A 72,089-nucleotide genomic window follows, 5' to 3' on the forward strand; every position below is an offset into this window, starting at 1 on the left:
ACCAACTTAGGCCAAAAGCCTAAGCTTTGGGGAGTACGTATTTCCCACCGACATTACATTCATGTTCACACACTCATTGCTAGATGTCGGTGCTCATACTTTTTCACTGTAATATCCATGCTAGTTTATTTTCCTTTTCTTGCTTTCTTCTTGTGTGTTTGATAAACTTTAAGAAAAACCAAAAAAATAGCAGTAACCTTTAGTTAGTTTACTTTTCTTGCTGTAGTAGTAATAATTAGAAAGAAAACCCAAAAAGATTTCCCGTTCTTCTTTTGCTTGTTGGGAGCTTTCCCGTGTAAATAGTTTTATTTCTTTTCTTTTCTTTGGGGGTCGATAGGAGAAGACCATGATTAAATTGTTGAAGTGACTCTTATATGCATTATTGTTGATTTAACCAAGAGCCCATATTTCCCTGTCTTCTCCTATTTATTGAATGCTCGCAGATTCCATCTTAGTCCAATGCACGTGCACTCTTATTATATTCACTTCGTTCTGTCGTGCAAGCGAAAGGCAATTATGACGATATATGATGGACTGACTGAGATGAGAAAAGCTGGTATGAACTCGACCTCTCTTGTTTTTGTAAATATGATTAGTTCATCGTTCCTGATTCAGCTTATTATGAATAAACATGTTTACAATGACAATTAGAGATCATAGTTGCTCGTGCCATGCTTGATTAGCTATGAGTTATAATGGTTTACCTTGCGTGCCAACATGCTATTAAAATAGTTGTGATGTGGTATAGTGAGGTGGTATCCTCCTTTGAATGATTTAAGTGACTCGACTTGGCACATGTTCACACATGTAGTTGAAACAAATCAACATAGCCTTCACGATATTTATGTTCATGGTGGATTATATCCTACTCATGCTTGTACTCAATGTTTATTAATTTTAATGCATGTTCATGACTGTTGTCGCTCTCTAGTTGGTCGCTTCCCAGTCTTTTGCTAGCCTTCACTTGTACTAAGCGGGAATACTGCTTGTGCATCCAATCCTTTAAACCCCAAAGTTATCCCATATGAGTCCACTATACCTTCCTATATGCGGTATCTACCTGCCGTTCCAAGTAAATTTGTATGTGCCAAACTCTAAACCTTCAAATGAATTCTGTTTTGTATGCTCGAAAGCTCATGTATCAAGTAGGGCTGTCCGTATCTTCCATGCTAGGCAGGTTATTCTCAAGAGGAGTGGACTCCGCTCCTCACTCACGAGAAAATGGCTGGTCACCGGGATGCCCAGTCCCATGCTTTATGCAAACTAAATCAAAATAATTGCAAACAAAACTCCCCCTGGGACTGTTGCTTGTTGGAGGCACTCGTTGTTTCGAGCAAGCCATGGATTGATGCTTGTTGGTGGAGGGGGAGTATAAACTTTACCATTCTGTTTGGGAACCGCCTATAATGTGTGTAGCATGGAAGATATCGCCATCTCTTGGTTGTTATGTTGACAATGAAAGTATGCCGCTCAAAATATTATTTATCTCTATCTCAAAACCGAGCTCTGGCACCTCTACAAATCCCTGCTTCCCTCTGCGAAGGGCCTATCTATTTACTTTTATGTTGAGTCATCACCCTCTTATTAAAAAGCACTAGCTGGAGAGCGCAGCTGTCATTTGCATTCATTACTATTAATTTATATTGGGTATGACTATGACTGGATCTCTTTTACCATGAATTACAATGTCTAGTCAGTCCTTGATCTTTAAAGGTACTCTGCATTTATGTTTTGCGGTCTCAGAAAGGGCTAGCGAGATACCATCTTGTTATATCATATCATGATTGTTTTGAGAAAGTGTTGTCATCCGAGATTTATTATTATGGCTCGCTAGTTGATTATGCCATTGATATGAGTAAACATGAGACCTAAGGGTTATTGTGAATGTGGTTAGTTATAATCTTTGCTGAAAACTTGAATGCTGGCTTTACATATTTACAACAACAAGAGCAAATAGAGTTTGTAAAAGTTTTTCTTTATCACTTTCAGTTTATCAACTGAATTGCTTGAGGACAAGCAAAGGTTTAAGCTTGGGGGAGTTGATACGTCTCTGTCGTATCTACTTTTCCAAACACTTTTGCCCTTGTTTTGGACTCTAACTTGCATGATTTGAATGGAACTAACCCGGACTGACGCTGTTTTCAGCAGACTTTCCATGGTGTTATTTATGTGCAGAAACAAAAGTTCTCGGAATGACCTCAAACTCCACGGAACATCTATTTGGAAAATAAGAAACATACTGGAAGAAAAATCCACGTCAGGGGGCCCACACCCTATCCATGAGGGTGGGGGCGCGCCTGCCCCCCTGGGCGCGCCCCCCTACCTCGTGGGGCCCCCTGACGCTCCACCGACCTCAACTCCAACTCCATATATTCACTTTCGGGGAGAAAGAAATCAGGGAGAAGGATTCATCATGTTTTACGATACGGAACCGCCGCCAAGCCCTAAAACCTCTCGGGAGGGCTGATCTGGAGTCCATTCGGGGCTCCGGAGAGGGGGATTCGTCGCTGTCGTCATCATCAACCATCCTCCATCACCAATTTCATGATGCTCACCGCCGTGCGTGAGTAATTCCATCGTAGGCTTGCTGGACGGTGATGGGTTGGATGAGATCTATCATGTAATCGAGTTAGTTTTGTTAGGGTTTGATCCCTAGTATCCACTATGTTCTGAGATTGATGTTGCTATGACTTTGCTATACTTAATGCTTGTCACTAGGGCCCGAGTGCCATGATTTCAGATCTGAACCTATTATGTTTCCATGAATATATGTGAGTGTTCTTGATCCTATCTTGCAAGTCTATAGTCACCTACTATGTGTTATGATCTGGCAACCCCGAAGTGACAATAATCGGGACCACTCCCGGTGATGACCATAGTTTGAGGAGTTCATGTATTCACTATGTGCTAATGCTTTGTTCCGGTACTCTATTAAAAGGAGGCCTTAATATCCCTTAGTTTCCAATAGGACCCCGCTGCCACGGGAGGGTAGGACAAAACATGTCATGCAAGTTCTTTTCCATAAGGACGTATGACTATATTCAGAATACATGCCTACATTACATTAATGAATTTGAGCTAGTTCTGTGTCACCCTATGTTATGATTGTTACATGATGAACCGCATCCGGCATAATTCTCCATCACCGATCCAATGCCTACGAGCTTTTCACATATTGTTCTTCGCTTATTTACCTTTTCGTTGCTACTGTTACAATCACTACAATACACCAAAAATATTACTTTTGCTACCGTTACTTTTGTTACCGTTACCACTACTATCATACTACTTTGCTACTAAATACTTTGCTGCAGATAGTAAGTTATCCAGGTGTGGTTGAATTGACAACTCAACTGCTAATACTTGAGAATATTCTTTGGCTCCCCTTGTGTCGAATCAATAAATTTGGGTTAAATACTCTACCCTCGAAAACTGTTGCGATCCCCTATACTTGTGGGTTATCATGTACGAGTAGTTATGTATTTCATCTCTCTCTCTCGTTCTTGATTTGGCACGATCTTGATGTACCACGAGCTTTGCTATTATAGTTGGATCTTATGATGTTTCTCCCCCTCTACTCTCTAGTAATGGATTGAGTTTTCCCTTTGAAGTTATCTTATCAGATTGAGTCTTTAAGTATTTGAGAACACCTGATGTATGTCTTGCATGTGCTTTTCTGTGGTGATAATTTGATATTCACGTGATCTACTTGATGTATGTTTTGGTGATCAACTTGCGGGTTCAGTGACCTTGTGAACTTATGCATAGGGGTTGGCACACGTTTTCGTCTTGACTCTCCGGTAGAAACTCTGGGGCACTCTTTGAAGTTCTTTGTGTTGGTTGAATAGATGAATCTGAGATTGTGTGATGCATATCGTATAATCATACCCACGAATACTTGAGGTGACATTGGAGTGTCTAGGTGACATTAGGATTTTGGTTGATTTGTGTCTTAAGGTGTTATTCTAGTACGAACTCTAGGATAGATCGAACGGAAAGAATAGCTTCGTGTTATTTTACTACGGACCCTTGAATAGATCGATCAGAAAGGATAACTTTGAGGTGGTTTCGTACCCTACAATAATCTCTTCGTTTGTTCTCCGCTATTAGTGACTTTGGAGTGACTCTTTGTTACATGTTGAGGGATAGTTATATGATCCAATTATTTTATTATTGTTGAGAGAACTTGCACTAGTGAAAGTATGAACCCTATGCCTTGTTTCCTAGCATTGCAATACTGTTTACGCTCACTTTTACAAGTTTCTACCTTGCTGTTTATATATTTTCAGATTACAAAAACCTATATCTACCATCCATATTGCACTTGTATCACCATCTCTTCGCCGAACTAGTGCACCTATACAATTTACCATTGTATTGGGTGTGTTGGGGACACAAGAGACTCTTTGTTATTTGGTTGCAGGGTTGTTTGAGAGAGACCATCTTCATCCTACGCCTCCCACGGATTGATAAACCTTAGGTCATACACTTGAGGGAAATTTGCTACTGTCCTACAAACCTCTGCACTTGGAGGCCCAACAACGTCTACAAGAAGAAGGTTGCGTAGTAGACATCACAACCCGGCAACGACATTGATGTGTACCTAAGGCCATTAGTTGAAGAACTCTTACAGCTGTTGAATGGAAAAGGTGTACGTGCGTGGGATGAGCACAGACAGGAAGAATTTGACCTAAAGGCGTTGCTGTTCGTGACCATCAATGATTGGCCTGCTCTCAGTAACCTTTTAGGACAGACAAACAAGGGATACCACGCATGCACGCACTGTTTGGATGATACCGACATTATATATTTGAATAATTGTAAGAAGAATGTGTACTTGGGACATCGTCGATTTCTTCCGAGCAGGCATCCCGTAAGAAAGAAAGGCAAACATTTCAAAGGTGAGGCGGATCACCGGACGAAGCCTCGCCACCGTACTGGTGCTGATGTACATGATATGGTCAAGGATTTGAAGGTAATCTTTGGAAAGGGTCCTGGCGGACAACCTGTTCCGAATGACGCTGACGGATGCGCACCCATGTGGAAGAAGAAATCTATATTTGGAACTGCCCTATTGGAAAGACCTAGAGGTCTGCTCTGCAATCGACGTGATGCACGTGATGAAGAATCTTTGCGTGACCCTGCTTGGCTTCTTTGGTGTGTATGGGAAGAAAAACTATACACCAGAGGCACGGGAGGACCAGCAACATATGCACGGAAAAGACGGCATACATAAGGGTCATGCCAGCTACGCTCTTACCAAAGAAGAGAAGGAAATCTTCTTTGAATGCCTACTCAGTATGAAGGTACCATCTGGCTTCTCGTCGAATATAAAGGGAATAATAAATATGATAGAGAAAAATTTCCAGAACCTAAAGTCTCATGACTGCCACGTGATTATGACACAACTGCTTCTGGTTGCATTGAGAGGGCTTCTATCGGAAAACGTTCGATTAGCCATTGTGAAGCTATGTGCATTCCTCAATGCAATCCCTCGGAAGGTAATCGATCCAGAAATCATACCAAGATTAGAGAATAATTTGGTGCAATGTCTTGTCAGTTTCGAGTTGGTGTTCCCACCATCCTTCTTCAACATCATGAGGCATGTCCTAGTTCACCTATGCGAAGATATTAACGTTTTGGGTCCTGTATTTCTACACAATATGTTACCCTCTGAGAGGTTCATGGGAGTGTTAAAGAAATATGTTCATAACCGTGCTAGGCCAGAAGGAAGCATCTCCAAGGGCCATGAAAATGAGGAGATCATTGAGTTTTGTATTGACTTTATTCCTGACCTTAAGCCGATTGGTGTTCCTGAATCGCGGCATAAGGGAAGACTAGGTGGAAAAGGCACGCTAGGAGCGGATCAAATAATATGTATGGATGGGCATTCTCTCACTCAAGCACACTACACAGTTCTATAGAATTCCGCCTTGGTGGCTCCGTATATGGAGCAACACAAGAATTTTCTATGCTCCAAACACCCGGAGCAGTCTGACGACTGGATTACACGTGAACAAACGGGGACTTTCGCCAGTCGGTTGCAGACACGTGCCATGCATGACGCCGCCATTGAAGATGACATGTACTTGCTTCCCCAGTTACCATCTTTGAATATAATGACTTTCAAAGGGTACGAGATAAATGGGGATACATTTTACACGATCGCCCAAGATAAGAAGAGCACCATAAACAGTGGTGTCCGCTTTGATGCAGCAACCAAGATGGGAAAGGACACATATTATGGTTACATAGAGGACATATGGGAACTTGACTATGGACGTGGTTTGAAGGTCCCTTTGTTTCGGTGCAAATGGGTCAATATGACACGAGGCGGGGTAATAGAAGACCCACAGTACGGAATGACAACAGTGGATCTCAACAATCGTGCGTACGCAAACGAACCATTCGTCCTAGCCAATGATGTGGCGCATGTTTTCTATGTGAAGGACATGTCTACCAAGCCGAGAAAAAGAAAAGATAAGGAAGCGAATACATCATACAATGAGCCAAAGCGCCACATAGTTCTTTCAGGGAAAAGAAACATCGTGGGAGTGGATGACAAGACAGACATATCAGAAGATTATGAAAAGTTTGATGAAATTTCTCCATTCAGAGTGAATATTGATCTAAGCATCCAGTTAAATGATGAAGATTGTCATGGTTACGGCGCAAAGGGCCACACGCGAAGAAAAAGTTTCACACCTAAAAATCCCACTCTGGGATGTGATCGGCTTCACTGTCATCACTTTCTTCTCTAGTGAGTTTCCGGACTTGTATATGTTTGTAATAGTTAGGGTGCTTATGTGTTTTGGCACTTGAAACGTGTACTTTTGTGCTTCGGACAAACGTGTACCTTTCTGACATCATTTGCTATTTTCATGCATTTATTGATTTTTTTTGAGCTAAATGACCCTGAAATTGTAAAGCACTATAAATGAGCTCTGAAAAGGTTGAAAGTTGGCATGGTATCATCATTTCATCCACATAGCATGTGCAAAAAAATAGAGATGGTTACGGCAAAAACTGGATGCACTTCGTGTACAAAATGGACAATCTCTTTCGAAATATTAGGGTTTCGGACGAAAACTCATGTGTTACAAAGGCATTTTATTTTTTTAAACTTATTTCAACTCCAGACTTTTTGTGCGTTCAGTATGCACCATTCAAAGCCATGTCATCAATTTTCAACCCTTTCTGATATCATTTGCTATTTTTCATGTATTTACTGATTTTTTGAGCTAAATGACCCTGAAATTAAAAAGCACTACAAATGAACTCTGAAAAGGTTGAAAGTTGGCATGGTACCATTATTTCACCCACATAGCATGTGCAAAAAAGTTGAGAGGGTTACGGCAAAAACTGGATGCACTTCGTGTACAAAATGGACGATCTCTTCCGAAGTATCAGGGTGTCGGACGAAAACTCATCTGTTACAAATGTATTTCATTTTTTAAATAACCTAAGTATTACCAAATTGAATATAATGGTTAAACTACTGGCACTAAGAGAAAGTTTGTAATTTTCTGTACCTAGAGCAAAAATATTCACAAAGAAACTCTAAATACAGCAAAAAACAACTCAGAAATAAATAAAAGAAATTAAATAAAGCAGAAAGGAGAAAAAACTAAATAAAAAAAGCCCGCCTACTGGGCCACAGCGGCCTGCATATGACTAGAAACCCAACCTGTAGCTGGGCCAGGATGCAGGCCCGTAAGCCCAGTAGGCCCCATAGGGCAGAGAAGGAGAGGTAGGCCCAGAAGGCCTGCATCCGAGAGGAGCTCAATGCAGTGCCCGCACCGGGGCTTATAAACTGGTCTTGGCGCTCCTTAACTAGCGTGGTGGGACTAAACTTGCCGCACACCACCCAGTACTAAAGGGGGTCACTTCCCGCCGCTTGGCCTGGCCAAATTTGACCTTTAGTACCGGTTGGTGGCTCCAACCGGTACTAAAGGTCCGTCCTATATATATAGCACTTATGAAAATTTCAGTTTCATCTTACTTCTTCTCTCTGCTTCGACATCGCCGCCGGCCCGTCCCGTGCCGTCGCCCGTCGCCGTCCCCGTCGCCACCCCCGCCGCGCGCCGTCGCCGTCGCCGTCCCCGTCCCCGTCGACGCCCCAGCCCGTCGTTGCCGTCCCCTTCGTCGCCGTCTCGCCGCCGCCCCGTACGTTGCCGCCCCGTCGCCGCCTCCCGTCGCCTCGCCGCACCCCGGCCCGTCGCCCCGCTGTGAGAACTCCGGCCGCCATGACCGGCCGCCCCCAAGCCCGCACACACACACATTTAGATGTTTTTCTATTTTTAGTTTTTAGTTTTTAGTTTTTTCTGTTTTCTATACAAAGGTTTTAGATGAATTAATTAGAGCAACTCCAACGGGGAGACCCAAACGGACACCAATTTTGTCCGCATTTTGTCCGTTTGGGTCGCCCGTCCGCATGTCCGCGTCCGCTTTTTCGTTTGGGTCGGCTGATGCGCCCAACAGGAGGCAGACGCATTTTTTGCATGTCTGCGTCGGTATTCAATCGAACACCTGGTGGGCGTGCTCCCGCGCCACCTCGCCCCGCCCGCGTGTCCGCGAGCTTCCCTCCGCCGCCTCGCCCGCGAGCTCCGCCTCCTCGCACGCGAGCTCCCGGCCGCCGCTCGCCGCGCAAGCCCCACCCTCCGCCCCGCAGCTCACTCTGTCCCCGCGCCCGCATGTGCTCCATGTTGCACGCTCCGGGTCGCGCCCACCTGTGCTCCGAGTGCCGCGTGCGGCTGGCCGCGGCTAGCTAGCTAGCTAGCAGCCGGGCGCGGCAGCACCAGCATGCATGCAGGGCCAGCGGCGGCTAGCTAGCTAGCTAGCACGCGCGCGGCAACAGCACCAGCACGCACGCTCGCGGCCAGCTGCGGCTGCTTGTGGCTCGTCGTCGGTCAGGACTCAGGAGTGCAGGGGCGGCAGCGTGGGTGTGGCGAGTGCCGGCCAGTCGCGGCGGGGCCGGGCACGGCCGGGGCAAGGCGAGTCGAGGATGGGCGCGGCCGGTCGCAGCCGAGCACGGCGAGGCGAGGCCACGGCGAGTTGAGGACGGGCACGGGTGTGCGCGGTAGGGCGCTGCGAGGCGACGCTAGGCGCGACCGGACGCAGCAGCGGGGCGCGGCTGGGAGCGGCGAGGCGAGGCCATGGCGAGTCAACGCCGGGCGCAGCAGGGCGAAGCCGCGGCGAGGAGTGGGGTCGACGAAGATGCCACGGGAGGAGGCTGGCGAGGCGCTCGCGGTGTGGCATGGATGAGGAGGGAGAAAAAAGATGAGAGAGATGGGTGTGATGGATGGGTGGTTGGATGACATGTGGGCCACGCGGCACATGCAGTGGGCAGAAGCGGACGAGGAGAGCGGAGAAAACGTCCGCTTTGTGTCCGCCGGCGACCCAAATGCAACCCAAATTTGATACGGAAATGGGTCCGCGCGGACACAAAGCGGACGCAAAATGGAAATGGGTCTCTGCGTTGGGCAGTCCTTTTTGTCCGCGCCGACCCAAACGGACACATGCGGACGAAATGGGTCGCCCCTTTGGAATTGCTCTTAATTAGATTAGATTAGGAATACGCCAGTGCGTTGCATCAGAAGAAACAAACCATTACATGCACCGTGAGGCTTTCACTCTCTTATTGTATGCATATGTAATACCCCCTCCGTCCCACAATATCAAACGTGGGATGGAGATAGTAATTATTAGGGCTAGTAATAACGATGGTAGCAACCCTACAACAATCATCGTTTTGCTACAAATAATTCTTGTTCATTATGTATATGGAACTGAATGAATGCTACAGTACTATTAAACCCATTAACAGTCGCTACGAGGGCGCACGAAGGGCTATGCCATGTGGACATGAAGGAATGGCGATGGCAGTGTTCTGTCTTTTCGTTCCGTTTGCCGTTGCCCCCACCACTCGTCGTTTCCTTCGACCAGAAGGAAGAGAGGTCCCAGATGCGGCCGCCCTTCTCCCCACGCACGCTTCTTCTTTCTTTCTCTCCCAGACCCACTCGTGGCGCCCATTAACAATCGCTACAAGGGCGCACGAAGGGCTATGCCATGTGGACATGAAGGAATGGCGATGGCAGTGTTCTGTCTTTTCGTTCCGTTTGCCGTTGCCCCCACCACTCGTCGTTTCCTTCGACCAGAAGGAAGAGAGGTCCCAGATGCGGCCGCCCTTCTCCCCACGCACGCTTCTTCTTTCTTTCTCTCCCAGACCCACTCGTGGCGCCCATTAACAATCGCTACAAGGGCGCACGAAGGGCTATGCCACGTGAACATGAAGGAACGGTGATGGCACTGTTCTGTCTTTTCGTTCCGTTTGTCGTTGCCCCCACCACTCGTCGTTTCTTTCGACCAAAAGGAAGAGAGGTCCCAGATGCGGCCGCCCTTCTCCCCACGCACATTTCTTCTTTCTTTCTCTCCCAGACCCATTCGCGGCGGAGGCTGGAGGCAGAAAGGTGGGCGCCGCCGCCGCAGAAGAGGGCCAGCGCGCCCGCACCGCTGGTCAAGTTGCGTCTGGAGGCGATGAGGGGGAGCAACCGCGCCCGGAGGAGGTCGTCCCCGGAGCAGCACGCTGCTGACGACTATGATGCTGCCTGGATGCTGGACGAGGACGACTCCCTCAAGCTCGTCGCCTCCCAGTTTCACGCGCTGGTGCGCTGCCAAGCCCGAGCCCGAGACAGGAGACGGGCGCACTTTCTCATGTGTATGCCGCCATCTCTCACCCCCCCCCCCCCCCCCCCCCCCCCCCACACACACACACACACACACACACGCGCACACAAAGTACTCATCTCAGTTCGCCTACAAGGTGTTCGCTGAAAGTTCAACCAAGGCTGTAGGGAAATATTACTCTTTTAAATGTTTATGATGTCTACTTACCAACTACAAGAAGTGCTGAATGTTGTAGCTGTCAAACCATGACAACTAGGCTACAGACTTTAGAATCTGACATCATGGTGTTTAATTCATCTTTATCCATGATTGAATCCAATAATCGAAAGAGAGATATAGAGTTAATTTCCTGGTTGTGTTTCTCATGGTTCCATCCAATAGATGCATACTAGTGGAATCAGCTCCATTTGTTTACCAGGAGTCCACACTGGTCAATTTAAGAGTCGTGTTTCATGTTTGCTGCATATTTCTGGTTCAAGGAATGGGATCGTACTTAGGAGAACAGGACTGGGGCCTAAGACTCCCACAGAAGCTATTAGAACCTTTTTCGAAATGACCATCAACAACAAAGCATGGCTTATCGCCCCAGGACCTGGTCTTTGATCAGGTCGGCCATCCTTACGGAAACAAATCATTTCCTTACTCTGATACCTTGTAAATTTAAACCTAGTCTTGCAAGTAGAAGGGAAATAACTTCTGAATTTTACATTGAACAGTCCAATTGTATCAACATGACCACCAACTATGTAGTTTCCGCATACTATGTCGACCACGTGTATGTGTCAGCTATAGTCTCATGTTAAATTGCAAGTTTATACTTTCATCATTACGGAGGTGTTGTTGCTGATTCGTTTTATCTCTTGAACGATTGAACAACTATTTACTTCTTTACAGTCACACATATCCAACTGGAGTGCTATGGCAGTATTATTAGCCAGGCATGAGGCCTTTTGTCTTCTTAAAAAATATTTGTTTGGAATGATCGACATGTCGCGCCACCGCTGCACTAAGACCCCCTCAACAGCAATCAATCCCGTGTTTGCCCGTATCGATTGTCAGATTCATGCTCCTAGAGGATGTGAATGACAGTGACATACCGATGCAGGCAGTAGTAGCGACGACGGCCAGTGAGCAGCAACCTAAGGTGCCGGCGTTAAGCGCGGATGGCCAGATCTGTGCGCGGAGGGCATGGCCGATGCTGGGAGGGAGGTCTTGCCGCCGCCCTCCAAGCAGTCGGTAGGCGCAATGGATCCTAAAGCTCCTGAATGGATCAAAAGGTATGTCGATTTGCAGTGTTACATGCTCTGAAAATTGTGACTGAAAACTGGACTTATTAGTGTAGGCATAAACATTGCAGACACTGATAAGAAAAGATATGTTAAACAAGTACTGCGATTTGAGATCTAGATGTTTCTGCAGTTAGTTTTATGATTTGCAATTATAGCTGATACTACTAAATGGCTCAGATGTACTTGCATCTTTAAAAATCAGTGATTTAATTAACATTCTGCCAATTGACACATGAAGCAGAGTATAAAAAGTTATAGCCTGTTACAGATAAACCAAAGGAATTCGCATGTATGCATGTGTTCCTGATTATGTAGGGTACATTCAGTTGGGATATGTGGTCAAAGATCAGGACACTAATATCCGTGTAGGTTACATTTATAGTTGCTTAATTCATGGTGTGCTCGTCTCATCATTTTCATTCTGTGCGTGCAGGGGTCAGGATTGGGGTGGAAGCCCCTGTTAGGACACCTTCTCCCAGTCAAGCACGAGCCGGTGGCGGTGACGCTGCATATGTTATCCAGGATCCTGCTCAGGGGTTGTACCATTGGCGACGAGATCCAGAAGATGGCCACGGCGGCAGTGGTGGCGGCGGTTGCCCCGGGTGGTGATGTAGAGGGGAGGAACCAGTAGCAGGTGAGGATACTATGCAATTTCGCTATGAATCATTGTTGATTATTTGTCGTACTTCTTGTGTTCTGAAGATTTGATTCCACTCGTCTTGATACCCAAAAAGAGTTTGTTTCATGAATGATACTGAAATTAAAGGTTCGGCTTATATTTGGGGAGCAGACTCTTTTTGAAAATTGACATCTGAATGTAAATAAATGCCCATGGTATGTTCTAATTCCTATCATCCACTGTTGCAAATTTCTACTAACTCAACACATCAGTTTCTTATCTTTTTTCTGGTTCACCTTCACTCATCCTGACATCCATCACGATAAAATATTTTACATACAATTGCCTTTACATTGTTAGCCTGCTTTTTTGTTTGTTTAACAAGCTTGAAATATATTCTACAATGCTGATAGTGATGGAGGGGTTTGGTTGAGGTGTACTGATGTAGAACCCCCCCCCCCCCCCCCCCCCCCCCCAAGTTTTCAAGTATTTTAGTTTCCTGTTTTTTGCAATGTAGAATGTCTCGTGATACATTTTCTTCTGCAATCTTATTTAGGTGAGCACGAAGATCTCTGAAAGTTTTTCTTCGGAATATAATAACCAGGTTGCGTTTGTTTCGTGCACATACATAAATGGATCGCTCTTCTTCTTGGAGCCCCAGGTTGTGGCAAAACCCCCTATTGCTAGCACTTGCAGGAAAGCTCAACCAAAACCAAGAGGTATTTTTCTTTTTCTTCACTTCAACCAAGTCAGTCATGTACAATGAGCAGCACTCAAACCACAAAATGATATGCGTCTCATTCATTTTTCCAAATGTTCAATTTATGACCTGACATTCTAAATAAAACATAGCCCATAGCCAACCATGCATAATTTCTCCCGACAGATGTACATATGTATGCCCACAAGGCCACAAGACACAAGTGTGTGTTGTAAGGTAACATCAGAAATTGAGTAGAATGGGATCAAGATGGAGTGGTTCGTTTCCGAAAGATACCACTCCTTTAATTTTCTGCTGGACAAACGGATAACATGCTCCAGTCCAATTCGCGATTGGCCTTGATGCATCTCTAAAGAATCTAATCATTCTGTTCTTGCTAGCTTGTGCCATGCATGTCAATGAGTTCTGATGTTTTTTGTACTCTAGCATGTCATGTGCGTGTTGGTCTGGACTGCTATGAGATGGGCCAGTGGCAGGGTAACTAGAATGGGAATTTTTGCCCGTACAGTTTTTTATAGGATTATCCTTACTATAGGTTTGAGTAAAACAACTCAATTTCATGTTTATACTCGGTAGAAATTAAATATGAGATGTGCTTTCGAATCTGCAATGTTTTCAAAACCTGTAGGTTTAGTTTTCCGAGCTTATCCAGACTGTATGTTTGAATAAAGCAGTTGAGGTCTATATTTATAAGTGCTCAGGTTCATGTTTATGTCTGATGCTAGAACAAACGTTATAGCTTCTTTTTCTTAATTTTTATGAGTTTTTTTAGATCATGGATGTTGTGGTGGCAGCGGCTACTCCTGGTGCGTGCTGATCAGGACACAGCCCAACATGGACGTGTAAAACACATGCAATCAGATTATCTCCAGGTAACTCATTAGGATGTTTGTGATCTCTTTTCAACTACAACAAATGCAATGGTGTACTGTGTAAGATGATTCACGATGATGCACAGTGGTTGATATATACTAGGATATTGTAAAAAAGACAATTATGTGAAAGGCCCGAGCTTGAGATTGATTGTAATAGATTGTACCTTCTTATGGGAAATACTTCTTATATTCAAAAATTTAATTTTCAGCATTTGCTTGATTGTCTAAATCCAGAGCCTCTATTGCCTCTTCTGCAATCTATTGGGAACATATCTATATTTATCTATTTACATCAAGTTAAAGTTTCGGTTTCTGTTCGTACATATACTTGATAAGAAGCTGAATGTGTACTTCGTATTGTGCTTTCTTTTTGGTTCTATAGGGCTTTGGATTGGGCATTTTTAACAAGTAGATAACCCACTGCTGTTCCCCTAGGTTTAATCTACTTTTAGCTCTATAATGGATTTGGCTTGCCTTGTTGTCATTCATTCAAAAAATTCTAAGCAGTACATCCATATGTGCTATTAGTTAACCTGACACCTGTATTCTAATGAAGTTTGGCATAGACTCTTTGAGATAACAACAACTGGGACATTACAAACTATTAATAGTATTATTAGTTCCTACTGATTGTGGGTAAGCTCATCCATTTTATTGAAGGCTAGCCATGTGTCAAACAAAATGCAAAAAAGAAATTGAAATGGGCGCCACCTACCTGGCACCGCAGAGCTTCCGCTCAGGTGTCGCACCGAGGGTGAGCCTGCATCCCCGTCGTCGACCTTGCGCACAGGGAAGGTCGCCGCTGCTGGCCGAGGTCGCTCAGGTCGAGAGCGCACCCACCGGCCTGAAGCTCATCTAGGAGCCCTGAACTCAAGGTCAGCGGCAGAGATGGGCGTCCCTACCAGTGGCTCTTCAAGAGAGAGGAGTGAGAACATGATGGAGGCGGGGTGTTCGATCTGTGGTCCACTTCGATGCGGGACGTGGAGGCGCGATCCGACAAAGCCTCCTTACGCTCCGACAAAGCAGATTTTGTTTTTTCTACCATTAAACCTGCAAAGAAAAGAAATCTTCTCTGGAGCAATTAGTATTCTCTATTTTTCTAACGAGTGTATGTGAACTCATTCAGACAGTAGAGGAACAGTTATCACTATCTTTGTGTTTTAGTAAGTATTCGCTCCGTTCCAAAATAGACCCAACTTTGTACTAACTTCAGTACAAAGTTGAGTCATCTATTTTGGAACGGAGGGAGTATATGTGGATGCACATCAAGTGTTCTCTGTTTTTAATGGGTTATATGTTGATGCATAGAAAATGTATATGAGGATTTCCATTCCGGTATACATGGGTAGTACATGGAGCCTTATTTAGTTTGTCCGAACAGTAATACTTATTCACAGATTTTGTTAGCTTGCTTCAAAATTTATTAATCCGGTTATGGTGTGGTTGCCTATTACTCAAGATGATTTCATATTAGCTTCAGAGGACATGTATGTTGCTGCGTATCCTTTGCCTACTGAGCACACACAAAGAAATGTTTCTATCGATATCATTAGCTGAAACATATTCCATTTTTGATCAATCGGTGGATCTGACTAATATAGATATATTGTAAGAGATATTATTCACATGCCATTTTCTTATTTCGAGTAAGCTTGAAACTGATAGTCTCAGTTGGTTTGTGTATTGACTTTCTTCAGAACCTGAATCTAGAGAAACTGAGTAGAGGGTCGCCTTTTGTGTAGGAATTTGCAGCAGGTCTGATCCCTTGCGCGTGCTCCTCCGCTTCTCCTCACCCTCTCGACCCTCCCCCTGCTCATCGCCATCCATTTTATTCTGAGCGTAGATGGCGGGCAAAACACCTAAGCTCCAGGTGAGCTCCTACTCCACCATGTAGGTGTCGCAAATTGTATGATGTTTCCGTTATTAAGTTTTGCAATCTAATGCTGTGCTCTACTGTTTTTATTTTTAATCTCAACGTTTCGAATTTTATCGGTCAGAGGTTACTTGAATGATTCATGGGAATTGAAATGTGGGGGGTCTCAAAGAATTTTTATATAGAAAAATCCAAATATCAATGTTTTCTAATCTCACTCGATGGTTGAGGTCTCATAGAGAACATCATCGGTATAATGATGTTGAGAGCAACCTGCCAACATCATTGTCTCCAGAAGATTGAGAACCGACAGAATTCTATTTGTATTTACACTGACATTCTCTCTCCTTGACTAACTGAACATTGAATTACTGTGGTACATGCATCCTACTTCATATGAGCAGCGCTCATGTTTCGAAAAAATAAACAGTGAGAGTTTACTATTAAAGTAGATGCCTTGTTTCTCCAGGAATGAGCTTGAAAAACACATGAGCTACTGTGACTAGGTGGACACTTGATTAGGTGTATGTGTTAGTTTTATGTTCTGTAACATGTTAGGCGTAGGCAGTATTTTTGGACTGAGACTTGCTCTTGTTTGTTTCAGATATTCAGTCTAAGATCTAAATTTCACCAACATGTCTTTTGTTTACGTTTCCTGATGTGTTTTAGATGAACCGAATCACTTGTGTTTATATGGATACACTAGTAGAAAACAGGGCTTTGGTCACAGGGCAATGCTCACATTAGTCCCGGTTCAGTCATGAACCGGGATTAATGTGAGCATTGGTCCCGGTTCGTGCGGCTAAGGCATTAGTCCCGGTTCACCTGGGCCCTTTAGTCCCGGTTGGTGCCACGAACCGGGACTAAAGGGTGCGATGCCCTTTAGTCCCGGTTGGTGCCGCCAACCGGTACTAATGGCTTTGAGGCATTAGTACCGGTTCCTGGCACGAACCAGTACTAAAGGTCCCATTTTCAAACTCTACCCCCCCCCCCCCCCCCCCCCCGCCCCGTGGACCGCCTTTTCAGTTTTAGAAAAAACAAAAGAAAATGATGGAAGTGTCAAAAAAATAAAATAAAATAAGTTTCCCATGTGATGTGTGGTCTAGTTGTTGGGAAAATTTACAAATATGAATTTCGACTTTATTTGCAAAATCTCTCTGAAATTTGTAAAATGGGCATAACTTTTGCATACGAACTCGGATTAAAAAGTTTTTTATATGAAAAATCATCTACTCGAAAAGTTACATCCGAATTTAACTGGGCAACTCTGTTAAACATTTTCAAAATCCTCAAAAACCTAACAGAAAAAAAGTTACGGGGCTTTTAAGATCTAGAATGGAAAAAAATCGAAAAAATTTCAAACTTACTAGTGGCCCACCATTTGCTAGGTGCGCCACTAGTAACAGAAAAAAAATTAAGTTTCAATATTTTTTTTGAAAAAATGTGGTCAAACAATGGTCAAACTAATTATTCTAGAATATTAGTGTTACTAAATAATTATTTCAGTTTTTTTGAATTTTGGTCAAATCTGGTCAAACTGTGGTCAAACTAATTATTCAAGAAATATTAGTGTTACTAAATAATTATTGTTTTTTAAAACAATAGTTTCAAACTCAAACAATGAAATGTGTCACTTCATGTTCAAGCTAAATTCCTGAGGGTTAATAGGATTGACATCTTACTATTGTCAGGAAAACAACAAGTGCAGACTTGGAAACGAGGGAGGACAGAACCCGGAAGTTAAGCGTGCTCAGGCTGGAGTAGTGAGAGGATGGGTGATCGTCCGGGAAGTTAGATGATTTGGAATGATGAGGGGTGATTAGAGATTAGAGGATAAATTGAGCAGTGATGAGGGGTGGTGATTAGAGATTAGAGGTTAAAATAATTCAAAAATTTGAAAATCAAAAAAAAATTCAAAAAAGAAAAATCATAAAATTTCCTTTAGTCCCAGTTGGTGTTACCAACCGGGACTAAAGGTGGAGCTCCACGTGGCCGCGGCCTTTAGTCCCGGTTCGTATTAGTAACGACCCTTTAGTCCCGGTTCAAAAACCGGGACTAAAGGCCCTTACCAACCGGGACAAAAGCCCCTTTTTCTACTAGTGATACTAGCTACTTTTACTTCAGCACATAAAGAACGAAATCTGTATGAGTATTTTTTAAAGCATTTCTACATAAGCAAAACATATCAAGGGGCAGTATGCTGGAATAAAATCGTATATCTGGTTCATGTTTACCCTTGTCTTTACAAATATGATTGGGACTAGCAAATTCAGATATACAAATTTGTTTCCCATAGCAAGGATGAAAAGCACTCCATACACACCCACAAGGATGATGATCCATCTTTTTCTAGGATGGTGGGACTTGAGGTCAAACGGCACGTTTACATTCAACTTCGCTTGTTGATATTTCTGGCATATACTTGATGGAATATACATAAATATGTATTCTTTCGTATAGGTATGCACCAGAATCAAGGATCAGCTACTTGATGAAATATACAGGAGACTCTCCTACTCAACATTACGTTAAAAAAAAGAATCAAGGATCAGTTCAATGAGAATTGGAATGATGAAAACACTTGTTTGAGCACATGTGATCCTCATAATAGCATATTTGTAATAAATCACTGTAGACAAGTCACTTTTTTTTTGATAATTCTATAGTCAAATCACTGACTGTCGTGTATAAGTGCCATTAAGGATCTACCTAGACCCGCGGAGGTGCATAAGCTAGATAAGTGCGCACATGAACGCTCAGGAGGCGTGCCAATGGCACGCGCCAGCCACTAGTGTAGATCAAGTGTAAATCTATATAAGCTGGTGTAGTACTTCATATTCTTCTTCCTCATAGATTGTGATTTGTGAAATACTCTTGTACTACATCGTCTTGTTGCACCATTTTGTGTCGTCGTCAAGTCCTAATCAGAAGCAATGTTGAGCTAATAAGAACTCCATCGAATGTAATGGCAATCAAGTTGGCGTTGCATTGGTGCCTACTGATTAGTCCCACATACAGTTGCCGTGTTCTCTCAAATATGCAAGAATAAGAGAACATGTGCTATCACTAATTTACTACTCGAGAACTGTGATACAATTATGGTAAGTGCATGGCCTAACCAACTGTTCTCATGGTGTTTATAATCCATCTTAAACTAATTGCTTTGCCCCGAAGTGGCGGAGAGCATGGAAGTTGAGTATCCTCCTAATTGGCCGGTCTTAATAATGGAAGATGACTCCTGCCTAATTCCCCTAGTTTCATCCAAGCCTCCAAGGCACGCCTAAGCTGTAGAAAGTAATTGCCTTTAGGCCTCCCAATGTTAGGAGTTTCTTCCGGTAGTACATTCATTTTGCGAAATATATGGATCTATCTTTTCTAATGAAAGAATCTAATTGGATATGCAAATGCAGAGAGTACTTCAGTAAAACAAGACTGCAGTATTGTACATATATAGTAGGCCAAAATTAGAAGGAAAAGGAAGACATCCTTCAATTTATGTAAACTAAGAAAAGAAGATTCACACGGCATGCTAGCACCTGGTTAATCTCACGCGCAAGCCAATAAATAAATCAGTAAAAAGACACAAATCAAATTGAGAAAAACTGAACCGGCATTGCTGCTGCTTCCTCTGGCCGGTGATCCATCGGCTGCTGCTCGAAGCGCGCGTACGCGGACCTGCAATAACTCTTCTCCGGGCAGCCTCCACGCAGTACGTCTCCGATGCACACAATGAGGCAGCTGTGAAAGTGCGTTATATCGACTAGAGGGGGGGGGGGGTTGAATAGGCAATTTTTATAAATTCTTCACTGAGGAATTTGTGCGTGAGGAAATTTCTTAGCGAAGAACTACTTGCAGCGGAATAAGTACTCAAAAGTATGCATAGCAGAACACAAGCATAGTCATTATGATAAAATGAAAACAAGCACAGAGTACAGAAAGCGTAAACACAGGATAACACAGGATGAAGACAAACAGACTGAGAAAATTGAACTGAGAAAATTGAGAAAGTCTTCAGTCAAAGTCTTCAAACACAGATATGAACAATTGCACAACACAGGAATGAGGAAATGAAAGAGTTGAGGAAATAGAACCAGTTGGCTTGGTGAAGACAATGATTTGGTAGACCAGTTCCAACAGCTGTCTCAGTTGTACGTCTGGTTGGAGCGGCTAGGTATTTAAACCTGAGGACACCCAGTCCCGGACACACAGTACTCACCGTATTCTCCTTGAACTAAGGTCACACAGACCTCGTCCAATCACTCGTGGTAAGTCTTCAGGTGACTTCCGAACCTTCACAAACTCGGTCACTCGGCGATCCGCAATTTCCTCTTGGATGCTCTAGACCATGACGCCTAACCATCTGAAAGAAGCACAGTCTTCAACGGTAACAAGCGTCGGATCCACGCAGGATCAATCTCTTCAATGATGCTCAATCACTTTGGGTTTGTAGGTGTTTGGGTTTGGGGTTTTTCCTCACTTGACAATTTTCGCTCAAAGTCCTCGGAGGATGGGATGCTCTCAAATGACAAGTGTCAGTTTCTCTCGGAGCAGCCAACCAGCTAGTGGTTGTAGGGGGCGGCTATTTATAGCCTAGGGAGCAGCCCGTATGATAAGACATAAATGCCCTTCAATGATATGACCGTTAGGTGGGTAGATATTTTGGGACAGCTGGCGCATATCACAGCAACGGTCAGAAATTTGAGGTTCAAATTCCTCAGGGCTATCATGTTCCTCACTGTGTAGGCAATCCGCACTGGCGAATTCCTAACTCCTCTGTCAGAACAAATTCCTCAGAGACCAGAAGAACTTCGTCTCTGTCACTGAAGAATATGACTGAACTGTATGAGATTTCCAATGGCTTCACTCGAAGGGATTGGTAGGTGTAGGATTTTGAGTTGAGCATCACATGAAAATTTTTCCTTAGTATTTCCTCGACCCCCTTTAACAGTACGGTGTTTCCTATGACTCAAGAAAGAGAAAATGAAACTACGAAAACAAAAGTCTTCACGCTTCATATTCCTCAAATGAATACCAAGTCTTCAAGGTCACACCAATTTCTTCACCTTCAAAGTCTTCAGAAAGTCTTCAGTAATCCAAAGTCTTTAGTCGAAGAACTTCATTTTTAGGGGTCGACTTTCTCTGTAATTATCAAACTCCTCATAGACTTATAGATCTGTGTACACTCACAAACGCATTAGTCCCTTAACCTATAAGTCTTGAATACACCAAAATCACTAAGGGGCACTAGATGCACTTACAATCTCCCCCTTTTTGGTGATTGATGACAATTTAGGTTAAGTTTTCAACGGGGATAAACATATGAAGTGTAAATACTGATATTGAGGAATTTGATTGCAAGATATAGAAGAACTCCCCCTGAAGATGTGCATAGTGAGGAATTTGCTTTTGAAGCAATGCACACTTGAAGAGTTGAATCATGGAGATCTCCCCCTATATCTTGTAATTCATACACGCATTTGACATAATATATGAAGAATTTGAAATGCATGATGAAATATGGTGACTGATGTAATTCAGCATGCGTGCAATAACATTGATGAGGAATGCAGAAGAAACAGCAAAAGTATCAGGTCACCATAGAGTTTAAGTTTACAACTCGATCGAGCAAAGTCTTCAAAAGAACGAGAGTTGCAACTTAAAAAACGCCCATTTAAGATAGACCCGCTTGAAGACTAACTCAAATTTCTCCCCCTTTGTCATCAAATGACCAAAAGGGTCGAAAATGAGGACTAACGCCCCTGAAGAAAATCAAGGTGATGAAGGAGCGTCAGCGTTGTTGGGGTCGGTTGTTGGAGTAGGGCCTGCAGCAGTGTCATCCAAATCTTCATGTTCATCAGTGTCACGTGATGAAGAATAGGAGCTGGCCACCAAGGAAGGAACCTTGACCTTCTTGTACTTCTTCGGAGGAGGTGCAGCCAAGTCAAGATCGTCCTTGAGACCCATTGTCTTCAGATCTTCTTCACTATAGACTAGAGACAGAACAACCCAGGTGCGGTTGAGGATTTCATGAAGGTAGTAGTGGTTTTTCTTCACTGCATTGTGGGTAGCAGTCATGTTGTGAAGAATTGAACCAAACTGACGCTTGACCCATTTATGATTGCGATCAACCTTCTGGTGAAGACTGAGGAGAAGCTCACGGTCAGTCATCACCCTGGGTGCTGTGCCTTGAGGATTTTGCTTGGGTGCGTTGGCGGAAGAGTCATGGGTGGCAGAGTCATCATTGGTGGAGTAGGATGCAGCCTTGCGAAAATGTCCATCCAATGGACGAATGCCTTCATCAATTACAGCAGTAGCCTTGCCCTTTTCATCAGCTGAGGAAAATGTCCGTTTGAGGACTTCCATTGGGGGCAAGTAGCTGCAATGGTTCAGTGTATCAGCTTTATAGTTGAGTGAAGACCTTGTCCTGATGAATCTCATAATCCAAGGTGCATAAGGCTTCAACTCAAATGGTGACATGGCGACATTAGCCAGAGTCCTCATGAAGAAATCATGGAAGTTGATGGGAATGCCATGAATGATATTGAAAAGCAGATTCTTCATGATGCCAACGACTTCTTCTTCATTTGAGTCGTGGCCCTTGATTGGACTCAATGTCTTCGTCAGAATGCGATAGACAGTCCGAGGCACATACATCAATTCATTCACAAGGAATTTTGTTCTTGAGGTCTGACCTGGCTTCAAAGGCTTCATCAGCACTTGCATGTAGTGATCGGTTAGCTCAGGTTCATTGTAGACGCAACAAGCACCTTCAAGGGGCGGACTGAGAGGTAAGGCACGAAGCAATTCAGTAGCTGGTGCCTTGTAGTGAGTGTTTTCAGACATCCAGTCCAGCACCCATGAATTCACATCTTCAGAATTTCCGGTGATGTGCAGCGGTTCATAAAATTGAAGAATAAGTTCTTCATTCCAATCACAGATGTCAGTGCAGAAATTTAACAGTCCAGCATCGTGAAGAACACTGAGGACTGGCACGAAGCACGACAGAGATTCCATGTCAACGTGAGGAATGTGCTCATGATCGAAGACTTTGTCCTTGTCGAACAGCACTGAGGAATAGAAATTTGCCTGGCTGGCAGTCCAGAAACGCCTCTTCCTTATGCGAGCAGAGTCATAAGGGTTGTAATCAGTGAAGAATACATGCTCGCCAAAGAAGGCATCAGTCTTGAATTTTTGCTTCCTGGAGAATGGATCCTTTGGTTTGGGCAGAGGAGTGTTAGTGAGTTGCATCACAACCTCAGGAATCGCAATCTCAGGTTCTTCAGGCTGAGGAATTTCTGGTTCCTCTTCAGTGGCAGCCTGGTTCTTGAATTCTTCATTTTCAGTTTCTTCAGCACTAGCGGCTGGAATGTCTTCATGAGCTTCATCAGATCCCATTTGAACTGTAGTGACTGGGGACTGAGGAATTTGCTGCAATGGAGTGAAGAGTGGAGAATTGGGGTGCTGACTTTCTCAAAAGTCATCATTCATCACAGGTGTGGTACAGCCAATGTCCACATCTTCATCTTCAATTTCTTCAACTCCGGCCTCTTCAGCAGTAAACTGAGGCACAGGCGAGGAAACAACTAGGGTTGAAGTGATTTCATCCACTTCAATTTCTTCATCCATCTGCTCTGACGTAGCAGCAGAAGGAGTTTGTTCATCAGATCCGCTAGGGATCACATATTCTTCACCAAAAGAAACAAGGTCCTTGGATGACATGGTTGAGATTGGAACAGCATCAATCGGGTTTGCAAAAGAGCTGGTCATAGGCTTCATTTCTTCGGAGCAGAAGAATCTGAAGAAGCTGATGCTTTCCTTTTCTTCACTGCTGCACGCTCTACAGCCTTGGTCTTCTTCACATCTGATGCAGATGGAAGGATTGGAGTTGGAGTAGGCGCAGGTGGAGCAGAGGAATTTGGTGCAGTTTCTTCAGGCACAACTGATGCAGTTGCCCTGACCTCTTCATTTTCTTCAGGCGCACCACAAGTGGGTGCCCTGGGAATTTCATCAGCGGCTGAAATGCAGTCATCAGCCCTGGAACTCACATTATCTTCAGCAGCCTGATTGTCATCAGCGGTGCTGGCATGTTCTTCAGTTTGCTGAGCAGATGCTTCAGCCGGAGTGACTTCAATATGCACAGGGGCAGCGGCACTTGAAGTGAGTGTATTCGTCAGATTGACAAACCTGACCTTGGCTCCTTTCCAATCAGCATAGTAAGCATTGAAATCATCGCTGAGGACTTTGATTTCGGACTGGAGCTTTACGAGTTCATCAGTTGTCATAGAGACAACGTTGTTCTACAGAAACTTCTCCTTCCTGTACTGTGCTTTCTTGAGTTGTCTGGCCTTCTCATATTTCCATTTTTCTTTACTAATGAAATGGGTCAGCATGTGACTTTGGCCAGGTGTCAACTTGAAATCAGGCATAGGAGTGTTTGGGTCCTTGTGCCAGAGATCAATATAGTCGAGGATCAGCTTTGGATCCAAAAGCAGTGGCACTTCTGTGCCCTTGGCTCTAGCGGCCCTGACTTGCCTATCTCTGATGATTTCAGCAAGTTCTTCATCATCAGCTTCGTCTTCTTCAGACGACACTTGGAAGGCGACCTGCTTCTTCTGAGGACTTGGGTGAGAGCCTCGTCCTGCAGTGGTCTTAGTCTTCAGCAGAGAGGGTCCTGTTGAAGAATATGGTGCAGCTGAGGAACTATCTGAAGCTCCTGAGGCAATGGAGATGCCTGTAGTCCTTTGGCACGTGGCAAGATGCACATGTGCTGAGGATTTTGTCGGAGCAGCTGAGGACTTTGGAGGAGCAGGAGCGGCTTGAGGAATTGGCCGTGAGGGCTTAGCTGAGGAAATTGGCCATGAGGGCATTGAAGAAGAGGCACTTGGCTTGTGCGCAGGCTTCTTTGCCATGGATTTTTTCGGCCTTACAGAGGCCTCGGCAGCAGCAGCAGTGGAACCTTCGTTGAATTTCCTCACTGCATCCTTTGCCTGTTTGGCCAACTTGGCCTGACGCTTGGCCCATTCTTTAGGAAAATCCTCACCGTGCTTGATGCTAGTGGGATCTGCCTCTTGGCCAGGTGCCAATGGAGGTCTTGAGCATGGAGGAGTAACAACGAATTTCTTCATGTATTTTGGAGTCACATACCTGTACTCCCTCCACTCTTTTGCCCATCTCCTTTCTATCCTCTGAATGCACACCTTGCGCTGATTTTTATCTTCCTCAGGAGGTGTGCAGTACCCAGCATAAATGTCCTCAGGGATTTCAAAGGCAGTATTGACCTCAGGCTTCTTTCCTCCTTTCCGTGGCCTCTATTCATTAGCCATTTTCTTTAGTTGAGGAATTTGAACAATTGAACTCTCTGAAGAAGTATGCAACTTTTCTTCAAGGAACGCTGCAAATGAGTTAAGTTGATGAGAACCTAGTGATTCAGCAGCGGACATGAGTACCTGTGAACAGAGTATAGTTGCGAGGAATTTGGAGAGGTCATATGCGTTCTCAGAAGGTTTTTTAATAAGAACAAGTTTGAGGAATTTGACCAGATGAGTCTTGAAAAATTTCACTAAGCGTTCTTTGTCTTAGGTTCCAGAGTTGTATAGATCGAAGATCCACACAATTGAGGAATCTTGAAGAAAAGTGATGCTTAGAGAAACGAATCAAGAGCAGATGACATGTGAGGTGTTTAGTGTGTGAGGATTTGAAAAAAAAACACCTTTGAAGATTTTGTAGTAAACATTTGAATCAAAGTGGGCAGTAAAAGTAACTTTTAATTACCCTGAACGAAGAACACGACGAACTGGGATGTGGAGAAGTGAAGCTCGTCTGTGCAGATCTTCCACGCCCTAACTTGGCGGAGGGAGACGGCTACGGCGGCGGTGGAGTGAAGATTTCCGTGGCCGGCGTGAGTACGGCGGCGACGAGGTCGAGGCAGTGAAGCTCTTCCTCACCGGCGATGATGATGTAGCGGCGGCGCTAGGGTTTGAGAAGCTCGAGCTTGGAGAGAGGTCGAGCGGAGTAAAAGAAGTGAGGTAGGGGAGAGGGGGTATTTATAGCCACGGTGAAAAACGGTTTGCCCGAAGAAATTGGACGAAGGTGCCCCTGGCCCTTCTCATTCGCATGACATGTGTTACCCACGTACTGAGAAGTGGAGATCGTGTTAGATCGTGGGTGAATATATAAGTATATCGTGGGAAGCGGAACGGTTTGAGCGGCAAGGCCGAAATTTTGGATAAGATAAGTTAAAAGTTCCGTTCGCAAATTCTTCAGCTGACAAGGACGCAGTGAAGATTTTGAATGAGTTTCAAATAGAACGCACATGAAGAATTTGTGAATAGATTGGGTTGAGTATAGCATAGAGGGGGAAGGGTCCGATCACATTCACTTAGCAGAAAAACCAACTTGAAGAATTAGCCATAAGTGAATGCTGTAGAGGACATAAACTCATATATATATATATATAGATATATATATATATATATAGATATATATATATATATATATATATATATATATAGCCAATGAAGAGAAACGACGGAAACAGTGAAGATTTTGCAAAGTTGAAGAATATGAACAACTGAGGAATTTCAAAACTGAGGAAAAACTCAAATTGAAGATTTTCAACTTTTGTGGTGGCGTGACCCACCGGATAAGAATGATGATTTCAGACACCGCGTACAATTGTTGTAGGGTTCTCAGAATCAAATTCTTCATTAATTTCTTCACACTTAGAGTGCTATTTTTCATTGATTGAAGAAAAACATTTCTTCATGTGTTGCACATCTAAGTCATCAATTTTTCATAAGTGTTATCCTTTTCAAAGAACATTCGAAGATTCTAAGATATTTAGCTCACACCGCAACTTGCTAAATCTCTTCTCATCCAAGGGCTTTGTGAAGATATCGGCTAGCTGTTCTTCAGTCTTCACATGCTCAATGGAAATGTCGCCCTTCGACACATGATCGCGAAGAAAATGATGACGAATCTGAATGTGCTTTGTCTTTGAGTGCTGAACTGGGTTGTGAGCAATCTTGATGGCACTCTCATTGTCACAGAAGAGATGCACATTCTTCACGTTGACGCCGTAGTCCTTGAGAGTTTGCTTCATCCACAACAATTGAGCACAGCAAGAACCAGCAGCAATGTACTCAGCTTCAGCAGTAGACAGTGATACGCAGTTCTGTTTCTTCGAGGACCAACAGACCAAAGATCGTCCGAGGAAATGACATGTACCAGAGGTTGACTTGTGATCCACACGATCACCAGCATAGTCAGAGTCAGAATATCCAATGAGATCAAAAGCCGAGCCCTTGGGGTACCATAATCCTAGTGTTGGTGTGTGACCTAGATATCGAAGAATATGCTTCACAGCCTTATGGTTTGATTCCTTCGGTGTAGCTTGAAATCGGGCACACATGCAAACACTAAGCATAATATCTGGCCTAGATGCACATAAGTACAATAAAGAACCAATCATGGAGCGGTATACCTTTTGATCGAAGTCAATACCATTTTCATCAGTGCACATATGGCCATTTGTGGGCATAGGAATTTTGACGCCTTTGCAACCTTGCATGCCAAATTTCCTCAGTACATCCTTGAGGTATTTCTCCTAAGATATGAATATGCCATTGCGCTGTTGACGAATTTGAAGACCTAAGAATAATTTCAACTCTCCCATCATAGACATTTGATATTCTTCACTCATCATATAGGCAAATTCATCACTATAACGTTGGTCAGTACAGCCAAAGATGATGTCATCAACATATATTTGGCATACAAACAATTCATCATCATATGATTTAGTGAAAAGAGTAGGGTCGAGTGAACCGGGTTTGAAGCCTTTCTTCATGAGGAATTCCTTCAAAGTATCATACCACGCCCGAGGGGCCTGCTCGAGGCCATAGAGGGCCTTATTTAGTCTGAAGACTTTGTCAGGATGCTTAGGATCTTCAAAACCTGGGGGTTGAGCAACATATACTTCTTCCTCAAGCTTACCATTAAGGAATGCACTTTTCACATCCATTTGATATAAAGTGATATCATGATGGTTAGCATAAGCAAGTAATATGCGAATAGCTTCAAGTCTAGCAACAGGTGCAAAAGTTTCATCGAAATCAATTCCTTCAACCTGTGTGTAGCCTTGAGCTACTAGCCATGCCTTATTCCTCACCACAAGGCCATTTTCATCTTGCTTGTTGCAGTAGATCCGCTTTGTGCCAATGATATTGTGTTTGCGAGGATCTGGACGCTTGACCAGTTCCCAAACGTTGTTGAGCTTGAACTGATGTAATTCTTCTTGCATGGCCTGAATCCACTCAGGCTCCAGAAATGCTTCATCTACCTTAGTGGGCTCTGAGATAGAGACAAAAGCATAGTGCCCACAAAAGTTAGATAAATGTGAAATTTTTGAGCGTGTGAGAGGACCTGGTGCTTCAATGTCATCGATGATCTTCTCAACTTGCACTTCTTTTGCAACGCGAGGATGAGTAGGTTGTCGTCGAGGAATTTGATCAGCATTTTCTTCAGCACCATTTTCTTTAGCAATTTCTTCACGTGCATTAGCTCGACGTTCTTCATGTTCTGGAATAAATTCTTCAGCAGATTCTTCGGTAGGAATGACATCCTCAGTAGCCTTGAACTTGATAGTTTCCTCGGGTGCTGGTTCATCTATCACAGAGGGTAGGTGCTCTCTTTGCGAGCCATTTGTTTCATCGAACCGCACATCTACAGTTTCAACAACCTTGTGAAGAATGGTGTTGAAGACTCTGTAGGTGTGCGAGTCCTTTTCGTAACCAAGCATAAAACCTTCATGTGCTTTCGGTGCAAATTTAGCATTGTGATGAGGATCTCTAATCCAACATTTAGCACCGAAGACTTTGAAATAACTCACATTGGGTTTCTTGTCAGTGAGGAGTTCATAGGCTATCTTCTTGAAGAATTTGTGAAGGTATACCCTGTTGATGATGTGGCACGCAGTATAAATTGCCTCAATCCAGAAGTGACGAGGCGTCTTGTACTCATCAAGCATAGTGCGAGCCATCTCAACAAGAGTTCTGTTCTTGCGCTCCACGATGCCATTTTGCTAAGGAGTGTAAGGAGCAGATAACTCATGAGTAATACCAAGTTCATCAAGATAGTCATCAAGACCAGAATTCTTGAACTCAGTTCCATTGTCACTTCTGATGTGCTTGATCTTCACACCAAACTTGGTTGAAGGCCTCGAGGAAAATCGTTTGAAGACTTCCTGCACATCATGTTTGTAAGTAACAATGTGTACCCATGTGTAATGAGAGTAATCATCAACAATAACAAGCCCATAGAGAGATGCGTCATTCGTGACAGCTGAGTAATGGTTAGGACCAAAGAGGTCCATGTGAAGCAATTCGAATGGTCGAGTAGTGGTCATGATAGTCTGCGCTGGATGCTTAGCCTGGGTCATCTTTCCAGCTTCACAAGCTCCACATAGGTGATCCTTGAGAAATTTGACATTCTCAATGCCAATGACATGCTTCTTCTTCGCAAGCGTGTGCAAATTCCTCATGCCTGCATGACCAAGTCGTCGATGCCATAGCCATTCTTCTGAAGCTTTTGCAAGTAGGCACACGGCTGGTTGCGGTCCTGTAGAGAAATCAACAATATACAAGTCTCCTCTCCTAAAGCCTTCGAAGACTTTGGAATTGTCAGCTTCCATAACCACAACACAATGATACTTGCCAAAGACAACTACCATATCAAGATCACAAAGCATTGAGACAGACATGAGGTTGTATCCTAAGGACTCGACAAGCATGACTTTGTCCATGTGTCGATCCTTTGTGATCGCAACCTTACCTAGACCCAATACCTGACTTTTGCCTTTGTCAGCGAACATGATATGCTTCAGATGCGATGGTGATAAGGGAGAATCAATCAATAGATTCTTGTCACCAGTCATGTGATTTGTACATCCACTATCGAGGACCCACTCAGTGTCTTTGGGTTGATCATCCTGCGATGAATTAGTGCAGCTTACGAACTTCATATACTTCATCAGTGAAGAATATGACATCAATTCATCAGATCAATTTCATCAAGCAATAGAACAGATAAAGCAGTATTCTTCATGATTAGCCTGCGTCCTTTCAGGCAAACTTCAGGTCTCTAGCAAATTCTTCAGACGTTCAAGTACGTCTGGAGACCTGACCCTGTAGAAGAGATTAGTTCTTTTTCTTCACCACCCACATCTGAAGGGGTGGCAAAGAGTTCATCACTCTGTGAGCTCCATATGAGAAAGGTGGCATAGAAGCCAATCCATTTCATTTCACATAAGAGGAGTTAGGGTAAGCATATGAATAAGCAGAGAAATTCTTCGAGGACTTATGAACATAATGATTAGAAGAATAATGCTCATATTCATAGCCCTTGGCTCCTCCCTGCGAAACAGAGTTGTTAGCACGATGATGTTCATATGAGGACTTTGATCCTCTTGAGGAATTTGATCCATGTGTGGAATTTGGTCTGTATGAGGACTTGGATCCATATGAAGAATTTGGTCCATATGAAGAATTTGATCTGGGGTTCCTATTCCTCACAGGTGGTGTCATGAGGACATTCACCTGTAGACTTTCAAGGCATCTTTTGGGAACCCAGATTTTCTTCATAGGAGAACCGTTCCTGCAGTTAGTGCCAACATATCTAGCAAATACTTCACCATTCTCATTTTTGAACAGTTTATAGTTGGACTCAAATGACTCATCAGAAGAATGAGGAGATTCACATGTAAAGCCAGATAAGTTAGATGGATCAACTGGAGGTCCCTTTGCAGCAACCCATGAGGTTTTGGGGTAATGCTCAGGCTTCCAATATGTACCATCAGCATTGAGTTTTCTCTCAAAGGCAATACCCTCTTTCCTAGGGTTTCTGTTGAGGACTTGCTTTTTAAGCACATCACAAAGAGTCTGATGCCCTTTGAGACTTTTGTACATGCCTGTCATGTACAATTCCTTCAGCGCTGCATCGTTAGTGATACTAGCAATGTCCTCAGATGAGGAGTTAATGATTGCAGAGACAGTTGAGGAATTTGTAGCATTAGGAGCATTTGAACACTCAGGTGAAGAATTAGCAGATTCACGTTCAATGCATTTCAAACATGGAGGAACAAATTCTTCCTGAGCAGTGCTGATTTGTTGAGCAAGTAATGAATCGCGCTCCTTCTGAAGATCTTCATAACTCACTCTTAGCTTCTCAATATCTTGCTTTCTTTGAAGAAATTCATAAGAAAGCTTCTCATGATCAGATAAGAGAGTGTTATGTTGATCTTGAAGGGTGTCATACTTAGTATGAAGTCTCTGAAGACTTTCAGCCAAAGCTTTTGACTGATCCATTTCTTCACCCAACATATCATCGCTCTTACTAAGCATGTTTTGAACCTTTTCCAAAGCTCTTTGTTGTTTAGCGGCAAGGGAAACAAGCTTGACATAACTGGGTCCTAATTCATCATCAGATTCATCATCACTAGATTCAGACAGATAGCATTCAGTTACCTTTTCACCATCTGCCATAAGGCATGGTGAGGAGGATGATGATTCTGGTTCGAATGTCATTGATTTGAGAGATTCCTTGAAGTCCTCAAACCAAGGATCATGACGGGTTCGATGACCTTCATAGACATCAGAGAGACGGTCCCAGATAAGCTTCGCATGATCGAGATGCATAACGTTCCTGAACTGATTTTGAGACAGACAGGAGCAGATGACGCCCTTCGCCGTGAGGTTGAGAAGAGTGTACTTGCGAATGTCATCAGCTTCCGCCGTCTTGCACAGATCGGTAAGACCAATCTCAGTGACGGTCCACAGTTCGTTGTTCATCGCCATGAGGCGCTTCTTCATCATGGCCTTCCACTTGGGATAATCATGACCGTCAAGATGGGACATGTCACTTTCTTCATACCTGTGGTCGACATAACTAAAACTCCAGGCGGTTAAACCAAAATCACACAGAACAAGGGAGTACCCTGCTCTGATACCAATTGAATGTGCGTTATATCGACTAGAGGGGGGGTGAATAGGCGATTTTTATAAATTCTTCACTGAGGAATTTGTGCGTGAAGAAATTCCTTAGCGAAGAACTACTTGCAGCGGAATAAGTACTCAAAAGTATGCATAGCAGAACACAAGCATAGTCATCATGATGAAATGGAAACAAGCACAGAGTACAGAAAGCGTAAACACAGGATAACACAGGATGAAGACAAACAGACTGAGGAAATTGAACTGAGGAAATTGAGAAAGTATTCAGTCAAAGTCTTCAAACACAGATATGAACAATTGCACAACACAGGAATGAGGAAATGAAAGAGTTGAGGAAATAGAACCAGTTGGCTTGGTGAAGACAATGATTTGGTAGACCAGTTCCAACAGCTGTCTCAGTTGTACGTCTGGTTGGAGCGGCTAGGTATTTAAACCTGAGGACACCCAGTCCCGGACACACAGTCCTCACCGTATTCTCCTTGAACTAAGGTCACACAGACCTCGTCCAATCACTCGTGGTAAGTCTTCAGGTGACTTCCGCACCTTCACAAACTCGGTCACTCGGCGATCCACAATTTCCTCTTGGATGCTCTAGACCATGGCGCCTAACCATCTGGAAGAAGCACAGTCTTCAAAGGTAACAAGCGTCGGATCCACGCAGGATCAATCTCTTCAGTGATGCTCAATCACTTTGGGTTTGTAGGTGTTTGGGTTTGGGGTTTTTCCTCACTTGATGATTTTCGCTCAAAGTCCTCGGAGGATGGGATGCTCTCAAATGACAAGTGTCAGTTTCTCTCGGAGCAGCCAACCAGCTAGTGGTTGTAGGGGGAGGCTATTTATATCCTAGGGAGCAGTCCGCATGATAAGACATAAATGCCCTTCAATGATATGACCATTAGGTGGGTAGATATTTTGGGACAGCTGGCGCATAGCACAGCAACGGTCGGAAATTTGAGGTTCAAATTCCTCAGAGCTATCATGTTCCTCACTGTGTAGGCAATCCGCACTGGCGAATTCCTAACTCCTCAGTCAGAACAAATTCCTCAGAGACTAGAAGAACTTCGTCTCTGTCACTGAAGAATATGACTGAACTGTATGAGATTTTCAATGGCTTCACTCGAAGGGATTGGTAGGTGTAAGATTTTGAGTTGAGCATCACATGGAAAATTTTCCTTAGTATTTCCTCGACCCCCTTTAACAGTACGGTGTTTCCTATGACTCGAGAAAGAGAAAATGAAACTACGAAAACAAAAGTCTTCACGCTTCATATTCCTCAAATGAATACCAAGTCTTCAAGGTCACACCAATTTCTTCACCTTCAAAGTCTTCAGAAAGTCTTCAGTAATCCAAAGTCTTCAGTCGAAGAACTTCATTTTTAGGGGTCGACTTTCTCTGTAATTATCAAACTCCTCATAGACTTATAGATCTGTGTACACTCACAAACACATTAGTCCCTTAATCTATAAGTCTTCAATACACCAAAATCACTAAGGAGCACTAGATGCACTTACAAGCTGCTTGCCACAACAGCCATATGATGCGGCCATGCCGGCTGCCAGCATATTCATCTACCAAAAAGGTCCTTAGAATATATTCAGATAATAGATACCACAAAAATCTGTCCAAATTCAGTTAAAAACGAAGAAGAAAGGAGGTCTTGTTTAGTGCAACATGGAGCCACATGATGTTGGGACCTTGGCTGTTTTCGTGAGACCGATGACATTGACTTGACAGTACATCAAACTGCAGAATTAGCTGCTCCAAAATTCCTTACTGAAACCTTCCATACACATTGAAACTCTGGCACACACGATCTCATGTATCTATCCTATCTGTTCCATTGCCCATTTACTCTTTGCATGGCCTTCTGTCCACTACGAACCAGTGCCCATGAGAACTCAATCATGTTAATTCCCTACATGGTAATACCACATAAATCTTGCATACAGGAACAAAAAGCAAGGGAGCAAGCTCAGAAAAGCAAGCAAGCAGCTACCTTAATAAATTAGTGGAACCTCGATCAAGCGCTTAGAACATACGACTACGAGTAGATGAGCATGAAGTACGCCCAAGAAGAAAGCAATCGGCTACCTTCATTAACACTAGTGCAGAACCAGGCTTTAGCGCCGGTTCGTAAGGGTCTTTAGTGCCGGTTCTACAACCGGCACTAAATAGTGCAGACTAAATCCCCCCCATCCCTTTACTACCGGTTCAGCACGAACCGGCGCTAAAGTGCCACCACGTGGCACGAGCCAGGCACGGGTGCTGGTAGACCATTAGTACCGGTTGGTAACACCAACTGGTACTAAATGTTTGGGGGGGTTTTTGTTTTATTTTTTATTTTTACATTAATTTTGTGTTTTCCATTTAATTCTTATTTGTTTGCTGGTATTTTATGATACTACACATTGTACACGTTATGCATATATATAAATATATTTTCTCGTAGAACCAATCATATATATATTTATATATAATCGAATGTCTCACAACCACCATTAATTATATTCACACATACACATGTGTGTGTATATATATATATATATATATATATATATATATATATATATATATATATATATATATATATATATATATATATATATATATACAATTTCTCCTACATGTTGCCTTGGTGCCTTCGGAGCACGATGACAAGTGGTTCATGGGGGCGGTAGCGGGTAATAGTATTCTCCTTTGGTATCTATGACCTGGTCGAGCAAAAATGCCGCTATTCCCTCTTGAAGTGCTAGTATGCGCTCCGTGGTAGGAGCTGCTCCCGCACCTCTCTGAATTGTTAAGAAGGAGATCAATATGCATGTGTATTAGTTGTGTGACTAGATATCGATAATGGTGTATAAATTTGTGAATAGTGTTCTGAGGTGTACTGATGTAGAACCCCCCCAAGTCTTCAAGTATTTTAGTTTCCTGTTTTTTGCAATGTAGAATGTCTCGTGATACATTTTCTTCTGCAATCTTATTTAGGTGAGCACGAAGATCTCTGAAAGTTTTTCTTCGGAATATAATAACCAGGTTGCGTTTGTTTCGTGCGCATACATAAATGCATGGCTCTTCTTCTTGGAGCCCCAGGTTGTGGCAAAACCCCCTATTGCTAGCACTTGCAGGAAAGCTCAACCAAAACCAAGAGGTATTTTTCTTTTTCTTCACTTCAACCAAGTCAGTCATGTACAATGAGCAGCACTCAAACCACAAAATGATATGCGTCTCATTCATTTTTCCAAATGTTCAATTTATGACCTGACATTCTAAATAAAACATAGCCCATAGCCAACCATGCATAATTTCTCCTGACAGATGTACATATGTACGCCCACAAGGCCACAAGACACAAGTGTGTGTTGTAAGGTAACATCAGAAATTGAGTAGAATGGGATCAAGATGGAGTGGTTCGTTTCCGAAGGATACCACTCCTTTAATTTTCTGCCGGACAAATGGATACCATGCTCCAGTCCAATTCGCGATTGGCCTTGATGCATCTCTAAAGAATCTAATCATTCTGTTCTTGCTAGCTTGTGTCATGCATGTCAATGAGTTCTGATGTTTTTTGTACTCTAGCATGTCATGTGTGTGTTGGTCTGGACTGCTATGAGATGGGCCAGTGGCAGGGTAACTAGACTGGGAATTTTTGCCCGTACAGTTTTTTATAGGATTATCCTTACTATAGGTTTGAGTAAAACAACTCAATTTCATGTTTATACTCGGTAGAAATTAAATATGAGATGTGCTTTCGAATCTGCAATGTTTTCAAAACCTGTAGGTTTAGTTTTCCGAGCTTATCCAGACTGTATGTTTGAATAAAGCAGTTGAGGTCTATATTTATAAGTGCTCAGGTTCATGTTTATGTCTGATGCTAGAACAAACGTTATAGCTTCTTTTTCTTAATTTTTATGAGTTTTTTTAGATCATGGATGTTGTGGTGGCAGCGGCTACTCCTGGTGCGTGCTGATCAGGACACAGCCCAACATGGACGTGTAAAACACATGCAATCAGATTATCTCCAGGTAACTCATTAGGATGTTTGTGATCTCTTTTCAACTACAACAAATGCAATGGTGTACTGTGTAAGATGATTCACGATGATGCACAGTGGTTGATATATACTAGGATATTGTAAAAAAGACAATTATGTGAAAGGCCCGAGCTTGAGATTGATTGTAATAGATTGTACCTTCTTATGGGAAATACTTCTTATATTCAAAAATTTAATTTTCAGCATTTGCTTGATTGTCTAAATCCAGAGCCTCTATTGCCTCTTCTGCAATCTATTGGGAACATATCTATATTTATCTATTTACATCAAGTTAAAGTTTCGGTTTCTGTTCGTACATATACTTGATAAGAAGCTGAATGTGTACTTCGTATTGTGCTTTCTTTTTGGTTCTATAGGGCTTTGGATTGGGCATTTTTAACAAGTAGATAACCCACTGCTGTTCCCCTAGGTTTAATCTACTTTTAGCTCTATAATGGATTTGGCTTGCCTTGTTGTCATTCATTCAAAAAATTCTAAGCAGTACATCCATATGTGCTATTAGTTAACCTGGCACCTGTATTCTAATGAAGTTTGGCATAGACTCTTTGAGATAACAACAACTGGGACATTACAACCTGCCAACATCATTGTCTCCAGAAGATTGAGAACCGATAGAATTCTATTTGTATTTACACTGACATTCTCTCTCCTTGACTAACTGAACATTGAATTACTGTGGTACATGCATCCTACTTCATATGAGCAGCGCTCATGTTTCGAAAAAATAAACAGTGTGAGTTTACTATTAAAGTAGATGCCTTGTTTCTCCAGGAATGAGCTTGAAAAACACATGAGCTACTGTGACTAGGTGGCCACTTGATTAGGTGTATGTGTTAGTTTTATGTTCTGTAACATGTTAGGCGTAGGCAGTATTTTTGGACTGAGACTTGCTCTTGTTTGTTTCAGATATTCAGTCTAAGATCTAAATTTCACCAACATGTCTTTTGTTTACGTTTCCTGATGTGTTTTAGATGAACCGAATCACTTGTGTTTATATGGATACTAGCTACTTTTACTTCAGCACATAAAGAACGAAATTTGTATGAGTATTTTTTAAAGCATTTCTACATAAGCAAAACATATCAAGGGGCAGTATACTGGAATAAAATCGTATATCCGGTTCATGTTTACCCTTGTCTTTACAAATATGATTGGGACTAGCAAATTCAGATATACAAATTTGTTTCCCAGAGCAAGGATGAAAAGCACTCCATACATACCCACAAGGATGATGATCCATCTTTTTCTAGGATGGTGGGACTTGAGGTCAAACGGCACGTTTACATTCAACTTCGCTTGTTGATATTTCTGGCATATACTTGATGGAATATACATAAATATGTGTTCTTTCGTATAGGTATGCACAGAATCAAGGATCAGCTACTTGATGAAATATACAGGAGACTCTCCTACTCAACATTACGTTAAAAAAAGAATCAAGGATCAGTTCAATGGGAATTGGAATGATGAAAACACTTGTTTGAGCACATGTGATCCTCATAATAACATATTTGTAATAAATCACTGTAGACAAGTCACTTTTTTTGATAATTCTATAGGCAAATCACTGACTGTCGTGTATACACTAGTAGAAAAAGGGTCATCTGTCCCGGTTGGTAAGGGCCTTTTGTCCCGGTTGTTGAACCGGGATTAAAGGGTCGTTACTAATGCCCTACCCCTTTAGTCCCGGTTCTTACACGAACCGGGATAGATGGGCCTCCACGTGGTCGGTGTGGCGAGCCCAGGCAGGAGGGCCTTTGGTCCCGGTTGGTAGCACCAACCGGGACCAATAAGCTTCCGCGCGTCAGCATTTCAGGGGCTGGTTTTTTTTGAAAGGAGGTGGTTTAGGGGTTTTAGGGGTTAATTTAGGTTGTTATAGGTAGGTGTCCTCTCTTATCTCCGTGGTACTGCTACTGCTATGCCTAAACATGACTTAGATTGAAGTGAGGCAACATGTGGTGCATGTCGAAAGTAATACTAATCCTAACTTGATCAAGTTTGGATTGTACTACTTTCGACATGCACCACATGCATGTTGCCTTCACTTCAATCCAATCCATGTTCATTTCACCCACAGATATATAATAAATCTTCATGCTCGCATCATGCATCATCATAATAACAAGTCCTACTAATCATCATCATACAACTTCTACTCGTTATTAATAACAAGTCATACGATCATCATCCTGATAGTCATCGAACCAACCCTACTTAATTGTTCTTAGCACATGATCATCAGAATTAGGCAGGACCTAAATACCCTATTTAAGGTAAAATAGCATAAAACAATATAGACCCTGACTCTCCATTATGGAGAATGGAGATCATCCTGTCTCCAATTCTTGCGCGGCGCTTCCTTTTGCTTTCAAGAACCTCCTTACGACTGTCCATACATTTTTTCCATTCTCTGATTAGCATGTCTCCACTTCTTTTAGAAATCCGGTATGGACAGTTGAGATTCGTAGGATGACCTGGATATATGTTCAAAACACGAAGGCTGCCATTCTGATACATCAAATGAGGCACACAATCCTCTTGGATTCTCTGTTGAAAAACATAGTAATAACTTCATAGTTAGCAATGATGTACTAGTTTTAGAAGTATGCAAAATATGCACGGATGTCGTAATAGTAAAAAATCTTACCAGGGTATCTCCATGGTAGTTACCGTAGTTCAACACGTGCACTAGTGGCACGTATTGACCATAATGTTGAGGAGTTTGATTGTAGATATTGTAATTCTCAAGATCAGTACAAAATCCGACCATATGATTTTTCTCCTGATAAGTTAACTCGGAAACTCGGAGCCATCGGTGTAGTGGGTTTTGTCTACCATGTTCCGCACATTGTTTGAACAATCAAAATAAGTTGTCAATGGAAATAAGCTGTCAACTATTTTGAAATAAACAATATAAATTAGTTAATAATTAACTATGTTTGAGAAACTCACATAGCGGTAGAACTGGAGGCGTATCAACAAGGACCCAAATGTCCATATTGTCTTGGTCGATGTCAGGATCACCAAGATCCATGGTGACAAGCATACCCTCATCAAAACCATACATCTTGCAAAATGCTTCCCAATTTTTGCAACCAAAATGGGTTACGCTCTCAGCATTATACAGATTTACTTCAAAATCCACATCATGATGGGTCCTTAGGTGAATTTTCTTCGTTTCAAAATTTTCATGGTCTTCAAAATCCATCCTCTCCAAGACATACCGTCTTGCATGGCATGGGATAAGCTATACTCGAATTGTAAAAGATGAAAATTACACGTTGAAATAGTTGAAGTCATGCTTAATTACGAAAAAAACACTTGTCGCCGTTGCGTACCGTTTCAACATCGAAGGTCTCCTCGAGCTTAATGCTGAAGCGCCGATCATCGTCCAGGTGAGGCCTGTCGCACAAACCTCGATCGTCGTGGCACCACCCGCACTCCCCTGGGAGACTTTCGTCGTCCGATGATGACATTTCCTACGTTCATAATTCAAAGATTAAACTTGTACAATTAAATATATGTACTACAAAAACTAAATTAGATCATTATTATTCATCACGGGTTGACTATCGGTTTGTCGAGTCTTTTCTTGAAAACTCTCAGCTCACGTGGTGTATACATTCGACCGTTGGTGATGGTCGCTCCTCCATTTGTCCCCAAGTGCATTACACCAAAATGTCTAGCACACGGGAACGAAGGAGAAGCGACCCCCACGACAACAGTCGGGATTCTTCGTCCTCTCATATATATATGGTGGAACTCTCCCTCACTGATTCCTCTCTGACATTTGAGACCGTCGGTGATGGTAGCTCCTCCTTTCGTTCCCGAGTGCATTACACCAAATTGTCTAGCAGACGAGAACGAAGGAGAAGCTACCCCCACGACAACAGTCGGGATTCTTCGTCCTCTCATATATGGTGGAGACTCGACAGACTTAAAGTCAACCCGAAATATCGTTTAATTATCTTTCTAAAAGAGGATTTGGCTGGTCTCACCTCGATGTCGGAGGGGGTCGGTGACGGGGACGACGGCGGGGATGATGGAGGGGCCGGGGGCTCCTAGATTTCTGTGAAAACAAAAACCCTATAAGCTATCAATTAATCATATGCATATGCCTTGCATAGTGCTCTCCAATTTTAGCATTCAAAGTAGGAGTAGTTTTCCAATTTGAGCATTCAATAAGCAAAATCAAATCGCAAAATAAAGTTGTATTCAAATTAGGATGCATTCAATTATAAGCAAAACTACATCATCTCCGTGCGTCCGTACATCGTCAAATATTATCACTAATACACCTCGAATACTATCATACATATCGCCAGTACAGCTAGAACTGTAGCGCCCGACGGGTATCGGCGCGGGCGGTGGACACCCAAAGGGAAGGAACCATCACAGGATCATAGCTCCAGTGAGATCCCTGAAGAACCTGCCAGGTATTGTCGAACCTGCCCTCCAACGCAACCATGTAGCGACGGACGTGCTGGTCCTCCTCGCTGACACGGTGACGTACCACCTCCGCGGTGTCCGGAAGCCTCGGCACTGTCACTGGCCCACGCGACCGCCACCAAACAAGGATCGGGTCAACGACGGGCTCTCCTCACCAACCTACGCCCCCCGAAAGGTAGCACCTCCCAAAACCAGCCCGGCGGAGCCCAGTCCCGGACATGGCCCCTCTGATCAAGCCGGCCTCCTCCGCCGAGTCGACGACGAGGATGCGGGATAGGCATCGTCGATGTCGATGCGGGAATAATGGCTTTAACTAAAAAAACAAACTAGTTCTATTAATTTCCTTACTATAAATAGAATAAAGTAGTACTTACTAAAAATAAACTAGCTAGTTTAACTAGTTCTATTATTTTTCTAACTAATTCTATTAAACACTTTCTAAGTAGTACTTACTAAAAGTTATCGGGGAGGGGGGTACGTATATCGATAACGACATACCCGATAAAAAAATAAGAAGAGGAAGAAGAAGAAAAAAAAGAGGAGAAGAAGAAAGGAATGGAGGAGATCGAAGAAATAGAATAATATATTATTCTATTTTTTCTTCTTCTCCTCTATTCCTTCTTCTTCTACTCTTTTTTTTTCTTCTTTTTCATCTTCTTATTTATTTCTCCTCTTCTTCCTCTCCTCTTCTTCTTATTCTTCTTCTTCTTCTCCTTCTTCCTCTTCTTATTTTCCTTTTTTCTCTCCTTCTTTTTCTTATAAATATGAACATACATAAATGACTTTGATCATACACAATTTTCAGATTCCTACACAATATGAACATATACATAAATTGACAAAGAAAATTCTATGAACAAAAAAAATCATAAAACTTTTATGAACAAAATTACAACAGAAAAAAATCATACAAATTCTATGAAAAATTGATATATTCTTTGCATATATATGAACATACAAACATTTGCATATTCAATAATAATATCACCAAAAAAAATCTAAACTACACATCTAAATTAATACATCTAAATTACAACAACTAAATTAACTACACATCCAAATTAATACAACTAAATTACGAATCTAAACTACACATATATAATAGCTAGGGGGCGTGGCAGCAGCGGCGGCGGCCATTACAGGGAGGAGGAGGAGGGGATCGGGGCGGCGCTCACAGGGTGCACGGCGACGACGACGAGGAGGCAGCGTCGGGGCAGGGGCGGCGACGGCGTCGGGGCGGGGCGGGACGGCGTCGGGGCATGGCGCAGGGGCGCGGCCGGCGACGGCGTGGGCTCGAGGGCGGTGGACGGCGTCGGCGTGGGCTCGGGGGCACGGGCGACGGCGACGGCGGCGGGGCAGCCTGGCGGCGTCGAGGAGGTCGGCGTCGTCGGGCGGCAACTGGCGATGAAATCTGAAAAAATGCTAAGTGCTGGCTTATATAGGAAAAGCTTTAGTCCCGGTTCGTGGCACGAACCGGTACCAAAGCCCACCTTCAGTCCCAGTTGGTGCCACCAACCGGGACCAAAGGCCTCTTTTCAGCAGCCCAAAGGGCGGGAAGCAGAGGCCTTTGGTCCCGGTTGGTGGCACAAACCGGGACTAAAGGGTGGGCATTGGTACCGGTTGGTGCCACGAACCAGTACCAATGTATGCCTTTAGTACCGGTTGGTGGCACCAACCGGGACTAAAGGCCTTGTGCTGCCCGCATCGCGGCATGAAAGTTTAGTCCCACCTTGCTAGCTGAGGGAGCTCGAGAGTGGTTTATAAGCCCCACTCCCGCTGCCCTCTCGAGCTCCTCTCAAATGCAGGCTTTCGGGCCTAAACACACTGTATCTGCCTGTGGGCCTATTGGGCCTTTTACGGGCCTGAATCCTGGCCCATGGGTGGGTTTCTAGTCGTATTCAGGCCGTGGTGGCCTAGTAGGTGGCGTTTTTTTTTGTTTTTTTCTAGTTTATTTCTTTTCTTTTTTGCTTTATTTATTTTATTTTGATTCTACTTACAACAAAATACTTATTTATTTTATTTTATTTTGTTTCTAATTACTTATTTATTTTAGATAATTCCTTTTGCTATTAAAGTTTCTAACAAAAAAGTTCTTTATGAAAATTCTTTTTTCTTTTAATGATTTTGAATAGAAAAAACTTTGATAATTTTAGTTGCATCAATTTTATATAATTTTAGTTTCAGTAATACTAGAGGTTGCTTATAATGTTTTGAACAGAAAATACGTTGATAATTTTAGTTTCATAAATTTTATTTATGTTATTAAAGTTTATTTTATTTTGTTTCTACTTATATATTTTATTAAAGTTTATTTTATTCTGTTTCTAATAATTTTTTATTTTTTATGATATTTGTTATTTTCCATGCATTTACTGTTTATTTTGAGCTATAAGACCCTGAAATTGAAAAGCACTAGAAATGAACTCTGAAAAGGTTGAAAGTTGGCATGGTATCATCATTTCACCCACATAGCATGTGCAAGAAAGTAGAGAGGGTTACGGCAAAAACTGGATGCACTTCGTATACAAAACGGACAATCTCTTTCGAAGTATCAGGGTTTCATTCGGAAACTCGTCTGTTACAAAGGGATTACATTTTTTTGAACTTACTTGAACTCCATAGTTTTTCTGTGTTCAAAATGCACCATTCAAAGCCACATCATCAATTTTCAACCCTTTCTGACTTCATTTGTTATTTTTCATGCATTTACTGATTATTTTGAGCTATAAAACCCTGAAATTGAAAAGCATTTCAAATCAACTCTGAAAAGTTTAAAAGTTGGCATGGTATCATAATTTCACCCACATAGCATGTGCAAGAAAGTAGAGAGGGTTACGGCAAAAACTGGATGCACTTCGTGTACAAAACGGACAATCTCTTTCGAAGTATCAGGGTTTCATTCGGAAACTCGTCTGTTACAAAGGGATTTCATTTTTTTGAACTTACTTGAACTCCCTAGTTTTCTGTGTTCAAAATGCACCATTCAAAACCACATCATCAATTTTCAACCCTTTCTGACTTCATTTGTTATTTTTTATGCATTTACTGATTATTTTGAGCTATAAAACCCTGAAATTGAAAAGCATTTCAAATCAACTATGAAAAGGTTAAAAGTTGGCATGGTATCATCATTTCACCCACATAGCATGTGCAAGAACTTAGAGAGGGTTACGGCAAAAACTGGATGCACTTCGTGTACAAAACGGACAATCTCTTTTGAAGTATCGGGGTTTCATTCGGAAACTCGTCTGCTACAAAGGGATTTCATTTTTTTGAACTTACTTGAACTCCATAGTTTTTCTGTGTTCAAAATGCACCATTCAAAGCCACATCAACAATTTTCAACCCTTTCTGACTTCATTTGTTATTTTTCATGCATTTACTCATTATTTTGAGCTATAAGTCCCTGAAATTGAAGGCAACATATAGCTCTCATGAATAGATAAGTGACCAAATTAATAGAAGTTCATCATCACATTAAAACCAAAGTACATACATAGTTCTCATTGAACAACATATATATAGCTCTCCAGAGCATCTAATTAAACCATACATTGAAATTATGTAAAACATTTCAATGCAACAACAAATGCGATCATAATCGCAACCAAGGTAACAATTGATCCAACTGCATAATGATACCAAGCCTCGGTATGAATGGCATATTTTCTAATCTTTCTAATCTTCAACCGCATTGCATCCATCTTGATCTTGTGATCATCGACGACATCCGCCACATGCAACTCCAATATCATCTTCTCCTCCTCAATTTTTTTATTTTTTCCTTCAAGTAATTATTTTCTTCTTCAACTAAATTTAACTTCTCGACAATAGGGTCGGTTGGAATTTCCGGTTCAACCACCTCCTAGATAAATAAAATCTATGTCACATTGGTCGGCATAATTGTCATAAACAATAAATGAACCAAACAGATATAAAAAAATAATATATACCACATCCGAATCATAGACAGGACGAGGGCCGACAGGGGCGGATACCAAAACCATCGCACTATATAATAAGAAGGAATAATAAAAGTAACAAAATTAGACAAGTATCTATCTGAAGTAAGAATTTTTTTTTCTTTCAGAAAGAAGATAAGAACAAGAGGCTCACCACGGTGGTGCTGGCGACGAGATCGGCGCGGGCGATCGACGGCGGTGAAGACGGGGACGGGACGTGACGGACCGCTAAACCTAGACAAATCTCGGGGAAAATGGAGCTCGGAGGTCGAGTTTCGAGAGGAGAAAGATTAACTAGTGTGGCTCAGACATTTCATCGAACACCTCATGTGCATAGGAGGTGAGCTAGAGCACCCAAATGCCTTCCCCTCGACGGCCAGAAAAAATAGAGCACTATGGAGTGCTCTGCTGCGGCGATGGGATACATATAGGCAGCTCATTTGTCCCGGTTCGTGGCTAGAACCGCTCCTAAATTCGGGTCTTCTGTCCCGGTTCAAGCCAAGAACCGGTACCAATGGTTGTGGGCCAGGAGCGAGGCCCATTAGTCCCGGTTCGTGCCTCGAACCGGGACAAATAGTTCCATACGAACCGGGACCAATGCCCACGAGGCCCCGGCCGGCCCCCTGGGCTCACGAACCGGGACGAATGCCCCCATGGGTCCCGGTTCGTGATTGAACCGGGACTAATGGGCTTGCCATGCCCGAACGAAAGCCCTGTTTTCTACTAGTGATAAGTGCCATTAAGGATCTACCTAGACCCGCGGAGGTGCATAAGCTAGATAAGTGCGCACATGAACGCTCAGGAGGCGTGCCAATGGCACGCCCCAACCACTAGTGTAGATCAAGTGTAAATCTATATAAGCTGGTGTAGTACTTCATATTCTTCTTCTTCGTAGATTGTGATTTGTGAAATACTCTTGTACTACATCGTCTTGTTGCACCATTTTGTGTCGTCGTCAAGTCCTAATCAGAAGCAATGTTGAGCTAATAAGAACTCCATCGAATGTAATGGCAATCAAGTTGGCATTGCATTGGTGCCTACTGATTAGTCCCACATACAGTTGCCGTGTCCTCTCAAATATGCAAGAATATATAAGAGAACATTTTCTATCACTAATTTACTACTCGAGAACTGTGATACAATTATGGTAAGTGCATGGCCTAACCAACTGTTCTCATGGTGTTTATAATCCATCTTAAACTAATTGCTTTGCCACGAAGTGGCGGAGAGCATGGAAGTTGAGTATCCTCCTAATTGGCCGGTCTTAATAATGGAAGATGACTCCCGCCTAATTCCCCTAGTTTCATCCAAGCCTCCAAGGCACGCCTAAGCTGTAGAAAGTAATTGCCTTTAGGCCTCCCAATGTTAGGAGTTTCTTCCGGTAGTACATTCATTTTGCGAAATATATGGATCTATCTTTTCTAATGAAAGAATCTAATTGGATCTGCAGATGCAGAGAGTATTTCAGTAAAACAAAACTGCAGTATTGTACATATATAGTAGGCCAAAATTAGAAGGAAAAGGAAGACAGCCTTCAATTTATGTAAACTAAGAAAAGAAGATTCACACGGCATGCTAGCACCTGGTTAATCTCACGTGCAAGCCAATAAATAAATCAGTAAAAAGACAAAAATCAAATTGAGAAAATCTGAACCGGCATTGCTGCTGCTTCCTCTGGCCGGTGATCCATCGGCTGCTGCTCGAAGCGTGCGTACGCGGACCTGCAATAACTCTTCTCCGGGCAGCCTCCACGCAGTACGTCTCCGATGCACACAATGAGGCAGCTGCTTGCCACAACAGCCATGTGATGCGGCCATGCCGGCTGCCAGCATATTCATCTACCAAAAAGGTCCTTAGAATATATTCAGATAATAGATACCACAAAAATCTGTCCAAATTCAGTTAAAAACGAAGAAGAAAGGAGGTCTTGTTTAGTGCAACATGGAGCCAGATGATGTTGGGACCTTGGCTGTTTTCGTGAGACCGATGACATTGACTTGACAGTACATCAAACTGCAGAATTAGCTGCTCCAAAATTCCTTACTGAAACCTTCCATACACATTGAAACTCTGGCACACACGATCTCATGTATCTATCCTATCTGTTCCATTGCCCATTTACTCTTTGCATGGCCTTCTGTCCACTACGAACCAGTGCCCATGAGAACTCAATCATGTTAATTCCCTACATGGTAATACCACATAAATCTTGCATACAGGAACAAAAAGCAAGAGAGCAAGCTCAGAAAAGCAAGCAAGCAGCTACCTTAATAAATTAGTGGAACCTCGATCAAGCGCTTAGAACATACGACTACGAGTAGATGAGCATGCAGTACACCCAAGAAGAAAGCAATCGGCTACTTAATTAACACTAGTGCAGAACCGGCACTAAAGAGTGGAGACTAAAGGCCCCCCCTTTACTACCGGTTCAGCACGAACCGGCGCTAAAGTGCCACCACGTGGCACGAGCCAGGCACGGGTGCTGGTAGACCATTATTACCGGTTGATAACACCAACCGGTACTAAATGGTTGGGGGGGGGGGGGGGCTTTGGTTTTATTTTTTATTTTCCATTAATTTTGTGTTTTCCGTTTAATTCTTATTTGTTTGCTGGTATTTTATGATACTACATATTGTACACGTTATGCATATATATAAATATATTTCTCGTAGAACCGATCATGTATATATTTATATATAATCGAATGTCTCACAACCACCATTAATTATATTCACACATACACATGTATGTATGTATATATATATATATACATATATATACATACATACACATATATATATATATATATATATATATATATATATATATATATATATATATATATATATATATATATAATTTCTCCTACATGTTGCCTTGGTGCCTTCGGAGCACGATGACAAGTGGTTCAGGGGGCAGTAGTGGGTAATAGTATTCTCCTTTGGATCTATGACCTGGTCGAGCAAAAATCCCGCTATTTCCTCTTGAAGTGCTAGTATGCGCTCCGTTGGTAGGAGCTGCTCCCGCACCTCTCTGAACTGTTAAGAAGGAGATCAATATGCATGTGTATTAGTTGTGTGACTAGATATCGATAATGGTGTAAAAATTTGTGAATAGTGTTCTGAGGTGTACTAATGTAGAACCCCCCCAAGTTTTCAAGTATTTTAGTTTCCTGTTTTTTGCAATGTAGAATGTCTCGTGATACATTTTCTTCTGCAATCTTATTTAGGTGAGCACGAAGATCTCTGAAAGTTTTTCTTCGGAATATAATAACCAGGTTGCGTTTGTTTCGTGCGCATACATAAATGGATGGCTCTTCTTCTTGGAGCCCCAGGTTGTGGCAAAACCCCCTATTGCTAGCACTTGCAGGAAAGCTCAACCAAAACCAAGAGGTATTTTTCTTTTTCTTCACTTCAACCAAGTCAGTCATGTACAATGAGCAGCACTCAAACCACAAAATGATATGTGTCTCATTCATTTTTCCAAATGTTCAATTTATGACCTGACATTCTAAATAAAACATAGCCCATAGCCAACCATGCATAATTTCTCCTGACAGATGTACTATGTATGCCCACAAGGCCACAAGACACAAGTGTGTGTTGTAAGGTAACATCAGAAATTGAGTAGAATGGGATCAAGATGGAGTGGTTCGTTTCCGAAAGATACCACTCCTTTAATTTTCTGCTGGACAAACGGATAACATCTCTCACGTTTCCGAAAGATGTACTATATATATTTTGAAAAGCAACTATTGAGGATGCACTTCCATATGTAGCACGACATCTAATGAAGTATATTTAGATATCATCTAATTTTACTCTCCCGTTTTCTTATTAAAAGGTGGATTAATTTTTTTCAAATGTCAAACTTTTCTATTTTTTACCAAGTTTACATAAATCTATACCAACATCTACAGTAATTCAAGATGTGACATCACCTTGCTTTTCAATAGATAATGTTATTTATTAAAGAGAATTTATGACGTGCATTCTGATATATTAGAATTCAATATTTCCATCTTAAGAAATAACACGTGAATCTTACATCCCCTCCCACATGTCAAATGAGACAGGGCTAATTTATTGTTTTATGTGCAAAAATTCTCTCATTCTAGGACGAAACAATCCTATATTCTTCCTTGCCAAGCAGGATTATTGTCGTTGATCTACTTTGCTGCAGGTCTCGGGTGCAACTTTGGAAAAGTCAGAGCAAATAAAGGGTTTGTAGCATGAAGGCCCAAACAAGAAAGTGATTCATTGATATTTTATATGTTTTATTTATTTACACCTCACATGTCTACCTTGATGATTAGATTCTTTCTTCCTACACTGGTAGAAAATGGGCCTTTAGTCCCGGTTCGCAAAGGCCTTTAGTCCCGGCTGTGCAACCGGGACTAAATATGCGCGACTAAAGACCCCCCCCCCCTTTAGTCGCGCCTCTTACGAACCGCGACTAAAGGCCCGTCCACGTGGGCGCCAGGGGTCCGTCGGGGCGGAGGACCTTTAGTCCCGGTTCTCGTGGCTAACCGGGACTAAAGGCCCGTCCACGTGGGCGCCAGGGGTCCGTCGGGGCGGAGGACCTTTAGTCCCGGTTCTCGTGGCTAACCGGGACTAAAGGCCTCCTCCGCAGGTTTAGGGTTTTAGCCCCCCTAAACCTGGTTTCTTTTTAATTTGTAGTGTTTTATTTCTTTTATATTTTATTTTGTGTTTTATTTTAATTTTGATGAAGTTTCAGTACACATATTCTACTCTACTATATACATGCATATGAAATTTCAAACAAGAAGAATTCAAGAGGAATATATAATATATATTCAATCTCGGGTGACCATATACAACTTCGAACAAGTTTCCATACACAATTAGGATGGATGACCATATACAACTTCGAACAAGTTTCAATCTCGGGTATGCATATAAATTTCTTCGTCCTCGGTATAGTGTTCTCCTTTAGGATTGATGACTTCCCTCATGAAAAATCCTGCTAATTCATCTTGAATTGGTCAGAAGCGAGCTTCTGGACTAAGCCTGCTCCGCAAGTTATTCGTCGCCTTCCGCACACTATCCGATGCCTTCCGCTCAGAGGTGTGTCACCGGATGTTCTCACAAACATAGTATCCACATAGATTGGTCCCCGGTGGCTGCTTATCCACATTAACTAACCTTCTAAAATCTAGCTCATGTTTGAATTCATCGAGAATTTCTTCTGAGAACCGTCTCCAAACCTTACAGGGCAAAGAAAATTAAATGAACAAGGGAGTTATTAGTTACTTGATATTAGGAAATGAACGAAAGAGACCGATCGATATAGAGCTCAAATGATTGAAAATAATTACTTTTGCAGCATTTTTCTCATGTCGGCCCAACGCTTTGGATCCGAATCCATAGAGTCCATGATTAGAACTCTGGAGGTGTGAAGTTCAATATTTAGCAGAATCCAGTGGAACCTGCGGACACGTTACATGCACAGTCATGCATAACTCATCGATTAGACATACCATGCATGGAGTAAACAAAAGAGAATGGGCACAAGAGAGAAACACTCACCCAAAATGGTAAGGAAATAGAATATGACTTTTGAGTTGATGCTTTCTAAGAAACTTGTACAAGTCTTTCTCCACGTCTTCGGGGTGATTTTGTAACACATGTCCATTAACGATATGTGGGTCAATGAACCCAACATCATGGATGTTTCTTATTTTGCATTCCCAAATCTTCAATCTGCATAATAGCGTACGCAACAATATAATTAGGACAATATATATATATAGTGCAGGCAATGAAGAACGAGATGAGGTAGAAATAAATCACTTACAGAACGTAGCAACTCAGCATAGATTTGTCGAGGTCGCGCAGATTGAACAGCTGGAACAATTCACTCATATGAACTTGTACAGAGTACCGTTTGGTGTGATGCTCCTCTGTAACATCCGCATAAACATATTCTTTGTCGGCCCATGTTATGAATTGCTTGTACCAACGTAGCAGATTTCGCATTTGTGGTGGTAGACTCTTTTCCCGCGCAGGCTCGACGAGAGGCCCATTCCGCACATATTGTAATGCTATCTCACATACTGGCGCATCCTCAAGGCCTAAGAAGGCACGAAGAGTCAAACCCATCTCGGACGCTTGTTTCATGGCACTCGCTACAGTCAATCCAAGTGCTGCCGCAGCTGCTATGATCTTGGGGTCCTCTTCCGGACCGACTTTCACTATGAGCGGGGGGATCGATTGTTTATTCTGCATCCCGAGCTGGTCAACTTGTTTCCCGCTTTTTTTACTTTCTTCTTTCTCCTCCTTCAATATTTTTGCTTGCCTACGAAGTTCATGTCCATAGTCGTCAGGCATATTCAGCTCGGCTTGGGACGGTGTCGTCAAAAAATCCTTAGCCCACTTCTTTTGCTTCTCAGTGAATACTTGCTTGGGCTCAGGCTCTTTTATCGCCTTCATATCCGCCTTCCATTTCTCATAATGAGCAGACGCGGCCAATTTGGTTTCAGCTTCACTAAGTTCCCAAGGCCTTGGGAGGAGAGGCTTCAGTGATGGCTCCGGTACCCTTGTGGTCTTAGGTACATAAGGGTCCGGGTTAATAGTCCAGGAGCGGGTTTCCTTGCTGTCCGCCTGCTTCTGCTTCTTCGCCGGAGGTGGATTGGGGGGCGTCATACCCGCCGGAGGAGGATTGGGGGGCGTCGTACCCGCCGGAGGTTGTGGATCGGGGGACGGCGTCGAATGGCGTGAAGGAGGTGTAGGTGAACCACCACGACCACCACCACCGCCACCACCACCACCACCACCATCGGAGGGGGGTGGACTTGTTAGCCTTGGCGCCTCGCCTGGAAACACTATGTACTTCTTTTTCCATAGAATGATCTGGCGCTTGACATCTCCAAGTCTTCTCTCCCCTTCGGGTGTAGCTTTGTCAATCTCCAGGTCCTAAAACCCTTGGACTATGTCTTCCACCGTGACACGAGCATAGCCATATGCAATGGGGTTGTTGTGGTGGAGTGCTCCAGGTGTACAGGGTAAAGCACTGCCGCTAGCTACCTTCGTGGAAACGTTCCCCACGGGATAATGCAGATCACATTCTTTCATCTCCTTTACATCATCCACGGGGTAGTGAGGCTCCGGTGCACGAATCTCGATCATCGGTGCACTAGCACCAGGCGGGGCATCCGTGGAAGCCACGCTGCTTCTCCGCTGCTGGCCTCCGCGATCCGCTTCATGATCTTCATGCGGCCCTGCAGTCGATGTTTCTTTTACTAGTTCATGCACGGTCTGCTTCAACTCATGGAGTTCCGATGCAAACTTCGCCATAAGATCTGCATCCCGGTCCGTCTTTCTCTTACGGCTTCTGTAACAGTACGGGTCATTGTCCTGGGAAAACCCTACTTTCCACGGAACTTTGCCTTTGCCTCGTACATGTCCTCCGTGTTCATCATTCCCGAGGGCTGTTGTCAGTGCGTCTTTCTCTCTGTTGAACTTGATCAAGCCCTCTTGAGCTTGGGTCATTGCATCAATAAGGGCTTGGGTGGGAGCAAACTTTTTCTTCCGGTGAACACACACCCCTGTCTCCGGGTCTAGCGATCCCCCATGCCCGTACCACCAGCTTTTGGCCCTTGGGTCCCATCCCTCTGTACCTAGAGGGATTCCTCGCACCCTCAGGTCCTCCTCCATCTTCTGCCACTTAGGCTCCGAAAGGCGGTATCCTCCTGGCCCCATAATATGATGGAACTTTTTCTTACTCGCATTATCCTTATTTTTTTCGATATTTCCTTGAAATGCTCCGATTGCTTTTGCCTCACAAATTCTGGCCAATCATCTTTCAGTTTCTCATGTTGTCCATTGAAATCCGGAGTCTTGCCCTTGTTGACATAGTCACGGGTTAAATTTTTCTTGAAGTTCCGGAATGCTTCGCCCATCTTCTGAAGAGCGAACTCTTTAACTAGCCTCCTCCTCTCACGTCCACCCGGAACCTCGTTACCGAATTCATCGACTTTGTTGTATTCCGGAGGTAGAATGAAATGTTCCATAAGCTTTCTCCAGCAATCCTTTTTCGTTCTCTTGTCGACAAAACTGAAACCAAGACGTGCCTTCTTTGGCTCCTTCCATTCCTGGACGGTGATCGGGACGTTTTCTCTAACAACGACTCCGCATTGGTTGATAAACTTTGAGGTGTGCTGTAGGGGCTTGCCGGTTTCACTGACAAACTCAATGGCATATGTTTCTCCTGTTTTCATCGCCTTGGATTTGCCACGCTTTGTCGTACTCGATCCGGCCGAGGGCTAAAAAAAGAAAGAGAGTCACGCGCGTTAATACATATGTATTCACATTTCAGTAAGTTTGTATCACGAGAGGCTCAATGTATATATATACCTCGCCGGAGGTGGTTGCTACTTGCAATTCGAGATCGTCGTTTGTTGATGGTTGACCTCCGTCGACAATGTCCGTTCCTTCACCTTCTTGATCATCGACAATGTCTGTTCCACCGTCAAGGTTCAGAAAAGAAGAGACTACATCCTCTTCTTGCTCATATTCTGAGCCCGGCACATAAGGAATCTCGTTGTTGATGATGCCCATTAAATAACGTTCAGCCTCCGGATCCCTAAGCGGCTCGGCTCTATCGTCCGCCATATGTCACTCCTGCATGTAGTAAAAATTCTTTAAGTATAAAGAAATTAAAAAATAAGATTAAGGGGACATAGAGGAGGAGGAATTAAAAAATAAGATTATTGAGCACTAATTTGCATAGAAGTTTTTGTTTAGCACTGCCAAGTATTTTGTTTTTCCTTTTCTTTTTTCTTTTCTTTTTCCTTTTCTTATTTTGTTTTTCCTTTTCTTCTTCCTTTTCTTTTTCCTTTTCTTCTTCCTTTTCTTCTTCCTTTTCTTCTTTTGTTTTTCCTTTTCTTCTTCCTTTTCTTCTTCCTTTTCTTTTTCCTTTTCTTCTTCCTTTTCTTATTTTGTTTTTCCTTTTCTTCTTCCTTTTCTTTTTCCTTTTCTTATTTTGTTTTTCCTTTTCTTCTTCCTTTTCTTTTTCCTTTTCTTATTTTCTTTTTCCTTTTCTTATTCTGTTTTTCCTTTTCTTATTTTCTTTTTCCTTTTCTTATTTTCTTTTTTCCTTTTCTTCTTCCTTTTCTTATTTTGTTTTTCCTTTTCTTCTTCCTTTTCTTTTTCCTTTTCTTCTTCCTTTTCTTATTTTGTTTTTCCTTTTCTTCTTCCTTTTCTTTTTCCTTTTCTTATTTTCTTTTTCCTTTTCTTATTTTCTTTTTCCTTTTCTTATTTTCTTTTTCCTTTTCTTCTTCCTTTTCTTTTTCCTTTTCTTCTTCCTTTTGTTCTTCCTTTTCTTTGTTTGAGGAGGACGGCGGCGGGCCGGCGGCGGGAGGCAGGCGGCGGCAGGGGCAGGGGCAGCGGCGGGAGGCAGGGGCAGCGGCGGGCGTTGGCGACGGCGAGGAGGAGCGGGCGGCAACGGGGCAGGGCGCGGCAACGGCGACAGTGCAGGGCGTCGGACCTCACTGGGGGCAGGGCGAGGTCGGGGAGGCGTTGACGACGGCGAGGTCGGGGAGGCGTTGGCGACGGCGAGGAGGAGCGGGCGGCGACGGGGCAGGGCGCGGCAACGGCGACAGCGACGAGGAGCAGCCTGGCGGCGTCGAAGCGCAGGGGCGTTGGCGTCGGGGGAGAATGTGGAAAAATCCTAAGTGCCACTTATATAGGAAAAGCATTAGTCCCGGTTGGGGAGACCAACCGCGACTAAAGGTACCCTTTAGTCCCGGTTGGGGACACCAACCGCGACTAAAGGATACCTTTAGTCGCGGTTGGTGTCCCCAACCGGGACTAAAGGTTCTTTCGCGCCGCTTTCGTTCCCGCGCGGAAAGAGCCTTTAGTCGCGGTTCGTGTCACGAACCGTGACTAAAGGTCCTTTTTCATATAAAATAAAACTAATTCATTTTAAAATCTTAAAAATACAAATAATATATCAAAAAAATCAGAAAAATAAAACTAATTCATTTTAAAATCTTAAAAATACAAATAATATATCAAAAAAATCAGAAAAATAAAACTAATTCATTTTAAAAGCTTAAAAATACAATTATAGATCAAAAAAATCAGAAAAATAAAACTAATTCATTTTAAAAGCTTAAAAATACAAATAATATATCAAAAAAATCAGAAAAATAAAACTAATTCATTTTAAAATCTTAAAAATACAAATAATATATCAAAAAAACAGAAAAATAAAACTAATTCATTTTAAAATCTTGAAAATACAATTATATATCAAAAAATCAGAAAAATAAAACTAATTCATTTTAAAATCTTAAAAATACAAATAATATATCAAAAAAATCAGAAAAATAAAACTAATTCATTTTAAAATCTTGAAAATACAAATAATATATCAAAAAAATCAGAAAAATAAAACTAATTCATTTTGAAATCTTAAAAATACAATTATATATCAAAAAAATCAGAAAAATAAAACTAATTCATTTTATAATCTTAAAAATACAAATAATATATCAAAAAAATCAGAAAAATAAAACTAATTCATTTTAAAATCTTAAAAATACAAATAATATATCAAAAAATTCAGTTCATCGATCCCTTGAAGGTTTGACAAAAGGTTTGATACATCATTCCGTTCATCGACCAAATACAAATCATCCGGATTCGCCATCGTACGTTTTAATTCACATGATCCATTCAACAAAGTTTGGTACAATAAATTATTACACATCAATTCTTCCCTTGTGTCCCTGCTTGCTTATGATTGTGCCGTATCCATGGAGCATCCTCATCATTTAACTTAATGCTTGGGTCAGTGTTCACTTTGAAGGGCGGAATTTCACCAAACATATTATAATCTTCTGACAAGTCTGTCTTGTCCTCCACTCCCACGATGTTTCTTTTCCCTGAAAGAACAATGTGGCGCTTTGGATCATCGCATGATGTACTGATCGTTTTCTTATCTTTCCGTTTCCTCGGTTTGCTACTCATGTCCTTCAAATAAAAAACCTGAGCGACATCTTTGGCAAGGACGAATGGTTCGTCAAGGTAACCAAGATTGTTGAAATCCACCATTGTCATTCCGTATTGCTCGTCCACCTTTACCCCACCTCCTGTTAGCTTGAACCATTTGCACCGGAACAAAGGGACCTTAAAGGAGGGTCCATAGTCAAGTTCCCATATCTCCTCTATGTAACCATAATATGTGACCTTTTGCCCATTCTCGGTTGCTGCATCAAAGCGGACACCACTGTTTTGGTTGGTGCTCTTTTTATCTTGGGCGATGGTGTAAAATGTATTCCCATTTATCTCGTACGCTTGGAAAATCGTTATAGTCGAAGATGGTTTCTTGGCCAACATGTACAGCTGATCTCCAACATCATTGTCATTCATTAAATGTTTTCGCAACCAACTGCCGAAAGTCTCCATGTGGGCCTTTCTAATCCAGGATTCAGGCTTCCCCGGGTTGTCCGAGCGTAAAATATTCTTGTGTTGCTCGAAGAACGGAGCCACCAAGCTGGAATTTTGTAGAACTGTGTGGTGTGCTTCAGTCATAGAATGACCGTCCATACATATCGTTGATTTCCTTCCGATCGTGCCTTTTCCACTTAGTCTCCCCTCGTGCCGCGATTGAGGAATACCAATCGGCTTAAGGTCAGGAACATAGTCAATACAGAACTCAATTACCTCCTCATTTCCATAGCCCTTGACGATGCTTCCTTCTGGCCTAGCACGGTTACGAACATATTTCTTTAATACTCCCATGAACCTCTCAAAGGGGAACATATTGTGTAGAAATACAGGACCGAGAATGGAAATCTCTTCGACTAGGTGGAGCAGGAGGTGCGTCATAATATCGAAGAAGGATGGTGGGAACACCAACTCGAAACTGACAAGGCATTGGACCACATCGTTCTGTAACCGTGGTAGATCTTCTGGATTGATTACCTTCTGAGAGATTGCATTGAGGAATGCACATAGCTTCACAATGGCTACTCGAACATTTTCCGGTAGGAGCCCCCTCAAAGCAATCGGAAGCAATTGCGTCATAATCACGTGGCAGTCGTGAGACTTCAGGTTTTGGAACTTTTTCTCCGCCATGTTTATTATTCCCTTTATATTCGACGAGAAGCCAGACGGGACCTTCATACTGCTCAGGCATTCAAAAAAATGACCTTCTCTTCTTTGGTAAGAGCGTAGCTGGCACGACCTTGAAACCATTCCGGATGCCGGTCATCTGGGTCTTTCAAAAGTTGCTGGTCCTGCCGTGCTTCCTTTGTATCATTTGTCTTCCCATACACGCCCAAGAAGCTTAGCAGGTTCACGCAAATATTCTTCGTAACATGCATCACGTCGATTGCAGAGCGGACATCTAGGACTTTCCAATATTCTAGCTCCCAAAATATAGATTTCTTCTTCCACATGGGTGCGTGCCCATCAACTCCCCGCGGAACTGATTGTCCGCCAGGACCCTTTCCAAAGATGACTTTCAAATCCTTGACCATATCAAATATCTCAGCACCAGTACGTTCCGCAGGCTTCGGCCGGTGATCTGCCTTGCCGTTGAAATGCTTGCCTTTCTTTCTTACGTTATGATTTCGGGGAAGAAATCGACGATGACCCAGGTACACGTTCTTCTTACAATTAACCAAACGTACACTTTCAGTCTCATGTAAGCAGTGCGTGCATGCATTGTATCCCTTATTTGTCTGTCCCGAAAGGTTACTGAGAGCAGGCCAATCGTTGATGGTTACAAAAAGCAACGCTCGTAGGTCAAATTCCTCTCCTTGTCCTCATCCCAGACACGTACACCAGGTCTGGCCCACAACTGTAAAAGTTTATCAACTAATGGCCTTAGGTACACATCGATGTCGTTCCCGGGTTGCTTTGGACCTTGGATGAGCACTGGCATCATAATGAACTTCCGCTTCATGCACAACCAAGGAGGAAGGTTGTAGATGCATAGAGTCACGGGCCAGGTGCTATGGCTGGAGCTCTGCTCGCCAAAAGGATTCATGCCATCAGTACTTAGACCAAATCTTATGTTCCTTGCGTCAGCTGCAAAATCTTTGAACACTCTGTCGATCTTTCTCCATTGTGTTCCATCAGCGGTGTGTCTCAACTCCCCGTCGGACTTACGGTCCTCTTTGTGCCATCGCAACGACTTGGCATGCTTTTTGTTCCTGAACAGACGTTTCAACCGTGGTATTATAGGAGCATACCACATCACCTTGGCGGGAACCCTCTTCCTGGGTTTCTCGCCCTGAACATCGTCACCAGGATCATCGCCTCTGATCTTATAACGCAATGCAGTGCATACAGGGCATTCATTCAAATTCTCGTATTCACCGCGGTAGAGGATGCAGTCGTTAATGCATGCATGTATCTTCAGAACCTCTAAACCTAGAGGGCAGACAACCTTCTTTGCTTCGTACGTACTGGCGGGCAACTCGTTATTCTTCGAAAACATATTCTTCAACATTTTCAGCAAATTTTCAAATGATGAGTCACCTACACCTTCCTGTGCCTTCCATTTTAGCAAATCCAGTGTGCAGCCCAGCTTTTTCAGACTATTATCGCATCCTGGATACAACGACTTTTTGTGATCCTCTAACATGCGATCCAAATTCTCCCTATCCTTGTCAGTTTCGCAGCGTCTCCGTGCATCAGCAATGGTCCGACCAAGATCATCAGCGGGCTCATCATGTGCCTCTTCTTCACCTTCACCTAACCCTTCCCCACCTTCAGCATCATCCTCCATGAAAGTATCACCGAAATGATCATGATAGTTGTCATCGATATCATCCCCTTCTTCATCTTCTTCCATTCTAACCCCTCTTTCTCCATGCTTGGTCCAACAATTATAGCTTCGCATGAAACCGTGCCGAAGCAGGTGCATGTGAACGTCTCTTGAGGAGGAGTAACCCTTCTGATTCTTACAGACAGCACATGGACAGATAATAAAACCTTGCTGCTTGTTCGCATTTGCCACTACGAGGAAATCTTTCAAACCCGTATGAACTCGCCGGAGAGTCGGGGACCGTACATCCATTGCCGATTCATCTACATTATTATTATATAAAGTATATAATTAACCATCATGCATTTGTTAAACTAACTAGCTAGAAATAATACAAATTAAACAATGAACTACACACATGCATATTTTATCAATGACACATGAAAGGTTCAAGTTGCTAACCGCGATCGCGGAGGAAAAATAAATGAGAAAGCTCAAGTGTGGCTCGGACACTTCATATCATGTTTGTTTCAGGCTCTCGGGCATTTCATCGAACACCTTGTGTGCATAGGAGGAACCAAAAGCATACCCACCACCCCCTTCTGAATATTGTGAAGTGAGCTGAGTCCTATATATAGGGATGGGCCTTTAGTCCCGGTTGGCCTGGCCAACCGCGACTAAAGGCCTTCGGGGACCTTTAGGCCAACCGGGACTAAAGCCCCTCCCGTCCGCCAGCTGTCGACCGAGCGCGCTGGGCCCAGATAGTTGGTTGCGGGTCTCCTCCCGAACCGCGACTAAAGACCCCTTTTGTCGCGGTTCGATTATTTTGGGGACTAATGGGGGCGTATGGAAGCCTCTTTTTCTACTAGTGCTAGAATGTAATCAGATTTGTCTTTCTGATAATTTCAACTATGTTCATTCATCATACCATACAACTAAAAGGCCTCTATAGTGGTACCACGTGCCATCTTCATTTATCCTTTGTTTCTGTTAATTTGTTTCTCTGTATATGCTATCAAGAAATGCTTGCCCATGATTTCTCCATGGGTTTAGACTAATTCATATATCGCTGTACGATCCTCTTTGCCCATCAACACTGGTGGAAAGATATATGCACTAGCTTAATAGTCTACAGTCAAAGCACCTTGAATACCGTTTCAGATAATGTTTTCCAGATAATTTTAATACAACTTCATTTTAATTATGCTGTAGAAACCTAAGAAAGTGACAAACAAACAAAGAAATTGTATATACTACAAATATTAGCATGGATAACTAGCAAATCCTTTTAGCATTAGGAACACTACATTTGAGTTTGTTTTACCGTCTTCCTTTACGGAAGACCAAACGGTAAAACAAATAACTATTTGATATTAATCTCAAACTTCAAGCAAGATCAGTGAGATTGTTATTCTTTAACAAGGAGGTTGTACCCTTGGCGCCTATATTGATTGACGGACATAGCCATTTTATTGTGGTAGGTGAATTAAATGGATGATATATTATTAATCACATACTCCCTGCGTTCCTAAATATAAGTCTTTTTAGAGATTCCACTATGGACTACATACGGAGCAAAAATGAGTGAATCTACTCTCTAAAATATATCTATATACATCCGTATGTAGTCCCTAGGGAAATCTCTAGAAAGACTTATATTTAGGAACGGAGGGAATACTTCATAACTTCCCGTGTTTAGCGGAAATGAAAAACGATAAAAGATATGTCCATCCATCTGATCCACTGTTTTCTTGCATTTATTGTGATGAAAGTGTCAAACTATATGGGTGGTAAACGACGTACAAAAGGAAAAGACATTTCACAATAGTGTATGAAAAGTATTTGTGTAATGCCATTGAATTGCTTTGCGGCACACAAATTTCATGGTATTAAGATTGTCCCTGAGAACATGGTTTTTATTTGCTTTGTCTTCCCATTATGATTCTGTAGAGTGGCCTTATAAGGATGGAAGTGGTTAATCCCTCGAGTTCTAACATAATAATTTAACAAGAATATTAGTCAAACACTAGCCCGTGCAACTGCACGGGTTCACGACTAGTCACGTTAATTCCCTACATGGTAATACCACATAAATCTTGCATACTGGAACAAAAAGCAAGGGAGCAAGCACAGAAAAGCAAGCAAGCAGCTACCTTAATAAATTAGTGGAACCTCGATCAAGCGCTTAGAACATACGACTACGAGTAGATGAGCATGCAGTACGCCCAAGAAGAAAGCAATCGGCTACCTTAATTAACACTAGTGCAGAACCGGGTTTTAGCGCCTGTTCGTAAGGGCCTTTAGTGCCGGTTCTACAACCGGCATTAAAGAGTGGAGACTAAAGCCCCCCTCCCTTTTACTACCGGTTCAGCACGAACCGACGCTAAAGTGCCACCACATGGCACGAGCCAGGCACGGGTGTTGGTAGACCATTAGTACCGGTTGGTAACACCAACCTGTACTAAATGTTTGGGGGGTTTTGGTTTTATTTTTTATTTTTCCATTAATTTTGTGTTTTCCATTTAATTCTTTTTTGTTTGCTGGTATTTTACGATACTACATATTGTACACGTTATGCATATATATAAATAGATTTGCTCGTAGAACCGATCATATATATATATATATTTACATATCATCGAATGTCTCACAACGACCATTAATTATATTCACACATACACATGTATATCTATATATATATATATACTATTTCTCCTACATGTTGCCTTGGTGCCTTCGGAGCATGATGACAAGTGGTTCATGGGGGCGGTAGCGGGTAATAGTATTCTTCTTTGGGATCTATGACATGGTCGAGCAAAAATCCCGCTATTTCCTCTTGAAGTGCTAGTATGCGCTCCGTTGGTAGGAGCTGCTCCCGCACCTCTCTGAACTGTTAAGAAGGAGATCAATATGCATGTGTATTAGTTGTGTGACTAGATATCGATAATGGTGTAAAAATTTGTGAATAGTGTTCTGACAAATGTACCCAGTCCTGTCTTTGAGATCTGCTCCTTTCGGACGCCATCATGCGAATGTTCTCGCAAACGTAGTATGCACACAGATCAGTCCCCGGCGCCTGCTTCAGGGCTTTTACGAGAATGAAATTTAATCAGATAATGATTAATCAAGCATGCTAATTAATTAAGGGTATTGAAACAAGAATAAAAAAGATGGTAGCTAGCTAGCTAGTACTACTTAATTACTTACCTTGCGTCGCCACCAATACAGTTTTTTTTCCAGTTGCCTGGAGTCACCTTGATGAACTTTGCCCAAGCCCTGCCTGACAACAAAGGAAATGAATAAAGGGGTTATTAAATAGTTGATATCAGAAAATGACGAACTAATTAAATAGGCCGAGATATAGTTAATAATGATTGAAATTACCTGTCGAGTATCCCCTTCAAGATGGCGAAGTCACTTTCTTCCTTAAGTAGTGAGTCCAGTACTTCAACTGTTCCTTTATCAACTTTAATGACTAACAAGATTCGGCGGTAACTACATGCGCACACGTTTGCATGTCTTAATTAAGCGAGCATGTGCACAACACTAATCAACTACCCTAAACCATATACACTTAATTATTAACATCTAGCTAGCTAGTAAGCAAAAACAGAATTTGTAGTACAAGACAGTGTGACTCACAGGAAGTTGTAAGGAAGTAGTATATCTTCATTGGTATTGAGGCGCTTTAAGAACTCTAGCATGCTTTCCTCTAAACTTGCTCGACAACTTGGAATTTTCCATGTGTGTTCATTAACGGTATTTGGGTCAATGAACCCAATGCCATAGCGTCAAGATTTTTTCATCTCATACATCTTCATCCTGCATAATACCACAGAAAAGAATATAGTGAGGATAATTACAGGTAATGATTGATCAAAATGATCAGTACAGCTAGCTTGAGACTTAAATTACTATCACTTACAGACAATAGCAACTGACGATAGATTTGTCGAGTGCGTCTTGATTCAATAACTGAAATAGTTCTGAATACTCAATGGACACAGCTTTCTCATGGAAGTAATGCTCCTCCTTTACATTCACCATGAGGGACTCTCGATTGGAAATCTTGGTAATGTTCATGTACCACTGATGCAATTCATACATTCTCGTTGGAAGGTTCTTGACCTCGTCTGGCTCGACAAAAGGTTGGCCCCGGACATATTTCTGTTTTATTTCCTCCTCTCTAAGCGGAGACATGGGCTCGATATCGAGGAGTTGTCCAACAGTGATCTTGAGCATTTCAGCCTGCATTATATGCTCCTCGGTTATTACCACATTGCCCAGCTGGGGAACGTTAACGGTTTGCCCACATATATATATGGCGCGCGTACTCTCATGTGTTGTTGGCACAACAAGCGGGGGGGGGGGTCGATTGCGCTGCCTGTTCTCCCAGCTGGGGAACGGTTTTCCCGCATTTTTTGACAGCTTCTTGTTGGCTCGAGCTCGAGCTCGCTTCTTTCTGTAGTCGTGCTCGATGTGCCTTCCTGATTTGGCGCTCATAGTCTGAGTCAACAGGCTTGGGAGCTGGTTTTCTTGCCATATGAATAAAGTGGTCAATAACTTTCTCAGGCACTTTCTCCCTTGGCGGCGGTGTCGGTTTCGGTCCAAAATGGGTGTCCACTTGGGCTCGCAGTATGGCTTCGTTTTGCTCCTCGGTCATGTCGTAAGGCCTCTGAGGAAGAGGAGCGAGGCTTGGACCATATTTATATCGCTTGTCTCCGCCTGTACCTCATGTACTAGCTCGACTCGTACCGCTACGCACCATAGCTGCGGCGTGTCTCTTCTGCGATTGTTGAGGCGGCGGAGACGGCTGACGTGGCTGAGTTGGAGCAGGAGTCTGCTCACGCATTGGTGGACTTGGAGGAGCGGGAGTCTGCTGACACGGTGGCGGACTTCGAGGAGGAGTCGGCTCACGCGTTCGTGGACTTGGAGGAGCGGGAGTCTGCTGACACGGTGGCGGACTTCGAGGAGGAGTCGGCTCACGCGTTCGTGGACTTGGAGGAGCGGGAGTCTGCTGACTCGGTGGCGGACTTCGAGGAGGAGTCGGCTGACGCGGTGTCGGTGGCCTTCGAAAGATGATGCAATCCTTTCTCCATAGGATGATACGATGTATGGCCTCTCACAGTGTGTGCTCGTCGTCACCTCTGGGAATGTCAAGCTCTAGCCCCGAATATTGGTCCACCACCTCATCAACCAAGACACGAGCATAGCCCGCTGGAATCGCGTTGCAATGGAAGGTTGCTTCGGGGGGATTTGTAAAAGCAACGGCGTCCGCCACCTTCATGGATATGTTCTTCATTTTGAAGTGTAGCTCACAGTTAGTGTTCTCTATGATGTCATCCATAGGGTATATATCCAGCAGTGCGTCGCCCGGGGCGGAACCAACGCTGCTTCTCGGCATGGATTGGACGGTGCTATCCAATGCTGGAAGATCATCCGCTAGCTGCTGCCGCTGCTGAGACCCCCTTTCCTGGCTAAGTGAGTCGATCTGCTGCTGCTGCCGCTGGAATTTGAGTGCCAAGTCCACGTGCCTTGCTTCTAGGCCTTGAAGGCGTTCTACGTCCTACTTCCTCTGCTCCTCCTCCAGCTTCCTCTTCTTCTCCTCCTCCATCTTGTTTCTTGCACGGCACCTGTAGTCGTCGTTCCATTCCGAAAAGCCCTCATACCAGGGAATAACGCCCTTGCCTCGTGTTCTTCCCGGGTGTTCAGGATTTCCCAGGGCGCGCGTAAGCTCGTCGTTCTCTCTGTTGGGCGTGAACACCCCCTTTCGAGCATCTTCTATTGCGTCAAGTAACTTTTGTTCGGCACCTTTTAGACTTGCCTTCTTCGAAACCAGGCCTGTCTTCGGGTCCAACGCCCCCCCAATGCGCATAGAACCAAGTTCTGCACCTGGGGGGCCAGCTCCTAGTAACCGGAGTGACCCCTGCATCCTCCATCTCTTGCTCAAACTTATCCCACTTAGGCATTGCCACCGCGTAGCCACCTGGCCCCAGCCTATGGAACTGCGTCTTTTTTGCGGCATTGTCCTTGTTTTTTCTCGACCGTTCCTTAGATAATTCTGATTCCTTGAATTTCACGAAAGCAGGCCAGTGTTCTCTTTGCTTCTCCAGTGTTCCCTTGAATTCTGGAGTCTTCCTTTCTGCATCGACGTAGTTGGCCCATACAGTTTTCTTGTGGGTGTTGAATGCAATTGCCATCTTCTTAAGAGCAGCGTCCTTGACTTTCTGCACATCTGCATCAGTGAAATAATCTGGTAGGGTGAAATGTTCCATCAGAGATTCCCAAAGCTTTTCTTTTGCTCTGTCGTCGACCCAAGTAACATCTGGACGTTTAGTTTTTGGCTCTTTCCATTCTTGAATGGAGATCGGGAGTTGGTCCTTCACAAGAACTCCGCACTGACGAACGAACTTGTTCGCAATGTTCTTAGGTGTGAGGGGTTCACCACTAGCTTTGATGGAATCGATGTTATACTTTACACCCTCCTTCAACTTTTTGCCCGGGCCTCACTTTTTCTTGCTATCTGTAGAAGCAGATTTGCTCGATCCGGAGGGCTGAAAGAAGAAAGATCTATTCGTTAATATATCTTCAAATCAAAAAAAAACATGTGATGATCACTAGATGCCTGCTTATATAAATATACCTCGCTGGTAGTCTTTGTTATTTCAAGATCAACATTGTATTCATCATCATAATCATTGTCTGCGTCATCATAATCATAATCATAGTTCATGACTTCATCAGCTCGGTCGTCGAGATCAAATATCTTATCATCACCCTCCCCGTTATTGTTCAGATATTGGGAGCCGTCATCTACTTCATTCAGATCATCTGGCCTATTAGGGCTGCGTATGATCTCAAATAGGGCCTCTTCTCCCTCTCTGCCGGTATTGTCCGCCATAGCTTTTATTTAACTAATACAGAAGAAATATAAAACAATGTAGTATTCAAATTACAATGCATGATGCAATCAATAAGGAAAAACTGAATCATATAGTACATAATAGGCATCGTCTCGAATAATATATAATCTCGAATACATCGTCTCGAATAATATATAATCTCGAATACATCGTCTAAAATAATATATAATCTCGAGTACATCGTCTGTAATAATATATATAATCTCTGATACATCGTGTCGAATATTATATATCGAATACATCACTGGCTAGGTAGCTAATAAAGATCGAATACTATAGAAGAATCTAGGCCACTCGCGGTTCCTGGGGCGCGGGCGGTGGACACCCAAAGAGAATGAACCATCACAGGATCATATCTCCGGTCATCTGCCCAAAGAACCTGCCAGGTATTGGAGAACCTGACGTCCATAGCAGCCATGAAGCGATGGACGTGCTCGTCCTCCTCCCTGACACGGCGACGCACCACCTCCCGCGGGGCCGGCTCCCTCTGCACCGAATGTGGCCCACGCGAACGCCACCAAAGGAGATCAGGGTCGACGATGGGACCCGTGGCCGGGTTCCTCACCAAGCGGCGCGCCCCTCCAGGTAGCACCTCCCAGTGCCAGCCCGACGGAGCCCAGTCCCGTACATGGGTCAGCTGGACGTCATCGCGAACGGGTCGACGGCGAGGATGCGGGCCGGGCATCGTTGAGAACAAATACTATATGCCCGCAAAAAGTAACATTTTTTAAATGATTGGATTGTGATAACTAAAATTCTATATGCAAACTCTAAATTTTTTCTATAACTAAAATTATAACAGCGAAAATCGTCTAACAATTTGACATTAATCTAATTCATTTAGCTAAAACTAATTCTAAAATTTCTAACATTTCTATAACATTTCTAATATTTCTATAACCAAAAAACAGAAAAATTGCTAACATTTCTATAAATATTTCTATAACTAAAAAACAAAAAAATTATAACATTTCTATTATTCCTATAACCAAAAAACAGAAAAATTTCTAACATTTCTATAGATATTTCTATAACTGAAAAACAGAAAAATTTCTATAACTAAAATTTATAACTAAAAAACTAAAAAACAATGTGTGTGTGTGTGTGGACATGGCGGCGGGCACGAGCTCACCGGCGGCGAGGCGAGGTGACGGGGGGCGGCGACGGGCGGTGACGACGTGGATGGGGACGGGGCGGCGACGACGGGGACGGGGACGGGCCGGGTGGGGACGACGCGCGGGACGACGGGGCGGGGTGCGGCGACGGGGACGACGGGGACGGGGACGCGGCCGGGGCGGCGGCGACGGGGCAGAGGAGAAGAAGCAGAGGGAGAGATGAGAAACTGACGAAATTTTGAAGTGTTTTCTTATATAGAACCCCCCTTTAGTACCGGTTGGAGCCACCAACCGGTACTAAAGGTCTGTTTTGGCAAGGCCAAGCGGCGGGAAGCGCACCCCTTTAGTACCGATTGGTGGCACCAACCGGTACTAAAGACCCACCCTTTAGTACCAGTTGGAGCCACGACCCGGTACTAAAGGGGTGCGCTGGCGCAGGTGCGGTGCGGCAAGTTTAGTCCCACCTTGCTAGCCGAGGGGCGTCCGCATTGGTTTATAAACCCTAGTGCAGTAGCTCTCTCGAGCTCCTCTCCAAAGCGGGCCTACTTGGCCTACCTATTCTGTGCTGCCCTGTGGGCCTACTGGGCCTTTGCGGGCCTGCATCCTGGCCCAACAACACGTTCGGTTTCTAGTCGTACGTAGGCCGCTCTGGCCCAGTAGGCGGGCTTTTTTATTTTCTTATTTTTTTTGCTTTATTTATTTTTGCTTTATTTATTTTTGAGTTGTTTTTTGCTGTATTTAGAGTTTCTTTGTGAATATTTTTGCTTTACGTACAAAAAATTACAAACTATATGTTAGTGCCGGTAGTTTTCAAATTTTAATAGTTTAAATTTTGAATTATTTGAAATTTGTGTGAATCACTAGTTTGTGAATAACTTAACTCTGAAAATAGATTTTCCAGTGATTCTTTTTTCTTATGTTTAATATTAGTGTGTTTTATCATTATATTCAATTTGATAATGCTTAGGTTATTTAAAAAATGAAATGCCTTTGTAACAGATGGGTTTTCGTCCGAAACCCTGATACTTCGAAAGACATTGTCCATTTTGTACACGAAGTGCATCCAGTTTTTGCGGTAACCCTCTCTACTTTTTTCCACATGCTATCTGGGTGAAATTATGATACCATGCCAACTTTCAACCTTTTCTGAGTTCATTTGAAATGCTTTTCAATTTCAGGGTCATTTAGCTGAAAAAATCAGTAAATGCATGAAAGAATTTGTTTGCACATAAAATTTCTTCGCGTTTCAAATGTCAAAACACATAACTACCCTAACTATTACAGAGATTCCCTCCTCGGTGTGAAACACAGAAGAAAGTGATGATAGTGAAGCCGATCACATCGCAGATCTTTAGGTGTGAAACTTTTTCTTCGCGTGTGTCCCTTTGCGCCGTAGCCATGGAAAATCTTCATCATTTAACTGGATGCTCGGGTCAATATTCACTGTGAATGGAGCAATTTCATCAAACTTTTCATAATCTTCTGACATGTCTGTCTTGTCATCCACTCCCACGATGTTTCTCTTCCCAGAAAGAACTATGTGGCGCTTTGGCTCATCGTAGGACGCATTCGCTTCCTTATCTTTTCTTTTCCTCGGCTTGGTAAACATGTCCTTCACATAGAAAACCCGTGCCACATCATTGGCTAGAACGAATGGTTCGTCTGCATACGCAAGATTGTTGAGATCCACTGTTGTCATTCCGTACTGCGGGTCTTCCGTTACCCCGCCTCGTGTCATATTGACCCATTTGCACCGAAACAAAGGGACCTTCAAACCACGTCCATAGTCAAGTTCCCATATGTCCTCTATGTAACCATAATATGTTTCCTTTCCCGTCTTGGTTGTTGCATCAAAGCGGACACTGTTTTGGTTGGTGCTCTTCTTATCTTGGGCGATCGTGTAAAATGTATTACCATTTATCTCGTACCATTTGAAAGTCATTATATTCGAAGATGGTAACTGGGACAGCGAGTACAGGTCATCTTCAATATAGGCGTCATGCATGGTACGTGTCTGCAACCAGCCGGCGAAACTCCTGGTTTGTTCACATGTAATCCAGTCATCAGACCGCTCCGGGTGTTTGCAGCGTAGAAAATTCTTGTGTTCGTCCATATACGGAGCCACCAAGGCGGAATTCTGTAGAACTATGTAGTGTGCTTCAGTGAGAGAATGTTCGTCCATACATATTAGTTGATTCCCTCCTAGAGTGCCTTTTCCATCCAGTCTGCCCTTATGTCGCGATTCAGGAACACCAATCGGCTTAAGGTCAGGAATAAAGTCAATACAAAACTCAATGACCTCCTCATTGTGATGTCCCTTGGAGATGCTTCCTTCTGGCCTAGCACGGTTATGAACATATTTCTTTAAGACTCCCATGAACCTCTTGATACGTCTCCAACGTATCTATAATTTTTGATTGCTCCATGCTATATTATCTTCTGTTTTGGACATTATTGGGCTTTCTTATACACTTTTATATTATTTTTGGGACTAACCTATTAACCGGAGGCCCAACCCAGAATTGCTGTTTTTTGTCTATTTCAGAGTTTCGCATAAAAAGAATATCAAACGGAGTCCAAATGGAATGAAACCTTCGGGAACATGATTTTTGGAACGAACATGATCCAGAGGACTTGGACCCTATGTCAAGAAAGCTACTAGGAAGCCACGAGGTAGGGGGCGCACCTACCCCCCTGGGCGCGCCCTCCACCCTCATGGGCCCCACGTTGCTCCACCGACATAGTCCTTTCTCCTATATATACCTACGTACCCCCAAACTACCAGATACGGAGCCAAAAACCTAATTCCACCGCCGTAACCTTCTGTACCCGTGAGATCCCATCTTGGGGCCTGTTCCGGAGCTCCGTCGGAGGGGCCATCGATCACGGAGGGCTTCTACATCAACACCATAGCCTCTCCGATGATGTGTGAGTAGTTTACCTCAGACCTTCGGGTCCATAGTTATTAGCTAGATGGCTTCCTCTCTCTTTTTGGATCTCAATACAATGTTCTCCCCCTCTCTCGTGGAGATCTATTTGATGTAATCTTCTTTTGCGGTGTGTTTGTTGAGACCGATGAATTGTGGGTTTATGATCAAGTTTATCTATGAACAATATTTGAATCTTCTGAATTCTTTTATGTATGATTGGTTATCTTTGCAAGTCTCTTCGAATTATCAGTTTGGTTTGGCCTACTAGATTGATCTTTCTTGCAATGGGAGAAGTGCTTAGCTTTGGGTTCAATCTTGCGGTGTCCTTTCCCAGTGACAGTAGGGGCAGCAAGGCATGTATTGTATTGTTGCCATCGAGGATAACAAGATGGGGTTTATATCATATTGTATGAGTTTATCCCTCTACATCATGTCATCTTGCTTAAAGCGTTACTCTGTTCTTATGAACTTAATACTCTAGATGCATGCTGGATAGCGGTTGATGTGTGGAGTAATAGTAGTAGATGCAGGCAGGAGTCGGTCTACTTGTCTCGGACGTGATGCCTATATACATGATCATACCTAGATATTCTCATAACTATGCTCAATTCTGTCAACTGCTCAACAGTAATTTGTTCACCCACCGTAAATACTTATGCTCTTGAGAGAAGCCACTAGTGAAACCTATGGCCCCCGGGTCTATTTTCCATCAGATTAATCTCCCGACAACAAGCTATCTCTGGCGCCGTTTTATTTTGTTTACTTTACTTTGCATCTTTATCATAAAAATACCAAAAATATTATCTTAACATATCTATCAGATCTCACTCTCGTAAGTGACCGTGTAGGGATTGACAACCCCTTATCGCGTTGGTTGCGAGGATTTATTTGTTTGTGTAGGTGCGAGGGACTCGTGCGTGGCCTCCTACTGGATTGATACCTTGGTTCTCAAAAACTGAGGGAAATACTTACGCTACTTTGCTGCATCACCCTGTCCTCTTCAAGGGAAAACCAACACAGTTCTCAAGAGGTAGCAAGAAGGATTTCTGGCGCCGTTGCCGGGGAGGTCTACGCAAAAGTCAACATACCAAGTACCCATCACAAACCCTTATCTCCCGCATTACATTATTTGCCATTTGCCTCTCGTTTTCCTCTCCCCCACTTCACCCTTGTCGTTTCATTTGCCCTCTCTTTTCTGTTCGCCTCTTTTTTGCTTCCTTCTTGTTTGCTCGTGTGTTGGATTGCTTGTTTGTCATGATGGCTCAAGATAATACCAAATTATGTGACTTTACCAATTCCAACAATAATGATTTCCTTAGCACTCCGATTGCTCCTCTTACCGATACCGAATCTTGTGAAATCAATGCTGCTTTGTTGAATCTTGTCATGAAAGATCAATTCGTCGGCCTTCCTAGTGAAGATGTCGCTACTCATCTAAATAGCTTCGTTGATTTGTGTGATATGCAAAAGAAGAAAGATTTTGACAATGATATTGTTAAATTGAAGCTATTTCCTTTTTCGCTTAGAGATCGTGCTAAAGCTTGGTTTTCGTCTTTGCCTAAAAATAGTATTGATTCTTGGAATAAGTGAAAAGATGCTTTTATCTCTAAGTATTTTCTTCCCGCTAAGATTATCTCTCTTAGAAACGATATTATGAACTTTAAGCAACTTGATCATGAACATGTTGCACAAGCATGGGAAAGGATGAAATTAATGATACGTAATTGCCCCACGCATGGTTTGAATTTGTGAATGATTATACAAAATTTTTATGCCGGATTGAATTTCGCTTCTAGAAATCTTTTAGATTCGGCCGCGGGAGGCACTTTTATGGAAATCACTTTAGGAGAAGCTACTAAACTCCTAGATAATATTATGGCTAATTATTCTCAATGGCACACTGAAAGATCTACTAATAAAAAAGTGCATGCCATAGAAGAAATTAATGTTTTGAGTGGAAAGATGGATGAACTTATGAAATTTTTTGTTACTAACACTACTGGAATCAGCTAATTTGCCATCTGCCAGCTCTTTGCCGTCTGCTAGCTGACGGCAAAGCAGCTCTTTGCCATCAGCTACGCATAAGCAGACGGCAAAGAAGCTCTTTGCCATCTGCCAGCTCTTTGCCGTCTGCCAGCTGACGGCAAAGAATCTTTGCCGTCCGCTGGCGGACGGCAAAGAGTGTGGTGGCCCCCACCCCCCGCTCATTTGAAAAAATGTTAACGGCCCACCTCTTTCCCGTCCGCTAGCAGACGGCAAAGAGGCAAAAAGGCGGACGGCAAAGGCTGGCGGACGGCAAAGAGGGCACTTGACTAACGGCAAGTGCCCCCCCCCCCCCCGCCCGTTACTCACTTCGTCCTCGCGCGCCCTTCTCCTCCGACCCCGCCGCCGCCGCCGCCGCCCCGTCGCCCCGGCTCCCCGCCGCCCCACCGCCCCGTCGCCCCCCCCCCCCCGCCCCGGCCCCCCGCCGCCCCCGCGCCCCACCGCCGCCCCGGCCCACCGCCGCCCCGGCCCCCCGCCACCCCGCGCCCCCCGCCGCCTCCTCCACCGCCCCGCCCCGGCCCCCCCCGCCGCCCCGCCTCCTCCACCGCCCCGCCCCGGTCCCCCCGCCGCCCCGCCTCCTTCACCGCCCCGCCCCGGCCCCCCGTCGCCGGCCCCTCCCCGACCCGTCGGCGCCCCCCACAGTGAGCCCCTCCCATTTTTTTTCTGTTTTTTTGTTTTTTTTTTCTGTTTAGATAAGGTTTTTTAGTTTATGTTTTTTCAGTTTAGAATTAATTAGTTTAGGTTATTTAGTTTAATTAGTTTAAATAGTTTAGTTTTAATTAGTTTAGGTTTTTAGTTTAGGT

At 43.2% G+C, this 72,089-nt stretch overlaps 2 long non-coding RNA genes across 6 annotated transcripts; both read left to right on the plus strand.

The window, feature by feature from the left end:
• The first annotated feature begins 10,356 nt into the window (after nt 1–10,356).
• On the plus strand, nt 10,357–18,769 carry LOC109765962 (uncharacterized). Of its 5 annotated transcripts, XR_012189001.1 has the most exons (7): nt 10,357–10,717; nt 11,792–11,963; nt 12,409–12,609; nt 13,151–13,313; nt 14,088–14,187; nt 15,933–16,060; nt 17,755–18,769. It is a non-coding gene; the product is annotated as an uncharacterized lncRNA (long non-coding RNA). The 5 variants fall into 5 exon arrangements; XR_012189000.1 differs by lacking the exons at nt 15,933–16,060; nt 17,755–18,769 and adding an exon at nt 14,851–15,596 and having other exon boundaries at nt 10,364–10,717; XR_012189002.1 differs by lacking the exons at nt 15,933–16,060; nt 17,755–18,769 and having other exon boundaries at nt 10,364–10,717; nt 13,199–13,313; nt 14,088–14,401.
• Nucleotides 18,770–35,004: 16,235 nt separating this feature from the next.
• Nucleotides 35,005–36,306, plus strand: LOC123495123 (uncharacterized). Its single transcript, XR_006667180.2, has 2 exons — nt 35,005–35,218; nt 35,993–36,306. It is a non-coding gene; the product is annotated as an uncharacterized lncRNA (long non-coding RNA).
• Nucleotides 36,307–72,089: the final 35,783 nt, after the last annotated feature.

This window comes from Aegilops tauschii, chromosome 7 (genome assembly GCF_002575655.3).
Source record: "Aegilops tauschii subsp. strangulata cultivar AL8/78 chromosome 7, Aet v6.0, whole genome shotgun sequence".
In the NCBI taxonomy this organism is placed as follows: domain Eukaryota; kingdom Viridiplantae; phylum Streptophyta; class Magnoliopsida; order Poales; family Poaceae; genus Aegilops; species Aegilops tauschii.